The sequence below is a fragment of the Schistocerca piceifrons genome, chromosome 8, assembly GCF_021461385.2.
Source record: "Schistocerca piceifrons isolate TAMUIC-IGC-003096 chromosome 8, iqSchPice1.1, whole genome shotgun sequence".
Taxonomy (NCBI): domain Eukaryota; kingdom Metazoa; phylum Arthropoda; class Insecta; order Orthoptera; family Acrididae; genus Schistocerca; species Schistocerca piceifrons.
In genome coordinates this window covers 274,073,098-274,145,186 of record NC_060145.1, presented here as the reverse complement: position 1 = coordinate 274,145,186, position 72,089 = coordinate 274,073,098, and the positions used below count along the sequence as shown (strand labels likewise).

The 72,089-nt window shown below is 42.8% G+C and overlaps 1 protein-coding gene across 1 annotated transcript; it reads right to left on the bottom strand.

Annotated features, from left to right (window-relative positions):
* Positions 1-27,385: 27,385 nt before the first annotated feature.
* On the bottom strand, positions 27,386-56,082 carry LOC124712269 (alpha-tocopherol transfer protein-like). The gene is made up of 6 exons (XM_047242563.1): positions 55,944-56,082; positions 52,088-52,247; positions 40,415-40,673; positions 38,583-38,693; positions 30,048-30,150; positions 27,386-27,537 (listed from the first exon to the last, which is right to left on the bottom strand). The coding sequence occupies exons 1-6, from the start codon at positions 56,080-56,082 to the stop codon at positions 27,386-27,388; spliced, it is 924 nt and encodes a 307-aa protein (XP_047098519.1).
* Between the last annotated feature and the right edge of the window lie 16,007 nt (positions 56,083-72,089).

The following is a 72,089-nucleotide window of genomic DNA, read 5'->3' as shown; positions in this document are numbered from 1 at the left end:
GCTGCGGAAAAATTCATTTTGCTCATTAACATTCTTCTCAGATTCCTTTCTTCTGTCAGTATAAAATTCCAGATCTTCAAGCACATCAAGATACCGTCACTTATTGACTCCATGACCCTTTCTGTCTTGTTGTTGTCGATACGAGTGATTCTATGGTTGTGGGTTGATAAACGTTCACGATGACGTTCTCCAGTAAATATACAATGCCTGGAGTGCTCCCTCGTTAAACTAACATGGACAGGTTTCACAGATGGACTGTGGCTGGCGCAGGTTGTGGTCTGCGACACGCATAAACATATTAATGCCTCGCTCGAAAGCCAAGTATGGTGCACCCTAGAGGCCACACTCTTTCACCACACTTTTACCTTGCAGCTTCTTTGCGAATTTTTAGCATTACTGTTTGCAAAAATTTATAAATGCTTTAATGACCCGATTCATTTTGTCATTTTTATCGTAGACTACATTAAGATTCCTGAGTATTTTGGTTTTCTTAAATAAACCCAAGTGCAAGTTGTGTTTTAAAAGATGGAGGATTCAACTAATGCGAATTACATGTTTATTAATTTCGCATATTCTGTTTTACGAAAGAGGAAACTTAAATTGTCCAGTTTACTGTTAAATTCTTTTCCCGGATTTGTATTTCTACTTTTATCTTGTTTCACATTATATAAGCTGAAATTTATTTTCGTTCTATATGTTTGATTTTAATAATTCTCTTTATTTTTCAGACAATTCACATTATTTTAAGCTGAAAGTATCTTTTTTACTCTCTATCAATGTACTGGTGACTGACTTGTGCGTCGCATCCTGTGCGCGTTGTTACTTAGATTTATGTCACGTTCTTACCGCTACTGACAAACGATCCCTTCCAGCTCTTGATTCGTGATGTTTTAATGTTATTTATAGTACCATTATCGGTATTTTCTACTTTATACTTTTGAAAAAATTAGCTGCGAATTGCTTATTTCTTGTTGATTATATAAGTTCATGACAAGCTTGTTGCGTCGTATATTCCATTATCAAATGTCCGTGTTGACATTACGGTTATACATCATTTTATTCTACGCCTATTATAACAGTACTGTGAGATTTTATTTTTTAATATTATACTTATATCTAGATGTAGTGGGGTCAATAAATTATCTTGCAGCGCAAGTTTTTTCATGTGCAGTCTTCTTAATTGGACACGTATTTACTTTCTGCAAAAGAATTATGGAATAACGGTGAAATTTCGTGGTAGTTTTGGTCAGTCGTAAAATGACAGATCATTTTCATGACTTTTATGTTTACAAGTTAATATTATCTCAGGCAGTCAAAGACAGTTTTTGTCAGAGATATTGTGCATTATGTGGATGTGTGATATTAATGTTGTGTATTGTGTTTTGTTTATCGTGTTGTGTTTATCCCTTTTCTTTTTCTGTAGTGTCAATAAAGTTTTCCAGATAATCTTTTTGTTCGAATTCCGTCTGTCCGTTTAGGACGTCATTCAGATATATCTTTGTCTGTACATAGCTTTCCAGTTCTTTCAAAATGTTCATTGTTTTACCGTTTGGTATCTTATGTAGAATTTTCCAGAGCGTTTTCTGTTATATCTAGTCAATGATTTTCATTTTTTTAAGTGTAGGCATAAACTTTACTGGTTGTTTTCGTAATCTCAAGTGTATTTTTTTAAATTTGATACTGAAACTGTTCGTCCGATCTAAAACCTATAGCAGTCATCGTAGGTAATATCGTATACACCCGAATTAGAAAAGATAAAGCCATCGCTTTTTCCTGGTACTAACTTCGTAAGGTACTGGTAGTGTGAAATGCTAGTTGTATTTTCGTATTCGCTAAGAAGCTGTTTATTTTGTGTGATATATTCCCCACGTATGGTGCTGGTACATATGTCAATTTGGATTTAGTTGTTTCATCTCATTTCAGTGTTTCGTCATCATGTATGTTATCTGATTTATGTTGAGTTTGGTCTTTGTAGCTTTTAAGTACTACGTTTAGATGGAATTTTTGTCCTTGATGTGTGTTGTAGTAATGTAATTTCATTTGGTATTGCTTATTCTTCCAACGGTAAGTGTATGGTTTGCACATATATGCAACCTGGTATGACATGAATTTTTACTGAAGTTAATGTCTGTAGTTGCAGCTTTTCTGTAAATTCAGATATATATTGATTATTATCATTGCCTATTTTTAGGTGTAAGGAACTGATGGATTTGTTGTTTTCTGTTTCGACTGTTTAAGAGCTGGTGAATTGTTTATGTACCAGTGTTGTCTCCATTTATTAGCAGTACTTATCGTCTACATACCAAAAGTACGAATATGTTATTTACATATTTACTGGAATAAATACCTAAACGTTAGGGTCAAACGTACTATGCAAGTCGCAAATCACCTTGAGCTCTCTCTGATTCTGTAGCGTCTTTTGGATGATCTGTGTTATTTGTAGTGTTACACATATGTAATGTTTGTATTGTCACACCACATTTTTTTCTTTTCCCAGTTTAGATCTGTAGATGATATGCTAATCAGATGAAAACCACTCATTATTAATAAAAGATAACTAGTGATTCAAACGGTGTTTTCCAATCATCATACCGATAGATATCATCGTTTTCCTTGAGAGGTTGTCAGTATTATGAAAGCTAGAATTGACATTGCGGGGCTGCTACCTTTTTCACACTAGTTTTGAAACAGTTCATTTCGTTCTTCTCCTGAAATTCGTAACATCCCATGTACTACACTAATGTGGAAGCAGAGCGGCAGCTATTATCTTTTACGTTTCCCTGGCACTTGGAGACCACCACGTTAAAATTAGGCGAACTACGAGAACCTTTACCGACATGCTGAGACTGCTGGTACTAGACGTCCATTTGTAGCAGAGATCACTAGGTACATGAGACTGAAGATCATTTCATGAACAAAAATCTCATGAAGCATTACTAGACGTAATCATCTTGTCCTCTATACCATATCAGGCAAATTGTACAAGTCGCAACTCACCTTAAACACTCCCTGTTTCTGTAGCGTGTCCTGAGTGATGCGTCCTCCGTTTGCTGCAGAGGCTGTCTCCAGAAACACACCTGACGACAGTCTTCCGAAGAGCTAGAGTGGAGCCTGCGTTATCGCTCAGAGAAGTGAAGATGACTACAAGAGATCGATAGGCGACCGCGCCTTATCTCCGGCACGTAATGGGTGCTGCTGCTGGCCGTGTGACCGATACCGGCTTTCAACCTGGCCAAGAGGGCCGAACGGAAATGACTTGAGGCAATTGTGCGTTGACTAGCACTGCAGTAATCCAGGGTGCCATGTAGTGCTGGCAGTTGCAGTGTTGCCGACCCCCGTGCAGTTTCCAATTCTCCATGCAGACACTGCACATCTCACAAAGGGACGGCACCTATTTTTATTTATTTCTTTATTCTTCACAATTACAGCCTATTATCTGAAAATCTAAAATAGAGCACACAAATCACATATATATTACTACAAATCTAAGTTAAATCCTTAGCCAATTACCCAGCTACTAATCTACCACATGCACTACAGAATTTGTTCTCCGTTTGTTCTTTTATTCTTGGGCATTTAACTTGTAGATGGTTGTCTCTGCTACTGTAACCGCCCTCATCGTATTCCGGTCAACAGCCATAGTCTGCTGGATTCCTTTGGCGTCGGGCAGTACATCAGCAGCGTTTCCGCTAAAGCAAGTAATTCCACCCATCACTGTTACTTCTTAAAGTTTACACTTCCATGATCACTTGCAACAACGCAGTGTAGATTCTCGGGACAGTATTTCATTCGGTGGTCGCCGATCTCAAATATCTTCTCTCCATCTGCAGAGTATATTGTCTAGCCTGGATGGCAATCTGATGACTTTGGTTGAATGTCTCGTGAGGTCTTCCTTGGCCTTCCTGGGGACCGCTCCTGTTTATCATCAAAGATTTCGTACGAATTTATGATAAATGCAGGGCTTGAACGGATATGGAAGTGGCAGAAGTGGGAACGCCACATGACCAATAACTTTTCCTAAATAAGATTTTCGGCGCGGATCTTACCATTTATTTTGGTGTAGGTTCCAGACAGCGGCTGGCGCAGTGGAAAGATTACAGAACGATGGCCATGGAGTCGTCTCCCTACGCGAAAATACTATTTTTTAAAAATTTTCAGGTCTAATATTATATATATGCTCCATACAAAAAATAATGCTCAGTATATTCTATTTATTTATATTTTCAAAAAAGGCATGAAAAGGAAAATTTGCTATTGCAAATCAGTATCCATGAAAGAATTGTACTTACAGCATTCACAAAAACATGGGAAATAACTTTCCAAGTAAGGAGTATAATTCGAGCGTACAGGAGTTTGTTAATGGCGGTTTGCTGTCAAACTGTTCGATGAGAAAGAACCTTTTATGAATGTTAACCAAGTTAGCTTTCCAATAGGAACATTAAAACAACAATGTAGCTATGAAACGGGCCCTTTAAAACATTGCAAGATGCCGAGAAAATTACTGCTTCCCATGTTTTCACAATTAATATCATCCCAGAAAGTGTAAATCATAAGCTGCAGAAGAGTAAAAGCATCTAATTTCATTTAAAAAGTTCTCACCTATGAGTTACAATCCCTTCCTGGAAATTTATTTGCCATCCATAACTTACCATTGCCTTTCATTTTCATTTAATTTAGGAAAGTATTAATAAATACAGTACATTTCGGTTTATTTGCACAATAAATGACGTAAAACTTGAAAATAAAAAAGTATTCCTATAGACACTCGACCCTACGATCTGCGAATACTCTTTCCGCTGCGCCAACCGCTGCCTGGAAATCACGTCAACATAGACGGGGGTGACAAAAGTCATGGTATACCTCCTAAAATAGTAACGGACCTCCTTTTACCCAGTGTAGTGCAGCAACTCGACGTGGAATGGACTCAACAAGTTGGAAGTCCCCTGCAGAAATAATGAGCCAAGATGTCTCTACAGGCATCCGTAAATGCGAATGTGTTGACGGTGCAGTATTTTGTGCACGAATTCACCTCTCGATTATGTCCCGTAAATGTTCGATGGCATCCGTGTGGTATAATCACTCACTCGAGTTGTTCAGAATGTTCTTCAAACCAATCACTAACAATTATCGACCAGTGACATGGTGCATTATCACTCATAAAAATTCCATGATTGTTTGGGAACAGGAAGTCCATGAACGGCTGAACATTGTCTGCAAGTAGCCGATCATAACCATTTCCAGTCAATGACAGTTCAGTTGGACCGGAGGGTCCAGTCCATTACGTATAAACACAGCCCACATCATTATGGAGCCGCCACCAGCTTGCACAGTGGCTTCTTGACAATTTGCGTCCACGGCTTCGCGAGGTTTGCGCCACACTCGAGCCCTACCATCAGCTCCTACCAAATGAAATCTCGATTCATCTGATCAGGCCACGGTTTTCCAGCCAAATTTCGCCGCGCTATGCTAACGGATACGTTTTTTGTACGTCCCTCATTGATTACTGCGGTTATTTCCGGTAGTGTACCTTGACTCTTAACATTGACAAATCTACGCAAACGCTGTTGCTTCCCTTCATTAAAAGAAAGGCCGTTGGCCACTGTATCATCCGTGGTGGAAGGTAATGCCTGAAATTTGGTATTCTCGGCACACTCTTGACATTGTGGATCTAGGAATACTGAATTTCCTATCCTAACGATTTCAGAAATGGAATGTGTGTCCGTCCCCCCCCCCTCCCCCCCCCCCCCCATGAACCATGGAACTTGCCGTCGGTGGGGAGGCTTGCGTGCCTCAGCGATACAGATAGCCGTACCATAGGTGCCACCACAACGGATGGGTATCTGTTGAGAGGCCAGACAAACGTGTGGTTCCTGAAGAGGGGCAGCAGCCTTTTCAGTAGTTGCAGGGGAATCAGTCTGGATGATTGACTGATCTGGCCTTGTAACACTAACCAAAACGGCCTTGCTGTGCTGGTACTGCGAACCGCAGAAAGCAAGTGGAAACAACAGCCGTAATTTTTCCCGATGGCATGCAGCTTTACTGTGTGGTTAAATGATGATGGCGTCCTATTGGGTAAAATATTCCGGAGGTAAAATAGTCCCTCATTCGGATCTCCGGGCGGGGACTACTCAAGAGGACGTCCTTAAGAAGAGAAAGAAAACTGGCGTTCTACGGATCGGAGCGTGGAATGTCAGATCCCTTAATCGGGCAGGTAGGTTAGAAAATTTGAAAAGGAAAACGGATAGGTTAAACTTAGATATAGTGGGAATTAGTGAAGTTCGGTGGCCGGAAGAGCAAGACTTTTGGTCTGGTGAATACAGGATTACAAATACAAAATCAAATAGCGGTAATGCAGGAGTAGATTTAATAATGAATAAAAAAATAGGAATGCGGGTAAGCTACTACAAACAGCATAGTGAACGCATTATTGTGGTCAAGATAGACACGAAGCCCACGCCTACTGCAGTAGTACAAGTTTATATGCCAACTAGCTCTGCAGATGACGAAGAAATCGATAAAATGTATGATGAGATAAAAGAAAGGGTGAAAATTTAATAGTCAAGGGTGACTGGAATTCGATAGTAGGAAAAGGGAGAGAAGGAAACGTAGTAGATGAATATGGATTGGGGGGAAGAAATGAAAGAGGAAGCCGCCTGGTAGAATTCTGCACAGAGACTGACTTAATCATAGCTAACACTTGGTTCAAAAATCATGAAAGAAGGTTGTATACATGGAAATTATTTGGAGATACTAGAAGGTATCAGATAGATTATACACTCCTGGAAATTGAAATAAGAACACCGTGAATTCATTGTCCCAGGAAGGGGAAACTTTATTGACACATTCCTAGGGTCAGATACATCACATGATCACACTGACAGAACCACAGGCACATAGACAGGCAACAGAGCATGCACAATGTCGGCACTAGTACAGTGTATATCCACCTTTCGCAGCAATGCAGGCTGCTATTCTCCCATGGAGACGATCGTAGAGATGCTGAATGTAGTCCTGTGGAACGGCTTGCCATGCCATTTCCACCTGGCGCCTCAGTTGGACCAGCGTTCGTGCTGGACGTGCAGACCGCGTGAGACGACGCTTCATCCAGTCCCAAACATGCTCAATGGGGGACAGATCCGGAGATCTTGCTGGCCAGGGTAGTTGACTTACACCTTCTAGAGCACGTTGGGTGGCACGGGATACATGCGGACGTGCATTGTCCTGTTGGAACAGAAAGTTCCCTTGCCGGTCTAGGAATGGTAGAACGATGGGTTCGATGACGGTTTGGATGTACCGGGCACTATTCAGTGTCCCCTCGACGATCACCAGTGGTGTACGGCCAGTGTAGGAGATCGCTCCCCAGACCATGATGCCGGGTGTTGGCCCTGTGTGCCTCGGTCGTATGCAGTCCTGATTGTGGCGCTCACCTGCACGGAGCCAAACACGCATACGACCATCATTGGCACCAAGGCAGAAGCGACTCTCATCGCTGAAGACGACACGTCTCCATTCGTCCCTCCATTCACGCCTGTCGCGACACCACTGGAGGCGGGCTGCACGATGTTGGGGCGTGAGCGGAAGACGGCCAAACGGTGTGCGGGACCGTAGCCCAGCTTCATGGAGACGGTTGCGAATGGTCCTCGCCGATACCCCAGGAGCAACAGTGTCCCTAATTTGCTGGGAAGTGGCGGTGCGTTCCCCTACGGCACTGCGTAGGATCCTACGGTCTTGGCGTGCATCCGTGCGTCGCTGCGGTCCGGTCCCAGGTCGACGGGCACGTGCACCTTCCGCCGACCACTGGCGACAACATCGATGTACTGTGGAGACCTCACGCCCCACATGTTGAGCAATTCGGCGGTACGTCCACCCGGCCTCCCGCATGCCCACTATACGCCCTCGCTCAAAGTCCGTCAACTGCACATACGGTTCACGTCCACGCTGTCGCGGCATGCTACCAGTCTTAAAGACTGCGATGGAGCTCCGTATGCCACGGCAAACTGGCTGACACTGACGGCGGCGGTGCACAAATGGTGCGCAGCTAGCGCCATTCGACGGCCAACACCGCGGTTCCTGGTGTGTCCGCTGTGTCGTGCGTGTGATCATTGCTTGTACAGCCCTCTCGCTGTGTCCGGAGCAAGTATGGTGGGTCTGACACACCGGTGTCAATGTGTTCTTTTTTCCATTTCCAGGAGTGTATAATGGTAAGACAGAGATGTGCACTCTGACCACAATCTATTGGTTATGAACTGTAGATTAAAATTGAAGAAACTGCAAATACGTGGGAATGTAAGGAGATGGGACTTGGATAAACTGACTAAACCAGAGGTTTACAGAGTTTCAGGGAGAGCATAAGGGAACAATTGACAGAAATGGTGTAAGAAATACAGTAGAAGAAGAATGGGTAGATTTGAGGGGTGAAGTAGTGAAGGCAGCAGAGGATCAAGTAGGTAAAAAGACGAGGGCTAGTAGAAATCCTTGGGTAACAGAAGAAGTATGGAATTTAATTGATGAAAGGAGAAAATATAAAAATGCAGTAAATGAGGAATACAAACATCTCAAAAATGAGATGAACGGGAGGTGCAAAATGGCTAAGCAGGGATGGCTAGAGGACAAATGTAAGAACGTAGAGGCTAATCTCACTACGGGTGAGATAGATGCTGCCTACAGGAAAATGAAGAGACCTTTGTAGGAAAGAGAACCTCTTGTATGAATATCAAAAGCTCAGATGGAAACCCAATTCTAAGCAAAGAAGGGAAAGCAGAAAGTGGGAAGGAGTATATAGAGGGTCTATTCAAGGGCGATGCACTTGAGGACAATATTATGGAAATGGAAGAGGATGTAGATGAATATGAAATGGGAGATATGATACTGGGTGACGAATTTGAGAGAGCACTGAAAGACCTGAGTCGAAACAAGGCCCCGGCAGTAGACAACATTCCATTAGAACTACTAACAGCCTTGGGAGAGCCAGTCCTGGCAAAACTCTACCATCTGGTGAGCGAGGTGTATGAGACTGGCGAAATTCCTTCAGACTTCAAGAAGAATATAATAATCCCAATCCCAAAGAAAGAAGGGGTTGACAGATGTGAAAATTACCGAACTCTCAGTTTAATAAGCCACAGCTGCAAAATAATAACGCGAATTCTTTACAGACGAATGGAAAAAGTGGTAGAAGCAGACCTCGGGGAAGATCAGTTTGTATTCAGTATAAATATGGGAACACGTGAGGCAATACTGACCCCACGACTTATTTTAGAAGATAGATTAAGTAAAGGTAAACCTTCGTTTCTAGCATTTGTAGACTTAGAGAAAGCTTTTGACAATGTTGACTGGAATACTCTCTTTCAAATTCTGAAGGTGGCGGGGCTAAAATACAGTGAGCGAAAGGCTATTTACAATTTGTACAGAAACCAGATGGCAGTTATAAGAGTCGAGGGACATGAAAGGGAAGCAGTGGTTCGGAAGGGAGTGAGACAGGGCTGTAGCCTCTTCCCGATGTTATTCAATCTGTATATTGAGCAAGCAGTAAAGGAAACAAAAGACAAATTCGGAGTAGGTATTAAAATCTATGGAGAAGAAATAAAAGCTTTGAGGTTCGCCGATGACATTGTAATTATGTCAGAGACAGCAAAGGACTTGGAAGAGCAGTTGAACGGAATGGACAGTGTCTTGAAAGGAGCGTATAAGATGAACATCAACAAAAGCAAAACGAGGATAATGGAATGTAGTCTAATTAAATCAGGTGATGCTGAAGGAATTAGATTAGGAAATGAGACACTTAAAGTAGTAAATGAGTTTTGCTATTTGGGGAGCAAAATAACTGATGATGGTCGAAGTAGAGAGGATATAAAATGTAGACTGGCAATGGCAAGGAAAGCGTTACTGAAGAAGAGAAATTTGTTAACATCCAGTATAGATTTAAGTGTCAGGAAGTCGTTTCTGAAAGTATCTGTATGGAGTGTAGCCTTGTATGGAAGAGAAACATGGACGATCAATAGTTTGGACAAGAAGAGAATAGAAACTTTCGAACTGTGGTACTGCAGAAGAATGCTGAAGATTAGATGGGTAGATCATATAATTAATGAGGAGGTATTGAATAGAATTAGGGAGAAGAGGAGTTTGTGGCACAAGTTGACTAGAAGCAGGGATCAGTTGGTAGGACATGTTCTGAGGCATCAAGGGATCACGAATTTAGTATTGGAGGGCAGCGTGCAGGTTAAAAATCGTAGAGGGAGACCAAGAGATGAATACAGTAAGCAGATTCAGAAGGATGTGGGTCGCAGTAGGTACTGGGAGATGAAGAAGCATGCACAGGATAGAGTAGCATCGAGAACTGCATCAAACCAGTCTCAGGACTGAAGACCACAACAACAACAACGTGTCATGCGTCTAGCTCCAGCTGCCATTTCTTGTTCGAAGTCTGTTAATTACCGTCGTGCGGACATAATCATGTCCGACATCTTTTCGCATGAATCGCCTGAGTAAAAATGACAGCTCCGCCAATGTACCGCCCTCTTGTACGTTGTTTACGGGAGAATACCTCCATCTGTATACAATATGTGCATATCGCTATACCAAAACTTTCTGTGACATCAGGGTATATGGCTCATGCCTCGCCCAATACGGGCCAAAAGTGATGTATTTTTTCTAAGTCCACGTTCATTTCTGGCTACGCCCTGCATATACCGTATATTTGGACGAAATCGAGGATGACGTGTAGGCGCGGTCCCCTTGTCAGACCGTGTATTGCTGCGGTACCCCGGTTCTAGCCAGACAGACAAGGGAAGCATATTCCGTCTGTCCCAATACGTTCGAGATTTTATTTACAAAAAACAGAGAATAGTTAATACGGTTGGTTTAATCCTCTAGGTGTTCGGAGTCTCCCCCTACCTTAGTGCAAGGCATATAACGTTCATACAGCCAAATGAAACTGTCAAGAAAGTCCTTATTTGTAATGTTTTTCTACTCTCTTGTCACACTGCTTTGAATGTCGTTTATAATGTCCAAGCGTTGACACTTCGTGTGAGTTGCTGCACTTTGTCTTCTGTGCTAGGTTCATATCGATAACACAAAGTCTCGTCGGCAGTAATAACTGTCCGCATTTTGCATTTCAAATAAAACGCACCTGGCTTGACCGCATAGTTATTTTTGCTGTGAAGTCAATGAGTGAGGACCAAACTTTGGGCCGGCCGCTGTGGCCGAGCGGTTCTAGGCGCTTCAGTCTGGAACCGCGCGACCGCTACTGTCGCAGGTTCGAATCCTGCTTCGGGCATGGATGTGTGTGATGTCCATAGGTTAGTTAGGTTTAAGTAGTTCTAAGTTCTAGGGGACTGATGACCTCCCATAGTGCTCAGAGCCATTTGAACCATTTGAGCCAAACTTTGCACATACTTTTCGTTCTTCAAAATTTTCTGGAGAACGCCTTGAACTCTTGATTTAGGGATGTGGCACTCTTGCGATATATGACACAGCGATGTTGACTCAGTACAGTCACACGTCCACTACTTATCACTGCCTCTTTCACAGTTGACTCATCGGACGCAAATCTGTTGTATACCCACTATTGACTGGTTGAACGCACATCTATTGTTTACTGTTGTCAGTTCAAACTGCAACCTTAGTTACGTGCTGCTGTCGCTTGTACACCAAGAGCAAACTCAGTCCCGGAAGTTTTCGGTCGGACAATGAACGTTAATCTGGGCAACAACTTTGCTCGTATTTCGCACGATTTTAAAACATACTTGTAACATACACTGATCTAGTAAGAGTCGCTTTTTAAGCATTTTCATGAAGAGAAGATTCAGAGTTTTACGTGGCTGTTGAACACCATATGAGATGATGATGATGATGATATTTAGCTTGTGGGGCTTTCAACTGCGCGGTTATCAGCGCCCGTACAAATTCCTAATCTTTACACAGTCCAGTCACGTCACTTTCAGGAGTAATGATGAAATGATGCGTACAACGCAAACACCCAGTCCCCGAGCGGAGAAAATACCCCAATCGGCCGGAAATCGAACCCAGGACCCCGTGATCCAGAGGCAGCAACGCTAGCCAATGGACCACGATTTGCGGACACCATACGAGAGCGGCAGTCTTCGGTCAGCTACGTTAGCGCAACCGAGTGTAATAGCAGAGTTCAAGTAATTATCGTCCTGCGTTTGAGCCTTGTCATTTTGTTTTCGTTATCACCCAAAAAACGTCGCAATAACGAATGGTATTTCTTCGGAAAAGGCCATTATTTTTAAATGTAGTGATGTGACAATATTAGTACGCTGACGGAAAAATAAATCGCAACACAAAAAAATTATTAATGTAGAGTAGCGAAAGTTCGAAAATGCATTTTTCTAGGTAACATATTAAAGTGATTAATATTGCAAGATCACAGGTTAATGTAATCGCGAGATTGGCCATTGTAACTGTGAAATGCTGGTATATGAGTAACCGATTTAACCGTTAGAATGTTGAATGCAAACATGTTAACGGGCATACATTGTGCTGAGCGGGTGCCGGATGTCAGTTTTTGGGGTGGAGTTCCATCCCTGCTATACTTGGTCGGCCAATACAGGAACAGTTAATGCTGGCTGTGGATGACGCTGGAGTTGTTGTCCGATGACATCCCAAATGTGCTCGACTGGAGACAGATCTGGTGATCGAGGAGGCCAAGGAAAGTTGCCGACACTAGACCTCCACCCTATACTCCAGTGAGCTCTCGCTTGACACCAATGAAGTAGCAAATGGGTGGTTTGGGGTCAGTGGAGTGCACGCTACAGAACGTCTGGCTCAGAGCTGTCCTTGAGGCAGCCGATTTGTAACAGTTCGTTGTGTCACCGTGGTGACAAATGATGCTCGAATTGCTGCTGAAGATGCAGCCGAGTGCGCCAGAGCCACATGCCTTACACGATGATCTTCCCTCTCGGTAGTGCATGTGACCGTCCGGAGCCCGATCTTCTTGTGACCACCCTAACCACCACTGCCAGCAATCACGTGTAGTGACTACATCTCTGTTAAGCCTTTCTGCAGTATTGCAGAAGGCGTATCTAGCTTCTTGTAGCCCTATTACACGACCTCGTTCAAAGTCAGTTAGATGTTGATAATGACGTCTTTGTCGCCTTAAAGGAATTCTTGAATAATATCAATTTCTTGTATCCAATATCGGAGGTAACTAACGATCAGGACCGTTACAGTGTGTATTTAAATCAAACCTGATTCGCATCCTCATGTGACGTCTCCTGGCAAGACATCTACAAAATCGTTATAATACATAAAAAATAAACATTTATGTGTATTATTATTTCATTACTGTATGAATGGTTGTAGATTATGTATGAAAGGAAATAACAATTTTTCATTCTTATGTTTGTGCAATATTTATGTATCCATATTTCACAAATAACGTCTGTGGTCGGCGAATGTATCTGCCGAAGCAGACAATGATACTTAAAAATAATTACAAAGATGCATCGTCAATTGCCTATAAATAGTGGAGGTTAAAACATTACTCTCTCTGTCTTCTTGTAGCCGTTAAAGTTGTGAGAGCCTGTGACGCTCGCTTGAATGCTTAGGTAGCCTTCGTTTGTCCTTTGATCGAGAAAGACGCCATTGGAGGCTGATATTTGTTAAATGTGCGTACTTCCAATTGATATTGATTTTTTGAATATAGAAATTGTTAAAATTATTACGTGTAATAATTTATTGCTAGCTTGCCCAAGATTTCGTTCCACATTCCTAGCCGTTTTCAGCATATTAGGAATTTTTCATGACGCAGAGCCGTGCAGCGATCGTGGGAACCGCTGCCGCGGCAAATTCAAATTAAATTGAATGAAAGCAGTTTTCCCGCAATATAGCGGGCATGTAACGGTACAGTAAAATTATCTCTTTGTTTCCTGGAGACTTCAAAGGGAAATTGTGGATTTTATTATGTCATTTTCAGATTGACATGGGCAGCTGCTATTATGTTATCAGTTACGTAAATAATCCATCCCCAGTGATAAAGTTTTACTTGTGTGTGATCAAAGACTTCTGTGCAAAACCTGTTCTGGCTAATAACATAAAAATCAAATTTCATTTTTTTAGCTTCGTGCTCTCATTTTAGTCGTGGCAGTTAATAGTGTTCATACATAAAATAAAATACACTGCAGCTTTTACGTTTAGCGAACATAACATACTGTAACTTCCGTACAGGTAATAAGAGTAATTTTCAGTGCATTCAAGAGATGAAAGTAGCGAAGGCCGTTTTTTTATTCCATAATTAGTTACAATAATGATACCATGTTCCATGTCTAACAAGACAGATCAGTGTTGTATAAAAATAGATTGCAAATTAAAGACCGTACGTCCACAGCAGTAAATATTTCAGTGTTGTGCGTATCCCCACATAATAGGTCAAAGTGCATAAAGTTTAAATATTTTCAACTGCAGAAACTAATAGTGAGAATCGTATTTTATCTGTCGTGCTTGCAACAATAAGCAATATAAAGTTAATTAAAATATAATGCCATATAAAATGGATATAAAGTAAAAAGGGTGTGCGGTGGGGATTCCGCGACATTCATAGTGACGCTAACAGGCCCCACTTATGCAGTGTGGGTGAAATTTGAATAGACATCACCTCTCAGATATAGAGACACGCATACCAAATTTCGTTTATGTCGCACAACTCCTTGTTGCTGTTGCGATATTTTTTTCCGTCAGTCTGTTAGAAATAAAATGTGGCATTCGCAAATGCGTTTGGTGCAACTCTGCAGTAGCATTCTAAATGCTGTCGACCTACCAGTAGAACCAACAATTATAAGTGTAATTACTTCAGTACGATAATTTTTCAATGCGCGCATGAATATTTCCTTTCCGAAGAAACACGATTTGTTTCTGTGATACGGATGTCTGTTGGAATAATACAAAATTAAATGACGAGGGTTGTAAACAATACAGACAGAGCTCTAGAATGCCGACGAAACCGGCTGCAGTAACGTCGCTCTCGTGTGGTATTCAACGTGTTTCAGAAAATACTTTAAAAGTGCATCGTGCTGGAGCAGCATTCGTTATACCTGAGTATATACTACTGTGATGCGTCCCAAGTTCTCTTTGCTAACACTGTTCAGTAAAAAAAACAGGACATGCAACTGTGTGAAATATAAAATACGCCAACGAAAAAGAACATCGACTGATAAGGAAAATGCGTACGGTTTCGACAGTCATATTTGGGAAAGTAAAATCATAACCGTAAGTTCTCATGAAGAACTAACTGTCAGGCGCGTTCTTGTTAAGTCGCTACACAAAACAGTAGCTTTTCACTAACCAGTCGGCCTCTGCACAGTTGCTCTGCAATCTAGCTGCATAAGCAAATACAAGAATAGATGGTTGTGATTGGAATGCGGGTGAATTACCATACAAGTGACTATTTTCGGAATACTCCATTTATTCGGCACTACATTCTATACCTGTGTGCGTGCAGTATTCAAAGTATACACGATTATATTGCATTAAATGGGAAAAAAGTAATGGCCTAACATCATTCGACAACATTTACAATGCTCTGAGACCTGAAAAATAGCTATAATTCAATTACGAGACTAACCACTTTGCATTATTCATTATGCCTATTTAGACTGACCGATGAGGGAATGTGAACAATGCGATGGTGAGCTACGTATCCCAGTAGACTCCAAACTCAATGTGCTTTTATTGAAAGTTTGTGTTTTTACAGCTTTGGACACGTTCGTGAGGGACAGGTTGATAACGCAAAACCCGGATATTTGATATCAATAAATAAAAGTGGCACTTAATAAAGAGATTCCCCTCACTTATGCACCAGTTCCTGTGACTGTAATATAAATTACAAAATGTAAGAGCCAAGTGCACCAAATATACTAAAGTGGAAATAGGATGGATGGAGAGGTGATTATAAACCTAGATTGTTATTGCTGTCTGAACCAAATCCACTGGTTAAGATTCGTCTTGTCGCTTAGCCTGGTTTTTCAGGTCCGCTATGCCATATGTCTTTCTTAGTTTTTGTAACTTTTTAGGTTGAGGATGACGATGAGGTCCCATACTCCGAGGAGCGTAGGGGACGATGCGGGGGACCCGCACTGCCGTACTAGGCAAGGTCCTAGCGGAGGTGGTTTGCCATTGTCTTCCTCCGACCGTAATGGGGATGAATGGTGATAATGAAAACATATCCAGTCACCAGTCAACTCGAGGCAGGAAAAATCCCTATACACGCCGGGAATCGAACCCGGGGCCCCGTGCGCGGGAAGCGAGAACTCTACCGCAAGACCACGAGCTGCGGACCTTTTTAGGTTATAAGTACTTTAAATTTAACTAGGGTTTGATAATAGCAACCAAAACATGTTAATATGGAACATGGTTATGAAGATTTTGAATATGTTTTTATCAGCTGAATAACCTACCTTTACATTTTAATACCTAGTAACATCACGCATGTGTTAACATTTAACCATTTTAAGCTGACTGGACTATGCTGATATCCCCTAGCTTTTTTAGCCACCGAAGGAACATTTTACGTTGGACGACCTCAGGCCATGATACTACTCGTAGATTGTAACCAGACCATAGTTTGATAGTATACAGGGTATTCGGCAATTCCTTACAAACTGTTAGGGCGTAGAGAAGGGACTTCAGGTAATATTGCGAATTGGAACGTATGTTCGGAAATGTACCGTTTCCGTGCTACAACCATTCTGAAAACATGTTGGCAACACGACGACTTTTGCAAGTAATTCATTAGGCATGACGCAAGCACATTATTTGCCTTACAGCTCCACTCATTAATAACCGTAGAAACAAAAAGGAAACGTGGTGCAGCACGGCTCTTTCCAGTTCGGGTGTGTAACTATTCCTTGGAGCACTGCAGGCACGCTTGCTTACGGTGAAGGGAGCCCTTTCTCGAAGCCGTTGCGTAACTGTGGCGAAAAGGGTATGCGATGGAGTCGGACATTGTGGATAACCACATCACTACCCTGTTGCATACCTACCTAGCAAACATGTTTTCAAACGCCCGTAGTATGGAAACGGTATGTTTCCGGACATGGATGCCTATTTAAAATATTCTGTACTAACTCCTCTCTACAAAACCTATGAGTTTGTAAAGAGGAATTTCCGGACACTCTGTATTGATCGTTATACACCCAATAAAATAAGTTCTGAGAGTACCGGAACCTGTACAGAAAATGGGAATAGAGATCAACATAAACATCATTTCTGCCCTCTTTATTGCTCATGAAATTCACACATTGCATGTTGTACCACCATACAGCGAGATCTTCGGAGGCGGTGGTACACATTGCTGTACATACTGTTACCTTTAATACCCAGTAGCACGTCCTCTTGCATTGGTGCATGTCTGTGTTCGTCGTGGCATACTATCCACATATTCATCAAGGCGCTGTTGGCCCACATTGTTCCACTCCTCAACGGCGATTCGGCGTAGATCCCTTAGAGTGGTTGGTGGGTAATGTCGCCCATAAACAGCCCTTTTCAATCTATCCTAGGCATTTTGTAAGTAGGCTGTTTAGGTTTTTATGTTAGTAACGCCACGTAGCGCTCTGTATGAAAATCACTATCTGTGCTGTGTGCAGTCTGTGGCTGGTTTGCTTTGTTGGAATATTCTCTATTGTAGTGTTGGGCAGCTGGATGTGAACAGCGCATAGCGTTGCGCAGTTGGAGGTGAGCCGCCAGCGGTGGTGGATGTGGGGAGAGAGGCGGCAGTTTTGAGAGCGGACGATCTGGACGTGAGTCCATCAGAAAAAGGAAATTTGTAAGACTGGATGTTATGAACTGATATATATATTATGACTTTTGAACACTATTAAGGTAAATGCATTGTTTGTTCTCCATCAAAATCTTTCATTTGCTAACTATGCCTATCAGTGGTTAGTGCCTTCAGTAGTTAGAATCTTTTATTTAGCTGGCAGTATTGGCGCACGCTGTATTGCAGTAGTTTGAGTAACGAAGATTTTTGTGAAGTAAGTGATTCATGAAAGGTGTAGGTTATTGTTAGTCAGGGCCATTCTTTTGTAGGGATTATTGAAAGTCAGATTGCGTTGCGCTAAAAAAAATATTGTGTGTCAGTTTAGTGTTGATCAGAATAAGTACAGAGAGAAATGTCTGAGTACGTTGAGTTCTGCTCAGCTGTTTGAAAAGCAAATAACGTAGAGGTTTTCCAGCACTGTCATTTATAAATTTTTCTAAGGGGATGTTTCAATTTTCGATAGGTTTCATGTCTGGAGAACAAGTTGGCCACTCCAGTCGTTATTCTGAAGGAAGTCATTCACAAGATGTGCACAATGAGGACGCGAATTGTCGACCATGAAGACGAATGCCTCGCCAATATGCTGCCGATATGGTTGCATTATCGGTAGGAGGATGGCATTCACATATAGTACAACCGTTACGGCGCCTTCCATGACCATCACCGACGTACGTCGGCCCCACATAATGACACGCCGAAAAGCAGGGAACCTCCACATTGCTGCACTCGCTGGACAGTGTGTCTAAGGCATTCAGCCTGACCGCGTTGCCTCCTAACACATCTCCGACGATTGTCTGGTTGAAGGCATATGCGACACTCATCGGTGAAGAGAACGTGATGCCAATCCTGAGCGGTCCATTCTGCGTGTTGTTGGGCCAATCTGTACCGCACTGCATGGTGTCGTGGTTGTAAAGTTAGACCTCATATGGACGTCGTGAGTGAAGTTGCGCATCATGCAGCCTATTGCACACAGTTTGAGTCATAACACGACGTCCTGTGGATGCACAAATCATTATTCGACATGGTGGCGTTGCTGTCAGGGTTCCTCTGAGCCATAATCCGTAGGTAGCGGTCATCCACTGCAGTAGTAGCCCTTGAGCGGCCTGAGCGAGGCATGTCATCGACAGTTCCTGTCTCTCTGCGTCTCCTGCATGTCCGAACAACATCGCTTTGGTTCACTCTGAGACGCCTGGACACTTCCCTTGTTGAGAGCCCTTCCTGGCACAAAGTAACAACGCAGACGCGATCGAACGGCCGTGTGGGCATGGTTGAACTGCAGACAACACGAGCCATATACCTCCTTCCTGGTGGAATGACTGGAACTGATCGGCTGTCGGACCCTCTCCGTCTAATAGGCGCTGCTCATGGATGGTTGTTTACATCTTTGGGCGGGTTTAGTGACATCTTTGAACATTCAAAGGAACTGTGTCTGTGATACAATATCCACAGTCAGCGTCTATCTTCGGGAGTTCTGGGAACTGGAGTGCTGCATAACTTCTTTTGATGTGTATATAAATGTCGCACCCTGTCACTTCATTGCTGCACCAAACTGCTACTGTTCACAACTTCTATAAATTTAGATATTTTATGAGGTACTCTGTCATACATACTATTACTCGATTCATCATGTGACGTCGTTTTAACAGCTGGTAGCATATTTTTACGTTAGACCACCTGTCATCTATGATACAAGGTTATAAACTGTCCATCGTTTCATTACATATCGTGTAATTGTATAAATTTTTTACACCATGTCATTTCGCTGCTGTTGCAAACAACTTTTACAACTTTTTACCTTTCCTTCTTACTGCTATCATTTTTATTTAGTTAATAGGTACATATCGTCTTGTTTTGTTATTTTATCCGCTTGAAACAACTCTCGAAGTTATATATTTTAATTATTTTGCATCCGAATACAATATAGAAATTTCCTTCTCCCTGTCCTTAATACTACGACACATTGCAGGCGCATTAATAGCTTCAGCACCCTGTTCACACTGCAGTCTTTTGTTAACATTTAGAACCTCTAACATGCCAGTTTATATAGATATGTCACGTATACATCTGCAACACATGTATCAATATATGGTTCAAATTGCCCTGAGCACTATGAGACTTAACGTCTGAGGTCATCAGTCCCCTAGAACTTAGTACTACTTAAACCTAACTAACCTAACGACACCACACACATCCATACCCGAGGCAGGATTGGAACCTGCGACCGTAGCGGTCGCGCGGTTCCAGACTGTAGCGCCTAGAACCGATGGGCCACTCCGGCCGGCATCGATATATGAACACACTTATGTAAATACTGCTAAATATTTGCTTTTGATAATATGAGATTTTAAGAAACGATCTAGAAGATGGAAGAGGAGAGCTCGCCACTAACAGATTCGCTTTCATGAAGACTTCCTCCAGGTCTCGTCGAGCGAATTGCTGCGGTAGTGAAAACAAGAATAGGTCAATTGTATTTCGTCGATATATAAACCTCCTTGTCGAAGAATAAGCACATCTTTGTGGAATAATCTCTTCAGACAGTTGTCACTTCCATTCTTGCTACGTGGAAATAACGCACATCAGCATTTGTGGGTGTATGAAATGTATGACGCACGTGGAACCGAACTATTGGGAAATATAGACGGCAACAATTGAATAATACTGAATAGTCTATCGGTAACAATAATTGATTTACCACTATGAAAATGGTCGGTTGTTGCTAATGCATTACAGACGCCTTGTTTTTCATTTTAAATGTGTGTGAATTCCTAAGGGATCGCACAACTGAGGTCATCGGTCCTTAGACTTACACACTACTTAAACTAACTTATGCTAAGAACAACACACACACCCATGCCCGAGGGAGGACTCGAATTACCGGCGGGAGGGGCGCGCAATCCGTGACATGGCGCCTCAAACCACGCGGCCACTCCGCGCGGCGTCTCTCATTTGACAACTACTGTAACGTGAAAATTCGTGCCCTGGGCTCGGGTCACTTTTCGACTGAACTGAAACTGAGTATTTTCAGTAAAATTTTAGTAGTTTAGTAGTGCAACAACGCAGAAACAAATCGAATCTGAAAAAGCAAGTTGACAGTAATATACTTATATTAAAAAAAAAAAAATTACACTGGGTGGACGTAAGACAAAATTTCAGAAAAAAATATTATTCGTTCCTGGATATTATAAATAGTGCTGAAATATATTTTATTCCACAGAATACAGGAAACATAAGAACTAACCACCTCCCAACGGTTCAGTGGAATGAGGACGTTGAAGACCAATAGGTCGAAGGCGTCTAGCATTAGCGGAGTGCGGGAAACATCACACGTTGCATAATTACTTGAAGCACAAACGCATTAAGGCTGAAATTAATCAGTATTTTTTTTTAAAAGGAAGCCTTCACGATAGCTTACTGTTCTTGGCTTGGTAACAGATCTCGTATAACGGACGTATGGAAGAAAGTAAAAGCTTTTCGCTGTAAACAACTACGTTCAGCTATAATAACAGATAATATTTCGTGTTGGTAACCTTTGTAGGTAAAACAGCGCCACGAAGTGTGCCAGGTGAACCAGAAATGCACGTAGATTCCAAAAAACGTCCTTGTGTTGACTGCGTACACTATTCAGTGGAAGCCCCAACTGTCTTATTGCAAATATTGAATCAGCTACGTTGCCAGGATGAGCTGATTACAGACGGAAAAACACATGTTATTCCTATACTGAAGCCCAATGAAGATCCTTCAATTGCCGAATCTTTTAGACCAATAGCACTATCATTTTGTGAACGGAAAACTCTGGAAAGATTAGTAAAAACGTTCCAGTTGGTCAAGAACGCTCTACCAGTCTGAGTTTGGTTGCAGGAAAGGCAAAGCGACAGTAGATAACTTAACCCTGTTGTCTACTGGCGTACTTAAAGCTTTTGAAGAAGTATTATTTGCTGCATTCTTGGATACTTATCAAGCACATGACTGAGTGCAGATAAATAAATTATCCCCAAAACGGTAGCCGTCAGCTGTGGCCGAGCGGTTCTAGGCGCTTCAGTCCGGAAACCGCGCTGCTGCTACCGTCGCAGGTTCAAATCCTGCCTCGGCCATGGATGTGTGTGATGTCCTCAGGTTAGTTAGGCTTAAGTAATCTATGGGACTGATGACCTCAGGTGTTAAGTCACATAGTGCTTACAGCCATTTTGAACCCAAAACGGGATAGGGAAATGCCAGCAAAGTTCATAAAAGGATGATGATGATGATGATGATGTTTGGTTTGTGGGGCGCTCAACTGCGTGGTGATCAGCGCCCGTACAATTATCCAATCTTTGCTCAGTCCAATTTCGCCACTTTCCTGGATGATGATGAAATGATGAGGACAACACAAACACCCAGTCATCTCGAGGCAGGTGAAAATCCCTGACCCCGCCGGGAATCGAACCCGGGACCCCGTGGTCGGGAAGCACATAAAAGGAATTTGCAGTCAGATTCAAAGCCAAAAATAATTGCCCTGACATTATTTAATATTGCTCTATCACAGGGTTCAGTTCCTAATTGCTATAATTTATACACTACGTCTCGAAACTTATTCTTCCGCCCACGAAAATACTATAATATGCGGACGGCATCTGTATATATTCCTGAAGGGAGAACTTGCGTCACTTGGTAGTGGAAGTACACTCCTGGAAATTGAAATAAGAACACCGTGAATTCATTGTCCCAGGAAGGGGAAACTTTATTGACACATTCCTGGGGTCAGATACATCACATGATCACACTGACAGAACCACAGGCACATAGACACAGGCAACAGAGCATGCACAATGTCGGCACTAGTACAGTGTATATCCACCTTTCGCAGCAATGCAGGCTGCTATTCTCCCATGGAGACGATCGTAGAGATGCTGGATGTAGTCCTGTGGAACGGCTTGCCATGCCATTTTCACCTGGCGCCTCAGTTGGACCAGCGTTCGTGCTGGACGTGCAGACCGCGTGAGACGACGCTTCATCCAGTCCCAAATATGCTCAAATGGGGGACAGATCCGGAGATCTTGCTGGCCAGGGTAGTTGACTTACACCTTCTAGAGCACTTTGGGTGGCACGGGATACATGCGGACGTGCATTGTCCTGTTGGAACAGCAAGTTCCCTTGCCGGTCTAGGAATGGTAGAACGATGGGTTCGATGACGGTTTGGATGTACCGTGCACTATTCAGTGTCCCCTCGACGATCACCAGTGGTGTACGGCCAGTGTAGGAGATCGCTCCCCACACCATGATGCCGGGTGTTGGCCCTGCGTGCCTCGGTCGTATGCAGTCCTGATTGTGGCGCTCACCTGCACGGCGCCAAACACGCATACGACCATCATTGGCACCAAGGCAGAAGCGACTCTCATCGCTGAAGACGACACGTCTCCATTCGTCCCTCCATTCACGCCTGTCGCGACACCACTGGAGGCGGGCCGCACGATGTTGGGGCGTGAGCGGAAGACGGCCTAACGGTGTGCGGGACCGTAGCCCAGCTTCATGGAGACGATTGCGAATGGTCCTCGCCGATACCCCAGGAGCAACAGTGTCCCTAATTTGCTGGGAAGTGGCGGTGCGGTCCCCTACGGCACTGCGTAGGATCCTACGGGCTTGGCGTGCATCCGTGCGTTGCTGCGGTCCAGTCGCAGGTCGACGGGCACGTGCACATTCCGCCGACCACTGGCGACAACATAGATGTACTGTGGAGACCTCACGCCCCACGTGTTGAGCAATTCGGCGGTACGTCCACCCGGCCTCCCGCATGCCCACTATACGCCCTCGCTCAAAGTCCGTCAACTGCACATACGGTTCACGTCCACGCTGTCGCGGCATACTACCAGTGTTAAAGACTGCGATGGAGCTCCGTATGCCACGGCTAACTGGCTGACACTGACGGCGGCGGTGCACAAATGGTGCGCAGCTAGCGCCATTCGACGGCCAACACCGCGGTTCCTGGTGTGTCCGCTGTGCCGTGCGTGTGATCATTGCTTGTACAGCCCTTTCGCAGTGTCCGGAGCAAGTATGGTGGGTCTGACACACCGGTGTCAATGTGTTCTTTTTTCCATTTCCAGGAGTGTAGATAAGGCAATTACGTGCACAAGTGACTGGCTCTCTCCCGATGGATTAGAAACGACTGAAAAACCCGTAGCAATAATCTTCACGAGGTAGCATATCAATTATGTTTCAGTCAACATGATCTCAGATTCACAACCTATCCCAATAAAATCGCATACTAAATTCCATGGATTGAGTGGGTATACTTTGCTCCATTGGTTTCCCGTACGGTCAGAGTTGATAGTTGGCTTTCAACTACGAAAATGAGCACTTAAATGTCAATAGTTTCTATGATGGCTACTACTGTATTCAGTGCACATTCTGCTCGCCTTCACAACTACTGGATGCATTTATGTTGACACGAGTAGTTACGAACTTTACATTGTCCTTTTAACAGATGTTTATTGTACGTCAGTAAGCCACCATAAACTTTCTGCATCTTTGTTCTTTTTGCAGACAACACTTTAGAATGTCATTGGACACGTATTCTGGAGGACGATGGTTCAGATCCGCGATCAACTATCAATATTTAGCTTTAAGGTGGTTCCCCTAAATCACTACATGCAAATGCCGGGATGGTTCCTTTAAAAGGGTGCGACCTATTTCCTTTGACTTATAGCGAGCGTGCGATCGAACTGTAATTACATGGTTGTCGACAGGGCATTAAACTCTTATGTTCCTTCCTTCCTGCCTTCCTCGAGAATGGCCTGTGAGGCGTAACTGAATAAAGTAAGTATCTGTAACCGACAGGTGAAGTACAGCCTTCACCATGTGTTTCTACACAAGAATACTGAGAGTTAGATCGCTAAATCGAGTAACTAATGATGACGTACTAAATAAATTGGAAAATAAAAAAAATTGTGGCAATGCTTGTTTAAAAGAAGTGAGTGGTGTTGATAGGATACATTCTGAGGCATCATATAGTTAGCAAAAAAAAAAAAAAAAAAAAAAAAAAATCGTTCAAATGGCTCTGAGCACTATGGGACTTAACTTCTAAGGTTATCAGTCCCCTAGAACTTAAAACTACTTAAACCTAACTAACCTAAGGACATCACAAACAACCACTCCCAAGGCAGGATTCGAACCTGCGACCGTAGCGGTCTAGCGGGCCCAGACTGTTGCGCCTAGAATCGCTCGGGCATCACGGCCGGCATATAGTTAGCTGTTTGGTAATGGAAAATAGTATGGGGGTAAAATTGTGGACGGAGGTCATACTCGAATACACTAAGAAGTTCAAGTGGATATAGATTGCAGCTGTTATGCACATATCAAGAGTCTTGCGCAGGGTAGGCTATCGTGTACAGCTGCATCAAACCGGTCTTCGGAGAGAAGACCATCACAGCCGCAAGCGCGGCAGCGGCAACAACATCAACAAGCGTCGATATGTGTCTTCAATTGTTCTTTGCTTACGTGTGCATGTCTGTAAACAGTATTTACAGTACCTTAGTGCCACTTGGGAACGTGGGCATTCCTAGCTGATGACCCCTCATAGTTTCCTACGGATAATCAAACAATGAATTCCTTATACATTGAAGAAAGCGTGTCTATCCTGATATATGGACGACCAACAAGGCCAACTTCTTGTTGAACTTGCGTAACGTCACTCTGAAGGTGACGCACCTGCGAGCCTGTAACGACGGGAAGCGGCCATTACGTGAGCAAGCAGATCCCGGACAGAACGTTTTTTAACCCGGAGCTAATTGCAGCCCGCAGCGCTGGGCTCGGTGAAGGTGAACCGTTCGCCGTCGGGAAAACCGCATCGCGTCAAGCGGAGCATTGGCACTGCCCGCTGGTCAAAAACCCTTACTCCACACCGTGTGCGTTCAGTTTTGTTTGTGGTTCTCTGGCGATACACACGTTCTTTTCCTAAAGTAGTCTACGCTATGCCTGTGGATATTTGTGAACACAGTCCACTGAAGGATTCTGTCACACTCCGCTGGAGCACAGATGCACCGCCCGTGATTGAAACAGGGAACACGGGTCACACATGTTTAATAAAAAGAAAAAGTTTTATAACTGATCCACAGAGCTATCGCCGTATGAGATTCACATCTATTTCTAGCAGACTTGTGGAACATATTCTGAGATGAAAAATTACATCATACTTGGAATAATAACACTTTTTGGAAATCAATAGGAATTCCGAAAACATTGATCACGCAAAACTTAATTCGCCCTCTTCGCACGTGATATCCTCTGTGTCACAGATGGAAAAACAAGTCTTAATCGGTATTAAGACTAGAGGTTTAATGCATTACCGCGTCAACAGCTTTAAAAAAATATGTTCTGTGGAATGTTACCTAGCTTTTGAGGCTGGATAGAAAATCTCCTGACACGTACAGGACGCAGCAAATAATGTAGCATGGAAACGACCGATCTGGCGCAGTCGTGATATAACAGACTCGCATTCAACACAGCGGTGGACCTGATCACTGTCTAGCTGTCTTGATGTAGATTTTCCATGGCTTCCCTAAATCGCTTCATTAGAATTCTACGATGGTTGCTTTGGGAAGCTCACGGCCTATTCCTTACTTCGTTCTCCCTAAGTCTGAACTTCGGCTCCCATCTATAATGGATGACCTCCGCATTATAGTGTCAGCTTGTGGATACATTGATTATTCAGGTTTACATGCCAGTTTAAGACGCAAACTAAAAGGAAGGGGACAAAATATATCAACAGATTGGTTGGGGGGGGGGGGGGGTGTACGAGGTTGAGAAAGTCTGCGTTCCTCACGATGCGGCTTCTCAACTCACTGATGGGAGAATGGAGTAGTAAACAGGGAAAGGAAGAAGAAACACCCCGCGTATACAGAGTGAACCCGAAGTCCGGCGCCGTCAAACACATCGCAGTAGTCTTGAACCTGTAGATATGCGCATCACTCTACGTTTTGCTATTGTACAGTGTGGTGATCAAATGTTATAGCATTTCGAATGAATTTTTGTGAAGGTATTTTCACGAAACAAAAGTGACTGGTGTAACAAACCTAATAAATCACATCGCCCACATCTCGTGGTCGTGCGGTAGCGTTCTCGCTTCCCACGCCCGGGTTCCCGGGTTCGATTCCCGGCGGGGTCAGGGATTTTCTCTGCCTCGTGATGGCTGGGTGTTGTGTGCTGTCCTTAGGTTAGTTAGGTTTAAGTAGTTCTAAGTTCTAGGGGACTTATGACCACAGCAGTTGAGTCCCATAGTGCTCAGAGCCATTTGAACCATTTGAATAAATCACAGTTATTACGATGCACAGGAAACCGTTGGTCCCTTATTTTGTCGGGGATTTCCGATTCATACTGCACAGATGCTTAGTCAATAGGGCACTACCAAATACAAGCGATTCCCTAATGAACATACGAAAACACACTTATATGATAACGCACAACAGGTAAAGGAATGAGAATAGCAATGTGTTTAGGAAAGCTTATATTTTCAAGAGGATTTATGTTACAGTTTAATAAGACATACATTGGCAGGAACCCGGAAATATACCACATGGTGTTCCTTATGCAATAGCAGAGCGTAAACGGTTGGACATTGACACGGGAAGCGCCCATCTCGTTCCATCAGTCTACGGCGAGCTGCCGGAAGGATCCCTCGACACCGAACAGGTCGGTCTGCGTTTTGGGCTTTCCGGGCCGCTTCGACTCGTCAACTCCGTACTTGTCGTCCTCCTTGAAGAAGGCTGCGTTCCTCTCGATGCGGCTTCTCCACTCACCTGCAAAGAGGAGCAGCTTTTGGCATCATTGTGTTCATTTAGGACGAGGAATTAATGTTAGCTTACAAAATTTTAAGTTCTTTTATTTATACCGGGTGGTCAAAAAACCAGTATAAATTTGAAAACTGAATAAATCACGGAATAATGTAGATAGAGAGGTACAAATTGACACACATGCTTGGAACGACATGGGGTTTTATTAGAACAAAAAAAAAACAAAGTTCAAAAAATGTCCGACAGATGACGCTTCATCTGACCAGAATAGCAATAATTAGCATAACAAAGTAAGACAAAGCAAAGATGATGTTCTTTACAAGAAATGCTCAATATGTCCACCATCATTCCTCAACAATAGCTGTAGTCGAGGAATAATGTTGTGAACAGAACTGTAAAGCATGTTCGGAGTTATGGTGAGGCATTGGCGTCGATGTTGTCTTTCAGCATCCCTAGAGATATCGATCGATCACGATACACTTGCGACTTCAGGTAACCCCAAAGCCAATACTCGCACGGACTGAGGTCTTGTGACCTCGGAGGCCAAGCATGACGAAAGTGGCAGCTGAGCACACGATCATCACTAAGAGATCTTTCAAGCTGCACCTGAGAATTCACGACATCCAGGAAAATATGCTTCCAGTACGTCAAAATCAATTATTTTTTTGAGAGTTGCATATAGGGACTGAAGATGGCTTAGTGAACTGCCGAAACTGGTACCGAAAATAAAATAAAGTAACTTCTCAATTTGTACGACTGTTTGGCGAGTTTCTTCGATAAAAAAATTAATCTAAAGGTTGAGAGTCTAAACTCACCCAACCTCTGACATAAATACTCCAACAAACAGTGAACATGGCCTCACAGAGACCGTAATTTGGATATGCAATAAACATTATTTGCGACTGATTGCTGCACCATGTACTCCTTAAAATTAATACAGTCGCTGCGCACAGCTGTGACCCAATGTAATCAAACCTGATAAAACGTGTGAATATTCGCGTTGACCATCTTTCTGTCGGTTCAGTATTGGATACTGGTCACACACACTTGAGCAATATTCAAGAATGGGTCTCAGGATTGTTTAGTAAGCAATCTCTTTTGTAGACTCCACCTGCTTTACCTACTTCACAGTTTCATTTAATATCTCTACGAATTTTTTCTCCCAAGTACTGGTGTCAATGAGTTGTACCAATAGTGACTAGTTGATACTGAAATCTTAGGATACTGTAACTCTTCCATTTTTATAGGTGTAAAATATTACATTTCTGAATGTTTCAAGTAAGTTGCTGCTCTCTGCATCGCTTTGAAACATCATCGAGAACTGTCCGAATATTTGTGAAGGCTTCTCCTGGCAGTAATTCATTGAAGATAATTGCATCATTTGCAAAGTTTGCTATCGCTATTAATATTATGTCTGCAAGTTCATTAATGTACAACATGAACAACAAGTTTCTCAACATACTTTTCTGGAGCACGCCTGAAATTACTTCTGTTTTATGACTGTCTACCCAGGATAACATTTTGCGCCCTCCTTACGAAAAAGTGCTCAATTAAGTAACAAATTTTGTCTGATTCCCAGTATGACCGAACTTTAGTTAATATTATCTATTTGTGAGTCAAACATTTTTCGGAAGTCAAGAAATACTGCATGTACCTGACTGCCTTGATCAATAATGTTAGACATGTCATCCGGGAAAAGCGTAAGTTGAATTTCAAGTGACTTGTGTTACCGTAATCCACACTGGTTAACACGGAGGAGGTCCTTTCGATCAAAAAACATTATGTTTGAGCTCATAATACGTCTAAGATTCTACAACAGATTGATGTAAAATATATTGGAAAATAATTTTAGAATTATGACAGTTATTTCTACTACGTTTCTTGTAGAAACGTCCCCCCTTCCAACTACTGGGCAACCATTTTCGATCGAGGGATCTACGGTAGACTATAGTTAAAAGTGAGGCTAATTCAGAAGCGTATTCTGCATAGAATCTGATAGGGATTCCATCGGTACCTGAAGCATTGCTCAGTTTTAACGATTTCGGATGTTTCTCAATGCCACTGACACTAATATCTGAATATGGATTTTCCTTTGTAAAGGTACATTTGAAAACCAAGTGACAACAGTGGATGTCTCGACGTTAACTTTCATGCTACTGAACACCTTTCCAGTGGGCACAATTTGTGTGTGTATGTGTACTGCCTCGAATGAAACTATCGTTTCGTTCTGTAAGTGAGTGAAGCTTGAAAGATATGTAGTCCTGTAAACTTTCCAACAGAGTCGCAGCCATTAACTGGTTCCAGAATGATATGAATAATCTTAAGTAAATTACACTCTTCCCGTCTTCCTATCATGATTTCGGAGTGTCAAAGAAAAGAACAATAAATAAAATGTCAGAGTTGGTATGCAGGGAGTGTTGCACGGAAGTTTGTTTGGGTAATAAAAATAAAGCAGAGTCTTCTTCAAATGACTGCAGCAGAGGAAATGTTTATCATATGGAAAGCCACCTACTTACTTTGTATCTTGTCGATCGGTCCGGCGTCTCCTCCATATTCCTCCGGCAGTATTTCCTTCGGCACATGTTTGTGAAGAGACTCCAGATTAGCGTGGACAAAGATCTACAAAAGCCAACCAAGAAAAAGTGAATTAAGATATCTGTCTGATTCATTGTGTTGCGTAAACTGCAGTTAATCACAACTGCAAATGTAGTACATCTGCCAGATAGTAAATTAGATTTCCACGCGCGGCAAAACAAAGCCAAAGACAAGACTGAGAAGTTACTCAGTCACCGTACCACTGCAAAGAGAATCTACAAACAAGAGAAAGGAAATTTGTGAAGACAGACGCTATGTAGTAAAAACAGCCTACAAAAATAACTCAGTGCCGTTTGACTTCTGATACTTCATCATCGTCTATTACAAAAAATACATACAAAAATTAAATAACATAATTGATATTCTGACGTGCATTTATGTTGATTTCATGCACTTTACAAGGTTGTTATTGTTCACTTTTACAAAATTTTTAATGGAAGGCTAATTAAAGTAGATTGCTCACTCTAACTGAAACTTGCCAGTCAGGTTTATTACTTTCACTACTAAATTATTTCGCTTGTTGTTAACTCCCATTATACTGCGAATATACTTTCTGTACTGAGCTATCAATTTCCGCAAGCATAACTTTCTTTGACATGTTCAGTAAGTTTGTCGGAAAGCACTGTCTCATTTTTCGGTTCCACAAACGAATCAGAAATGAGCGCGTCTCGTTGCGAGCGCAGGTAAATGTGTTTGAAAGGTAAAAAGTGAGTTGGGGGTCTAGTCAGGTGTGGTGGCATTTGGCTATAGCGTATGGTAAGATGCGGTATGGTTGTGAAGAATTTGAGCACATTCGCAGAGTCTGTTATTCACTCTCAAATCACGTTCAGATACGTGCCTATTTTCCTAGTTCGTATTGCTAGGTTTGAAGTGCAGATTTTCACGCCAAGACGTTCGAGTCAAAGACTTTGAAACGCCCTGTATATACACCGAAATAGATTGATAAATGATTCAAATGGCTCTGAGCACTATGGGACTTAACATCTGAGGTCATCAGTCCCCTAGACTTAGAATACTTAAACCTAACTAACCTGTCACACCGACCGGCGAAAAGGATTGAGTGAAGATCATAGGGAAGGGATGTGGTGAGTTTAAATGCCCTACTATTCGCATGAATTCATAAAAAACTGATTCTGCACTGTAGATCGAAGACCACCCTTTTCACAAAGACACAAAAAAGAGCTACTCTTTTTAAATTGTTTCGGCGAACGTCATCACATTATTAAGCTACTATGGAGAACAGAATTCACCGTATTCCTTTGCATGCTTTTCCGAACAGAGCGTAAGTTAGGAATTGACGTAGTTGCAGTTCATCATGCTATGAAACTATGTCTACGTGGCTTTGGGGGAGCCAGCCACACGAAACTCTTCCATCTGGTTAGCAAGATGAATGACACATGCGATATACCCTCAGACTTCAAGAAGTATGTAATAATTTCAATTCCAAAAAACACAGGTGCTGACAGGTGTGAATATTATCGAACCATAAGTTTAATAAGTCGTGGTTGCAAACTACTAACACGAATTCATTACAGAAGAAAGGAAAAACTGGTAGAAGCCGACCTTGATGAAAACCAGTTTGATGATTCCGGGGAAATATAGGAACACGTGAGTATGCTGACTCCACGACTTATTTTAAAAGATAGGTAAAGGAAAGGCAAACTTACGTTTGCAGCATTTGTAGACGTAGAGAAAGCTTTTGACATTGCTGGCTGGAATACTCTCTTTCAAATTATGAAGGTAGCGGAGGTAACATACAGGGAGCGAAAGACTATTTACGACTTGTACAGAAACCAGAAAGCAGTTATAAAAGTAGAGGGGCACAAAACGGAAGCTGTGGTTGAGAAGGGAGTGTGACAGGGTTATAGCATATGTTCGATGTTATTCAATCTGTACATGCAGCAAGCAGTACAGCGAATTAAAGAAAGATTTGGGCTAGGAATTAAAGTTTAGGGAGAAAAAGTAAAAACTTTGAGGTTTTTCGACGACATTGTAATTCTGTCGGAGACTCAAAGTACTTAGAGGAACAGTTGAACGGAATGGACAGTGTCTTCAAAGGAGGATGTAAGATGAACATGAACGAAAGCAAAACAAGGATAACGGAATTAAGTCGAATTGAATCAAATTATACTGAGAAAATTAGGTTAAGAAACGGAGACTCTGCGAGTGGTAGATGAGTTTTGCTATCTGGGCGGCAAAATAACTGATGATGGATGAAGTAGAGACTAGCAATGGCAAGGAAAGCGTTTCTGAAGAAGGGACATTTGTTACCATCGATATAGTTTTAAGTATTAGGAAGTCTTTTCTGAAGATATTTGTCTGGATTGCAGCCATGTATGGAAGTCAAACATGGGCGATAAACAGTTTAGACAAGACGGGTATACAAGCTCTCGAAATGTGGTGCTACAGGAGAATGTTGAAGGTTAGATGGGTAGATCACGTAACTAATGAGGGGGTACTGAATAAGAATGGGGAGAAAAGAAATTTATGGCCTGACCAGAAGAAGGGATCGATTGGTGGGACATATTCTGAGACAGTAAGAGTCACCAGTTTAGTATCGGAGGGAAGTGTGGGGGGTAAAAATCGTAGAGGGAGAAGCGATGAATACAGAAAACAGATTCAGAAGGATATAAGTTGCAGTAATTATTTGGAGATGAAGAGGCTTCTAGGGGACAGTAGCATGGAGAGCCGCATCAAACCATTTTTCGGACTGAGAACCACAGCAGCAGCAAGAACAACAACATCAACGTCTATATGTTTGAGGTATGTTAACACACTAGGCAAAACACGACCATTGTATACAGAGAAACTATAAGCATCGTTGCTTACATGTTTCTCATATAAATTCAGATACTCGTTACGGATAGGCAGATTCTTGCAAATCAATTAACTGCTTGCTATGCTCATTATACTGGGCTACAATTACTGAATTATATGAAAGAAACGTAAATTATTTATAAACTACGGCGTGCACACACTTTATTGATCATGTAAACGTCACTACAGATCTTAGGATTTGGGTTATAACCTGTTCGATGTGCCTGCCATCATTGGAGATGATGTGACACAGACGAATAGAGAAAGTCTGCATGACGCTCTGAAGTGTTGGAACATCGGTGCTGTCGATTATTTCCTGAACGGCTCTGTACAGTTCAGCAATTGTTTTGGGGTTGTTGCTTTACACAATGTCTGTAATATACTCACACAGAAAGGGATCGCATGTGTTCAGATCAGGAGAATATGTCGGCCAATCGGGGCCCATAACAGTGACCCCTGAGTACCACAGAACAATAATGCGATCCCCAAAGTGCTCCTCCAGGACATGAAACGCTCACCTGCTTCGGTGGGGTCGAGCTCCAGCTTGCATGAAACGTATCTTGTCCAAATCAGGGTTACGATGAATAATGGGAATGAACTCATCTTCCAAAACCTTCTTGTACCGTTCGGTAGTCACCGTGCCATCAAAGAATATCACACCGACTATTCCGTGACTTTTCTATTGAAAAAGGTGGATTCTCAGTCCCCCAAATGCGCCAATTTTGCTGATTGACGATCCCATCCAAATGAAAGTGGACTTCGTTGCGAAGTCAAACCATGCATGCGCATACTAATTACCATCGTGCCTCACGTTCAACCGTGAAATTTGAACGTCCTAACGTGAACCATTCAGAATTTATGACGATTTTATTTCATACAGTTCAATAATTGTCACCCTTAAGTACGTTGCGTGAAGTAAATCTCTGTTCTAGGTCATGCTTTCTTAATATTGCAGTCAGGTCACGTTATTACATAAATTCGCAGCCTATTTCTGACTTAAATTTGCATGTAATACGATTTCAAAATTAGTCAGGGAGCTTTGGCAATGAGTAGCACTAATGATTTCTATTCAAGAAGCTCTAAACATAACTGTGCGAAGCACCAAATTCCTGAAAAACCTTGGACTGTGGACAGCCAAAGGAACGATCCTTATTTCAGAAATGATCTCTGAGCCTGTGGTAGGGAGTCAGGTACAATTTTATTTCGTGCCACACTTTACTACAGATATATGTGATAAGCATAAAGTAAGTGGAGCGACTTCATATATTTATTTTCCTTCTTTGTCTAGCACATGTTAATACGCCATTATCATTGTGTAAATGATATGTGGGGGACCAAACTAATTAGCTAAGTAACTAAAAAAGGCTCTTTTTGTCACACTCTCTTAGTAGACACTGTGAGGGTAACCATTTTCCTTAAATTTTATTGCGCAAATTCTTTTTCATTTATTTCAACACAACTTGAATAATATTGTAAATAATTCATTTCTTATTTGGTATATGTAGAGCTATGTCACTAAGAGTTGTCACCTTGTTTAATCTAAACCTATCACTAAGGAAGCTATCGCAGTGATACTCTGGATTCGCACAGCTCAAATCTTCCTCCAGCCATTTAGCTTTTTCGTGGTTTACCTAAATCGCTTAAGAAAAATAGCTGGATCGGTCCCTTAAAATGGCCATGACAATTTTCCCTCCCCATCCTTTCCTAAGGTAAGCCAATGCTCAGTATCTAAGGATCTGAAACCTTATGGCACGTCAAATCTATAGTTCGGACCACCATTCGAACCCAGAACCTATCCTATCAACCAGGAGTGCTAGTCCCCCTAGGCATGCGTGTGAGCTGTGACGTTTGGAAAGCAGGAGAGGGATACTGGAAGACGTAAAGGTGTGAGGGCGGGTTGTGAGCTCTGCCTTGATATCTCATTCACGTTCCAGTCACTGACCAGCGCACAGCTGTAACTTGACTAGAAGTTTCAGAACAGCTCACACTTAAGTGGATACTGAAAGATCCATTTTGGATCGCATAACTTCATTGGCGGAGGAACATTAAAGCTTAAATTGCTTAGTTCCAATGTCTGCCATTATTCTCGCGAAATCAAAATACAGTACAGGGCTACCACGTCTCCCTTCGAGAAGATTATTCCACTGTTTTTCGCTTTCAGCCATAGAACTTCCTGTAGAGTCTTGAATTTTTTACAGTCCTTTATCTCATCCGTATACTGAAATACACTGATTGAAAAATGTCGCAATACCAAGAAGGAGTTTTACGACATAAACAAACGTCGGTAGGCGTGTTTCTTTAACTGAAATATAGTATCTATTCAAATTTCCCGCCAGTCACCTAATAGTGGCGATAATAGCACCGCTGTGAGAATGAAAATCATGTTTGCTTTAAATACACACTATAACGGTCGTGAGCCTTGGTTACCTTTGACACTGGACATGGTGAAGTTATGTTCGCCAAGAATGCCTTCAAGATGACAAAGAGCCGGCCGGGGTTACCGAGAGGTTCTAGGCGCTACAGTCTGGAACCGCGCAACCGCTACGGTCGCAGGTTCTAATCCTGCCTCGGGCATGGATGTGTGTGATGTCCTTAGGTTAGTTAGGTTTAAGTAGTTCTAAGTTCTAGGGGACTGATGACCTCAGAAGTTAAGTCCCATAGTGCTCCGAGCCATTTGAACCATTTTGATGACAAAGACGCCATTATCAACACCTCACCGAGTTTTATCGAAGTTGTGTAATATGGCTACTAGAAGCTGGATGTTCCTTCTACGACGTTACAGAAAGACTTGGCATGAATGTTGCCACTGTACATGATTGCTGGCGGCCGTGGTCACGGGAATGCGCTGTCACAAGAAGACCGGGATCCGGACGGCCACGTGGCACTACCGAGAGGATAGACGATAATCTTCGGCGTATGAATCTGGTGCATTGTACTGCGTCTGTGCAGCATTTGGCACCTCGATGATACAAGGAACTGTTACAAATCGATTACTTCAAGAACACCTCCAAGCCAGACGCCCTGTAGCGCACGTTCAACTGCTCCAAAATCACAATCATTTGCAACCTCAGTCGCGTCAAGCGAGAGCTCATTGGAGGACAAGGTGGAGGTCCGATTTGTTTCCTGGCGAAGCTAGTTCTACCTCGGTGGCCCCCAATAGCCGTGCGTTGGTTAGGAGGACAGATGAGGGCCTGTAAAAGACCTGTCTACGTGCTAGACACACCGGACCTGCACCAGAAGATGTGGTCTAGGATGCGATTTCGTATAACAGCGCCGGTCGGGGTGGCCGAGCGGTTGTAGGCGCTACAATCTGGAACCGTGCTACAGCTACGGTCGCAGGTTCGAATCCTGCCTCCGGCATGGATGTGTGTGATGTCCTTAGGTTAGTTAGGTTTAAGTAGTTGTAAGTTCTAGGGGACTGACGACCACAGAAGTAAAGTCCCATAGTGCTAAGAGCCATTTGAACCATTTCTCGTATGACAGCAAAAGCACTATTGTGGTTATCCCACGTACGCTGACTGCAAATGTGTAGGTCAGCCTGGTGATTCGACAAATAGTGCTGCCGTTCAAGAACAGCATTCCAAGGTGGTTTTCCAAGAGGTTAACGCTCCCCCACATACGGCTGTTGTAACCCAACATGCTCTACAGAGTGTCGACATGTTGCCTTGGCCTCCTCGATCACCAGATCTGTCACCAGTCGATCACATGTGGGACATCATCAGACGATAGCTCCAGCGGCATTCACAAATAGTGTTAACAGTCCCTGTATTCACCGACCAAGTGTAACAGCCATGGAGCTCCATCCCACAAAGCAACACCCGGCATCTGTACAACACAATACATTAACGTCTGCCTGCTTGCACTGAACATTCTGTCGATTTCACCGGTTATTAACGCACCAGCATGCCACACTTGTAGTGGCTTATCTAACGCTTGCATTAATGCGTGATTTTGCAATGTTAATCACTTAAAACCAATGTATTCTTGAAATTTTACTGCTTTACATTAATAATTTTTTGGCGTTGCTATATTTTCCGACAGCGAACTTCCTCTGATACACTATCTAAGTCGTTTCTTTGGCCTTAATTTTTTTAATTGACTTCAATTTTTCCTCCAGTCGCGTATCACAATCAGCCTTGCTTAACCGACCGGTCGCTCACTGCCTCTTATAATAACGAATGCAGGTAAATAATTTTTAATTTGATGTTTCTAAATCATAAAATTTTCCTCATTTGATTTTGATGATGTTCACTGTGTCCGCAATTACGATGTCGACTTTGGAGGCTTTGCACACGAAAATGATCCCTAAGCCAAAACTGATATAGTGGACATCATAATCAAAATTATAATCAATGAGCGAAAATATCATTTAGAAATTTTTAATTTGTTGATGCTTAATCCTCAGAACGCCATCTAGGTTTCTTGATTATTTTGATTTTAACTATATTTCATCATTAGCAGCTGATCTACAATGTCTGTAATTGCATTAAAGTTTGTTTCACATTCAGCATCTGAATCCAAACCATTAGGCTACCGAGGCGAAATAGTCCATAGATTTTCGGACTTTCCAGCGTTCACTGCTTGTGTGATTTTAGGACTCTGGTGAAACGTTTCCAAGTTAACCCTCTTTTCCCATACTCCGACAAAATATCTTCTTTTCATTTTTCACTATTGTATTCAGCCTCAATCACTATGAGATTTTCATTTCGTCCTGACCAATCAACTAAAATGTTTGTTCTGCTAAATGTTTTGAAGCGTCCTCTCTGTTGCAGCAGGGCGTAAATTTGTGAACCGTACGTTCTTGTCCAACGGATAAGATCTGAGTAACAGCCTAAATTTGGTATCCAGAGCGTACGCAACACTGACCAACAGAGTGCACGCTTTTATTAAGCTTCTCAAAAAATTTAAGCTGTGCAAGACCTGGGCTCGAGATTCAATTGAGGATACAGCTGATGTATGTAATGAAGACGAAGCTTTTACAACCGCACAAACTTTACTGCAGAATAAAAGATTCATCGTGGATATTAAGTAGAATTCTATACACCTTCCTTTGACTAGCTGTGAAAAATCTTTGTGTTTATGAATATTCCAGTAACTGTAACTCCAATATCTGATATTTTAGTCTGAATTAAAATCTTTCACCTACTTTTGATTACAGTAGGTTTACTATCTACAACTGCTCCCGATTTTAGTTTTTCTTTTTCCCTAAAGATTTTACGACAATAAATATTTATCATATACTGTAGTCTATATTTTCAGAGTTCACTTGAGAACTAATTTTCCTCCATAGTACTTTACAGCTAACATAGTCATGAAATGACATAAAAAATAAAACGAAATGCAGTTCCTCTGTAACTAACCACTAGAGAACGAAGGTCTCTTATACTGAACTATTCAAAAAATTGTCCCCGAAAAATATCCTTTCGGTGGCGTTCGGGCGTGCCCTGCATGTTACTAATGTACGGAGGAAGGTCGATATATTAAAATACAACTACATGTCTGTTTTTATCAGGCTGTACATAGAGTTCTGGCCTGTTACTTCTGAAATGGAAGCTGAGGAGCAAAACATGTGTGTTTGTGTTTTTCATGTACTATTGTTGTCATTGAGGAGTAAATGGAATGACTTCCTATATACATACCCTTTTACGTATCTTCTCCTTGAAAAATTGTTCAAATAATGAGAAGAGTTTCTCGAAGCCCGATGGAACATTGATCATGTGGAGTCCTTTGGCTCTCAGCGGGTAACCATCCTGTAAAGAAAAGAACAAAAAAGAAAAGAATATAAAGAGTCTGAAGTACCACTCCAGTCTAATTTGTTGTACTGTGGAGTGGGCAAGGTAAAACTGGCCCATAAAATATTTCATGCACCTTAAGAAAGGCAACCTAATTTACATCATCTGCCCCAGGTGTGGATGATGTAAGTTGGGTTGCCTGTCTTTAGGTCTATGAAAATGTTTTGGGCTCGGTTTATTTTGTCCACCCTTCGTTACGTGAAGACTGAAACTGAGCTTCAAATTGGCATACTTCGTGCTTTAAATTGATTAATCTCTTACACTGTAGAAACCAAGAGATAAGCTTAAAGATAAGTGCAGCTTGCGGAAAGACATTACCCATGCAATTCGGGAGATTGCAAGAGGCGACAAGTGCGAGAATTATCGCACAATCAGCTTAACAACTCATGCATCACCCAAGTTGATGACAAAATCAATGTATAGAAAAATTGAAAAGAAAGTTGAGAATCAGTTAGATGGCCATCAGTCTATCTTTAGGCAAGGTACAGGCGCCAAAGAGGCTGTTCTGACGTTGTGGTTGATAGTGGAAGCAAGACTGAAGAAAAATCAAGAAACGATAAGGCAGGAATATCAGGAACGAAGTGCTGGATTAAAAATGAGGTAAGACAGGGATGTAGTTTTCGCTCCTACTATTCTGTCTATTCGTCGAAGAGGCAATTACGCAAATAAAAGAAAGGTTAAGAGTGGGATTAAAATTCAGGGTGAAGGGATATCGGCGATAAGATTCGCTGATGACATTGCTATCCTCAGTCAAAGTAAATAAGAATTACAGGCTCTGTTCAATGGAGTGATAAGTCTAATGAGAACAGAGTAGTAATGGAGAGTAAATCGAAGAAAGACGAAAGCAATGAGATTTACATAAATCAGAATAGCGTAAATGAGAATACCGAGAAACTTAACATCAGAATTGGTGATGACGAACTATATGAAGTTAAGGAGTTCTGCTACTAGGCAGCAAAATAACACGTGACGTAATGAGCAAGAGGACATAAAAAGCAGGCTATCACCGGCAAAAGGGTATTCTAAGCCAATAGAAATGCACTGAACGTAGGCCTTAATTTGACGAAGAAATTCCTGAGAAAATTGGAGTACAACATTGGCCGGTAGTGAAACATGGACTGGGAGAAAACAGGAACAGAAGAGAATCGAAACATTTGAAATGTGCTGCTACAGAAGAAGGTTGAAAGTTAGGTGGACTGATGAGGTAAGGAATGATGAAGTGGTTCTGCGCAGAATCGGAAAGGAACATATGGAGAACACTGGCAAAAAGAGGGGCAGGGTGACAAGACATCTGTTGAGACATCAGGAAATAACTTCCATGGTACTGGAGGGAGCATTAGGGGGTAAAAACTGTAGAGATAGACAGAGAATGGAATGCGTTCGGCAAATGAAAAACGTAGTCAGAAGACTGAAAAAAAAACACCACAGGGCCTCGTGCTGTTCCATATAGTAGTGCTACGTGCTGTATTATGTGTTCTTCCTACTATAAAGGATACACACAAGATGCAAAATTTCGCCTTTTACTATTATTGCTAGTGTTACAGTGTGACAGACCAGCAGCGTAAATCCCGAAGAAACCAGGCACCTAATAACAGACTATATGAGAGGCAACAAGCTTACAATCAACTTGTTTGGTATTTTCGTATTATGTCCTAGATTGGCAAAAGTGTGAAAAGTACCTGGAAGCAGGTGGTGATACGCTTCATCTGCCAAGGTGTCCAGGAGGCGAAATGGGCCATGGTCGTTCCTTGAAAATCCTGAATGGTGACCTCCCCGCATATGACGGTCGCGTCGTCCTCGTGCAGCGTCGCATCGGCGTTCATGAAGTTCACCCTGCTGACGTCCTCCGCTGACAGTGATCCAGGGGCCAGGAGGCGGGGCCGCCAGATGATGACGCGGCGGCCCTCTGGCGATCTCCGAGGCAGCTCCACTACTACCCTGCCAATGGGAACGCACCACACTAGAGCGAGACTCAAGAGTGATAAGAACTTGCACAGAAATAGGATGTCCTATAGTAATCAAAGCTAATCTAAACAACCAATGGGATCTACGTTGCGACTACCTGTACCACTATCTAAACACACTGGACAAAATGTTAATTTCCGCGTTAGAAGAGTATACTGGTCACTTTGGAGCGCTGTCAATGGTGCTGGACTGGTACCATACGCTCACGTGACACACCATCGCTGACGTAAGCCTTGACAGTGAAGCGGTGTAAGTGGTTTGTATATCTGGATACGACGCAGTAAAGTGGGCTGACGTAGAGACGTGACAGAATGGTAGAAAGGAGCTCTCGTATTTGGACGTGCCCACGACTACACCGTGAATGAAGTGACCGTCTTGACGATCTGTTAACATGGGCCAATATCGTTGACATCCATACGTTGTATTGTCTTAGAACGTATTCTGAGCTCAAGCACAATGGGGTATCAGGAAAGGAACGCCCTCCTCCATGCGAAGTAGCATGGATTTCGGAAATAATGAACGTGTGAAAACCTACTCGCACTATTCTCACATGACATCCTGAAAGCCAATGTTCAAGCCAGTCAGGTAAACGCAGTATCTCTGTCTGGATATCCAAAAAAAAAAAAAAAAAATAAAATAAAATAAAAAAGTAAACCATTTGACTCAGTGCAACACCTGCGCTTGTTATCAAAAGTAAGGTCATCTACATCTACATCTACATGGATACTTCGAAAATCACATTTAAGTGCCTGGCAGAAGGTTCATCGAACCACCTTCACATTTCTCCATTATTACAATCTCGTATAGAGCGCGGAAAAAACGAACACCTATATCTTTCAGTGCGAGCTCTGAATCCCTTATTTTGTTATTATGATGGTTTCTCCATATTTAACTCAACGTCAACAAAATATTTTCGCATTCGGAGGAGAAAGTTGGTGATCGAAACTTCGTGAGAAAATTGCGCCGCAACCAAAAACACCTTTGTTTTAATGTTGTCCACTCCAAATCCTACATCATTTCAGTGACAGTCTCTCCCATATTTCGCGATAATACAAAACATGCTGCCCTTCTTTGAACTTTTTCGATGTACTCAGTCAATATTATCTAGTAAGGATCCCACACAACGCAGCAGTATTCGAAAAGAGGACGGACAAGCTCGGGCAGTCTCCTTAGTAGGTCTGTTACATTTAAGTGTCCTGCCAATAAAACGCAGTCTTTGGATAGCCTTCCCCACAACATTTTCTATGTGTTAATTCCAATTTAAGTTGTTCGTAATTCTAATTCCTAGGTATTTAGCCGAATTTCCGCCCTTTAGATTTGACTGATTTATCGTGTAACCGAAGTTTAGCGGTTTTCTTTTAGCACTCACCTGGATGACCTCACACTTTTGGTTATTTAGGGTCAATTGCCAATTTTCGTATCATACAAATATTTTTTTCTAAATCGTTTTGCAATTTGCTTTGATCTTCTGATGACTCTACTAGGCGATAAACAACAGCGTCATCTGCAAACAACCTAAGACGGCTACTCAGATTGTCTTCCAAATCGTTTACATAGATAAGGAACAGCAAAGGGCCTATAACACTATCTTGGGGAATGCCAGAAATTACTTCTGTTTTACTCGATGACTTTCCGTCAATTACGAATAATACGAATTGTGACCACTCTGACAGGAAATCCCGAATCCAGTCACATAACTGAGACGAGATTCCACAAGCACGCAGTTTCCCTACAAGCTGCTTGTGTGGTACAGTGTCAAAAGCCTTCGGGAAATCCAGAAATACGAAATCAATTTTAAATCCCTTATCAATAACAGTCAACATTTCATGCGAGTGAAGAGCTAGTTGTTTTTCACAAGAACGAGGTTTTCTAAATCGGTGTTGACTGTGTGTCAATAGACCTTTTGCTTAGATGTTCGAACACAATATATCTTCCAAAATCCTGCTGCATATCGACGATATTGGCCTGTAATTTAGTGGATTAGTCCTACTACCTTTCTTGAATATTCGTCTGACCTGTGTAACATCCCTGCCTTTGGGTACGGATCTTCCGTCGTGCGAACTGTTGTACATTCTGTCAGCATACTCTGAAAGGAGTCTCACTGGCATACAATCTGGACCGGAAGACTTGCTTTTGTTAAGTGATTTGAGTTGTTTCACTACTCCAAGGATATGTGCTTCTACGTTACTCATGTTGGCAGCTGTTATTGATTCGAATTCTGGAAAATTTACTTCGTCTTCTTTGATGAAGGAATTTCGGAAGCCTGTGTATAGTAACTCAGCTTTATGCCCGCCCAGTTAGCCGTGCGGTTTAACGCACGGCTTTCCGGAGTGGGAAGGAGCGCCTGGTCCCCGGCACGAATCTGCCTGGCGGACTTGTGTCGATGTCTGGTGAGTCGGCCAGTCTGTGGAAGGTTTTTAGGCGGTTTTCCATATGCCTTGGCGAATACGGGCTGGTTCCCCTGATTCCGGCTCAGCTACACTATGTTGACGATTGTTGTGAAAAGAAGTTCTCCACGTACGCGTACACCACCATTACTCTACCACGCAGACATAGGGGTTGCACTCGTCTCGTGTGAGACGTTCCCTAGTTGGGGGGGAGTCCACCGGGGTCCAGACCGCACAATAACCCTGAAAGAGTGGTTCGGTGTGGGGCGGCGGAGGGGAAAAGTGGACTGCGGTAGCAGTCGTGGGGTTGTGGACCACTGCAGCTAAGGCGGGGACGGAGCCTCTCCATTGGTTCTAGGTCCCCGGTTAACATACAATACAATACAACTCTGCTTTGACAGCACTGTCTTCCATAGTATTTCCATTGCCATCGCACAGAGAAGGCATTGGGCATTGATTCTGTCTTGCTGCTAGCATACTTCACATACGAAAAGCATGTCTTCGGATTTTCAGCCAGGTTTCGAGGCAAAGATTCGTTTTGGAAACACTTGTAAGCACCTCGTACTGAAGTCCGCTCTAAATTTTGAGTTTCTGCAAAAGATTGCCAATGTTGAAGATTTTGCGTCCGTTTAAATTTGGCGTGTTTTCTTCGTCGTTTCTGCGACAGTGTTCTGGCCCGTTTTGTGTACGAAAGAGGATCAGCTCCGTCGTTTGTTAATTCATTTGGTATAAATCAATTGCTGCCGATACTATTTCTTTGAATTCAAGCCACATCTGGTCTACACTTACGTGGTTAATCTGGAAGGAGAGGTTGCCTCTCAGGAAGGCGTCAAGTGAACTTTTATCTGCTTTTTTGAATAGGTATATTTTTCGTTTATTTTTTGAGGATTTGGGAATTAAAATATTCAGTTCGCTACGACAACTCTGTGTTCACTAATCCCTGTATCCGTTTTCATGCTCGTTTTTAGCTCAGGATTATTTTTTGCTAAGAGGTAAAGCGTGTTTTCACAACCGTTTACTATTCGCGTGGTCTCACAAACTAACTGCTAGAAATAATTTTCAGAGAATGTGTTTAGCACAATTTCGGATGATGTTTTATGGGTACCTCTGGAATTAAACATGTATTTTCGCCAACATATCGAGGCTAAATTAAAGTCACCACCAACTATAATCGTATGAGTCGGGTACGTGTTTGAAATCAAACTCAAGTTTTCTTTGAAGCTTTCAGCAATTGTATCATGTGAATTGGGAGATCGGTAGAAGGATCTAATTATTATTCTATTCCAGTTGCCAGTCAAGCGGGATACCAGACGAAACATGTAACTGGCCTGAAAATTTATTGGTAGGTAAGAGCAGTATGTTATCTTGGATGGAGAGTCGTCGATAAATGTAGAAGTAACTTCTGGTGTATCCCAAGGAAGTGTTTTGGGTTTCTTTCTGTTGCTGTTGTATGTTAATGATCTTGCGAGCAACGTTAATAGCAATGTCAGACTTTTTCTAGTTGAACAGTTATCTACAACGACGTATTGTCTGAATGACGCTGTACAAACATTCAAGAAGACATTGATAAGATTTCAAAGTGGTGGAATGATTGGTATCTTGCTTTAAATGTTCAAAAATGTAAAATTGTGCACTTCAAAAGATGGAAAAACTTAATATACTATGAATACAATGTCAGTGAGTCACAGTTATAATCTGTAAACTCATACAAATAATGGTTCAAATGGCTCTGAGCACTATGGGACTCAACTGCTGAGGTCATTAGTCCCCTAGAACTTAGAACTAGTTAAACCTAACTAACCTAAGGACATCACAAACATCCATGCCCGAGGCAGGATTCGAACCTGCGACCGTAGCGGTCTTGCGGTTCCAGACTGCAGCGCCTTTAACCGCACGGCCACTTCGGCCGGCACTCATACAAATACCTGGGTGTAACACTTAGTAGGGACGTGAAATTTAACGATCACATAGGCTCAGTCGTGTGTAGAGCAGGTAGCAGTGTTCCGTTTATTGGCCGAAATGTAGGGAAATGCAACAGTCTACAAAGGAGACTGCCTAATGTCACTCATGCGATTCGTCCTAGAATACTGTTCAGTTGTGTGGGTCCCGTACTACACAGGCCTCGCGGGGGATATCGAACGTATACAGAGAAGGGCAGCAGGAATGGTGACAGATTTGTTTGAACCACTGGAAAGTGTCACTGAAATGTTAAGAGAACTGAACTGACAGACTCCTGGAGATAAATGGAAACTATTCCGAGAAATTCTAATACCAAAGTTTCAAGAATTTGTTTTATATGATGACTCTAGGAATATACTACAACCTCCTGCATACCGCTCCCATAGATATCGAGAGGATACGATTAAAATAATTACTGCATGCGTACAGGAATTTAAACAATCGTTTTTTCCGCATTTCATACGTGAATGCAACGGGAGAAAGCCCTAATAACGGGAACAGTGGGACGTACGCTTTGCCATGCACATCGCAGTGGTTTGCAGAGTGCAGATTTAGGTGTAGATGTTTGACGTAGACTAAAACAAATTTATCCTTCGCAGCCAAGTGATTCAGTGTAACAACAACGGTCATAAAAATATCATAAGCGATACGGATCGAAGACAAGTATCATGCTTTCTCAGTAACTGTCAGCGAACGCAGATACATCTCAACCAGTCTTCGAGCGAACACTGCGAAGGGAACTGAATGCAACGGATATCTGACGTCAGGCACTTCCCAAGACGCCATTCGTCACAGCGGCATGTAGAGCTACATATCTTCAATGGGCCTAACAGCATACAAAATTGGACTGTAGCTGACTGAAAGAGTGTTGTGTGGTCCAACGAATCGAGATTTTGCATCTTGTCAGGTGATACAAGGCGTCGAGGTCACCGACGGTCCAATGAGATGTTCAAAACATAGTGTGTTTAGGGTGTAGTTCAGGGTGGAGTTGATTGTGTCAAGCGTTTGGAGTGATTGTAGTACCATGACTTGGATCCACTCATCCAAATTACCGTGTAGTAAACGTGAACAAAGATGTGTATTCGTAACATTCTCGGTGACCAAGTTTTGAACTATCTTCCACATCTTCCTGATGAGTACGCTAGGGTCATTCTCGTCTTCCAAGATGCCAATAACTGCCTATCAAGGCTTTAGTAGCCGTTTTACGGGAAGAACGTGAGGTCTCGTTGATGGTTACTAATTTTTTCGTCCGAAGTTCCTGTGTGGTCAACAAGCATCCAGTCACAGTGCTGCCATCTGCATTGGCTTTTCTTCGGCTCTCAGGATAAGAATACTTTTACCAGTGCTTCGAATGCCTTTTGTGTTACTTTTAATGAAGAGTGATGTGCGGACTATGCTACAACACTAAGTAACTACACAGGGTGAACATGAATAAAATCGACAAATTGCAGGGACGGATTCTTGACTTGAAATTGAGGAAAAAAGGTCTTATGAACATGTGCCCGGAAATGGATCGTTGCCACTGTAGATGGCACTGACGAATAATAATTGGTATGGCCACATAGCGTGTGTTCCTCGTGTATTGAAGTCTGTGTGATTGACGCAGTGTACTGTACGGAGTAGAATGGTCCGGTGTTCATGTTGGGGACAAGCTGAGATTGTGTTTGTGCACGGCCAAGCAGATGGAAACGGCCGAGGGGCAACACGGCTGCACCAAAACAACTACCGTCATAGACACCAACCACATCTCACAATAATGTCTTATCATGGGTTCTTTCAGACAGACGAACGTGCAGGGAGGCGGCAGCTTGTGTATACTTCAGATTTGGATGACCGGATTTGCAGGGCATTGAGACGAAAATTAGTACAATGAAATGATAATTAAATGAAGACCTTAAGCTGTCGACAGGCGTTTATACACTCCTGGAAATTGAAATAAGAACACCGTGAATTCATTGTCCCAGGAAGGGGAAACTTTATTGACACATTCCTGGGGTCAGATACATCACATGATCACACTGACAGAACCACAGGCACATAGACACAGGCAACAGAGCATGCACAATGTCGGCACTAGTACAGTGTATATCCATATTTTGCAGCAATGCAGGCTGCTATTCTCCCATGGACGCGATCGTAGAGATGCTAGATGTAATCCTATGGAACGGCTTGCCATGCCATTTCCACCTGGCGCCTCAGTTGGACCAGCGTTCGTGCTGGACGTGCAGACCGCGTGAGACGACGCTTCATCCAGTCCCAAACATGCTCAATGGGGGACAGATCCGGAGATCGTGCTGGCCAGGGTAGTTGACTTACACCTTCTAGAGCACGTTGGGTGGCACGGGATACATGCGGAAGCGCATTGTCCTGTTGGAACAGCAAGTTCCCTTGCCGGTCTAGGAATGGTAGAACGATGGGTTCGATGACGGTTTGGATGTACCGTGCACTATTCAGTGTCCCCTCGACGATCACCAGTGGTGTACGGCCAGTGTAGGAGATCGCTCCCCACACCATGATGCCGAGTGTTGGCCCTGTGTGCCTCGGTCGTATGCAGTCCTGATTGTGGCGCTCACCTGCACGGCGCCAAACACGCATACGACCATCATTGGCACCAAGGCAGAAGCCACTCTCATCGCTGAAGACGACACGTCTCCATTCGTCCCTCCATTCACGCCTGTCGCGACACCACTGGAGGCGGGCTGCACGATGTTGGGGCGTGAGCGGAAGACGGCCTAACGGTGTGCGGGACCGTAGCCCAGCTTCATGGAGACGGTTGCGAATGGCCCTCGCCGATACCCCAGGAGTAACAGTGTCCCTAATTTGCTGGGAAGTGGCGGTGCGGTCCCCTACGGCACTGCGTAGGATCCTACGGTCTTGGAGTGCATCCGTGCGTCGCTGCGGTCCGGTCCCAGGTCGACGGGCACGTGCACCTTCCGCCGACCACTGGCGACAACATCGATGTACTGTGGAGACCTCACGCCCCACGTGTTGAGCAATTCGGCGGTACGTCCACCCGGCCTCCCGCATGCCCACTATACGCCCTCGCTCAAAGTCCGTCAACTGCACATACGGTTCACGTCCACGCTGTCGCGGCATGCTACCAGTGTTAAAGACTGCGATGGAGCTCCGTATGCCACGGCAAACTGGCTGACACTGACGGCGGCGGTGCACAAATGCTGCGCAGCCAGCGCCATTCGACGGCCAACACCGCGGTTCCTGGTGTGTCCGCTGTGCCGTGCGTGTGATCATTGCTTGTACAGCCCTCTCGCAGTGTCCGGAGCAAGTATGGTGGGTCTGACACACCGGTGTCAATGTGTTCTTTTTTCCATTTCCAGGAGTGTATATATCAACGGGGACAGTTGAAAATGTCGAATCCGGAGTCTCCTGCTTACATGGCGGACGCTCTATCCGTCTGAGCCACCGAGGGCACAGAGAATAGTGCGACTGTAGGGATTTATTCCTTGCGCGCTCCCCGTGAGACCCACATTCCCAACTTAAAGTCCGCACACTACATTCGTAGTGCCCCTGCCCATTACACTCATTACTCGCGGCAGACAATCTTACCGAGTCCCGTAAGAGTTCGGGCAATGCATGCGCATCTGTACACAAGAAGGTCAATGGCCGGTTAGCCTTAACTATATCAAGATGGTATCTGTTCTTTCGGACATGTGCTGATGCACACGCATTCTCCGAACTCTTACGGGACTCGGTAAGATTGTCTGCCGCGAGTAATGAGTGTAATGGGCAGGGGCACTACGAATGTAGTGTGTGGACATTAAGTTGGGAATGTGGGTCTCACAGGGAGCGTGCAAGGGATAAATCTCTGCAGTCACACTATCCTCTGTGCCCTCGGTGGTTCAGATGTATAGAGCGTCTGTCATGTAAGCAGGATATCCTGGGTTCGAGTCCCGGTTGGGGCACACATTTCCCCCTTCGGACATGTCCGAAAGAACAGATACCATCTTCATATAACGTTAGTACAAACTCCAAGCAAGTGGGCCACAAACATGGTGTAACACAAAGTATATTTACGTGTATACTGCATGACAACCGCTACCATCTGCATCACCTGCAATCCCATGAAAGCCGCTCTGAACATCTTTTGTGACGTGGATGCGATGCAGCACTGTACTGTGTTTCGGGACGATTTGTTGTCGTCCATTTCCCGACGCCCTTTCAGAGGACTTTTTTTCCTCCATTTTCAGTTAGGAACCCGTCCCTGCAGTTTCTAGGTTGTATCTGAAGGATACTTTACAGTGACCGCTACATGAAACAACTTATATTTTGATCTATATTTTAACTGTATTTCTCGTTCTGAGTATTTGACCATCTTTAGTCATTACTTATTGTGGATAACAGAACACCTAGTTACACTACCAGTCAAAAGTTTTCGATCATCTATCACGACTATGGATTTGTGGTTAAAATAGGGATATAGTTTTGCATGTTCTATCCCGACTCCATTCTGGTAATAAAACAAGTATAAAAACGTAAAGACTAAGTGCCTCTGTTAGATATTTGACTGGTTGTTCGTATAGAGGGGCGCCGATGATTATCCTCAACAACGCTGATGTGCCTTTACCTAAGCTGATTCCATTCGAATCAGCTTCATTCCTTCTGCTGTCTGTGTACTAACCAGTTTGCATGAGCTTGAAGTACCTGGTAGTTATAATTAAAGTTTCCCTATTTAACGCGAGCAACAAACGTGTCAGCATTAATGTCCAGAAAATGGGGTGCATGACTTCCATACGCCACCGTACTGTTCTAACTATGACCACCAGGTGCCGTGATCAGTCATCGTGGTTCATAGTCTCAGACACCTGACTAGTCGCAGTGCACTTGTTGACGTGTCAACATGAGCTTGGTCGAAAGGAGCAGGGTGTTATCGGTGAAACTTTATTATCAAAACAAAAGTAATGCTGCAGCTCAGCTTCGGGAATATCGGCGACTAAAAGGATTTTGGAAGGGTCCTCTTTCTCCATCTGCTGTGCGGAGCATCATGGAGGAGTTCGAATCAACTAGAGAACTGGGCGTCGCTCCCGTAAGAAGCCAACGAACGGTTGCACCACAGGTGGTTGATGAAATCGTTGTTGCAATGGCAGCCAACGCCGCGCACAATTCCCGATCGTCAGGCAGTGAGCGTGATGTGTCGCAATAGTTGAACGTTCAGTGGTTCTCAGTACCGAAGGTGCTTCGAACCATTCTCAAATGGTATACGTACAAGATCTATGTCATACAGCTGCTTGCACCACAGGACTCACAACAACGTGTTGACTTCGCTCTCCACTTCCTCGCAAAGACTGAAGTTGACGAGGGCTGGCCCTGGACCATCCTATGGACAGACGAAGCTCATTTTTCTCCGAAGGGTGAGGTGAACACACAGAATGGCCGACTGTGGGGATCTTCACCTACAGTCACAGTGCATGAAATTCCTCTATATGATGAACTTGTCACCGTATGGTGTGGCCTAGCGGCAACTTCCATTATTGGCCATTCTCTTTTGAACAGTTTGGCGCTCGAGGACCAAAGACGCACAGTAGAACTGGCCAGCGGTTCTGTGATATGCCAGCATGTCATGCCCGCCCTACAGTTCCCAGACCCATTGAACTGAAGAGTTTTCATCTAAGATGGGGCCCCACCGCACATCGCTCGTGAAGTTCACCTGCTTCTCCGAAGTACATTTGGAAACTATCCAATTATCAGCCTATCGTTTCCAAATGCTTGGCTGGCACGATCACATGATCTCACTCACTGTGATTTCTGGTTGTGGGGCTACTTGAAGAACAGAGTTTAACAGGGGAGCAGTCACACATGTGCTGATCCGAAGCGTAGCTTATCAAGAGAGGTAGCCAACATACCTACGGACATGCTTCGTTCTGCTGTGCAGAATAGAGTCCTGCGCTTTGAGACTCTTCTGCACGCTGATGGGCGCCATATTGAGCTCCTTTTGTAGCAGTAATGGTACCGATAAGTATGCCGTAGGATCTCGTTAAAAGTGTTTCATGTTCCAGTTGAATTGCTTATGCATTATATATCTCTCCCCACGTCCTTGACATTAATGATACCACGTTTGGTCTTCGTACGGTAAATGGTTTCTTTGTTATAACGTGTTAAATACTGAAAGTTTGATTATAAACACCCGGTATATTCAGGCTTGCCAAAAGTACTTCACCACTTATATGGCAGCTTCATCTGCCGTTTACGTACATTGACCGTAGGCTATTTTCGGTTTTCTTCTGACTGACTACTGCTGTGGTTACAGCTCACCCATTCAGAACCAAATGAGATGAGTTTTTTTAGGCTTCTTGACTAACCATATTCTTATTTTGGCTATGTTTTCGTCCAGGTCGTCAGCAGTTTTCCATTGTCATTCGTTTAGCAACTTAACTGCCGCGATAATTCACTGCACTTATATCGTTAGCACGGTATTAAGTCGTTTTTGGTGTAGCTTCATAATCAGTATCGTACTTGCTTTACTTCCAGCCAGGATAGATTTCTTAGACACTTCACAGTCAACATAAAGAAAGAAAGGAAAAAAAGGGAGGAAAATGAGAGTTTAACGTCCCGTTGGCGATGGGGTCATTAGACACGTAATCTAAGCTACGATTGCAGAAGGCTCAGAACTAAATAGGCCGTATCATTTTTAAAGAAGCACCTAAATATAGCGTTCTCGGTGGGTGCCTGAACCAGTGTTGTCAAAGTCAAGTGTGTTAATCAATGCGCCATCTCACTCGGCTGCGAAAATATTTCACAGTTTAAGCTCTCGTTTCACGTCAGAGATTCGCCCGCAGAAGCTAGCGAAGACAATTTGTTTGTCTAGCAGTTTCATACGATTCTTGTCACATTACGCAGATTAACTACTTATTTTATGGATCGATGTTTTCACTAAACGGATTATTTATTTTTGCAATGTTGGGTATGGGCATACGGGGTAGAATGAACCTTTTTTCTATTAGAATTTACTAAATGTAGTGCATTTACTACAGCGATAAAATAGAATACGTGACAACAGGGCACAAAAAAGTAGTCAATGATACTTACCCTGAAGAGAGATATTTCTGGGCTTTTGGTGAAAATGGATCCCGGTTGATGAATATATCTGGAAGGGCGGACCGCAGCGTGTAGAACATATCCAGCTTCTGCTTCGTCTTCTCCAAAGAGAACTTGCAGCCACGCAGGAACGTCAAAATCCACTGGTCATCTGGAAAAGAAAAGCCCTGTTACGAACGCCAATACTTTGTACACTAACAAAACAGTAGGAAACACGAGAGTTGCGAGAATGTTATGAGACAAAAGTTCTGATCTGTGTATTTTACTTATAATGAGCTGAGATTGATAGACACTCCAGGATATCTCGATATATAAGAGGCTACGTTCTGCCTGACTGACTCAACATCGCCCAGCCGAATCCGCTAAGGACAGAAACTTGAAATTTGGAGATGGTGTGGATCTTATGAGTCATTTAAGAAGGGATTTTTTCAAAATTCCAGCCGTAAGGCGATGAAATAGGGGATGAAGAGTCTTTTTGATAAAGTTTCGATGAGAACGGTTTTGAAGCTAGCCCTTCGAAAACTGGTATTTGGTTTCTCGGTCAGAAATAAAGAAATGCATGTTTCAGCGTTTCTGGAAGTTTGACCCTATGAGGGTTAAATAGTGGGTGAAAGCTTTTAATGAACATTCGCATTTGACTTCCTGGTAGCAAATAAAAGAAAAATAGGTGTTTCAGTGTTTTCGGAAATTTTACCCCTACGAGACTGAAATATGAGATAAGTTTTTTGTATGAATATGTTTCATTATGTAAGCATTTTTAAAGATGAATCTATGAAAAGTTAAATTTGGTTTCAAATTAGAAATAAAAAATACATGTTTCATTGTTTCTGTAATTCATCTCCTATGGGCTTGAAACATGGGATGAAAGTTTTTCTAGAAATATTTCATTGTGCAAGTATTTTTGCAGATAAATCTATGAAAACTTGTATTCAGCTTCTCTGTTAGAAATAAAAGATACGTAAGTCAGAGGGTTTTGGAAATTCAACCCGTAAGAGGAAGAAATAGGGTGAGGATGGTTCACTGACTCATCGTTGTTCAGATCAAGCCACGAAGAATAAAAACCTGAAGTTTGGAGAGGGTATGAATCTTATACTGTAGGCATGGTTCCAGAAGGGACTGTCCGAAATTCCGCTCCTAAGGGGCTGAAATAGGGGATGAAAGAATGTTTGAAATTATGCCGCTATTAAAGGAAGTTTGAAGCTAGAACTACGAAAATTGCTGTTTGGTTTCTGAGTCAGAAAAAAACAAGTGTTCCTGCATTTTGGAAATTCAGCCACTAAAGGGGTAAAATAGTGGGTGAAAGTTTTTTTGAAAGTAAGTAATTGCTAAAGAACTAAAGGATTTTTAAGGCAACATCTATGACAATTGGTATGTAACTTCTCGGATAGAAACAATAAAAAAATGCGTGTTTCAATGTTTCTGGAAATCCAAGCTCTATGGGCGTGCAATACTGGATGAAAATTTGTAAGAAAATATTTCGCTAAATTAAAAAAAAAGTTAAAGCTAAATTTATGAAAATTGGTATTTCGCTTCTGGGTTAGGTATAAAGAAATATTTCTTAGGAGATGAAAGTTGCTGTGGAAATATCTCCACAAGAACGCAAAAAGCTTGATTAACAAAAACTTTGGACTACTGTTACGAGAATTGCTTTTCAGTCAGTACACTCAAACGACACCATGCTTATATGGTCTAAATTAACTTGAAAAGCTTAGAATGTGCTGCAGTTTGTGAACAACACAGAAATTCGATTAAGTAAAAACAAAAAAATCTCTGCAGTTCGTACAGTCTATGCAAGCGACGCAGCGTCAGCTAAGTTAGTCAGTAATATTAGTCGGTAGAAAAATTCTGCATCGAACTATCTACTTAAGTGATGCAAGGATTTATATTAGGACTTTAAAAGCTCATATATGCAATACAGTCAACGTGGATTAATGGTACAAACACTAAAGCAATGCCGCATGCCGCTAGTGGGGCAGCACTCTATGAACCTGCCTGTAAATACCCATGTTTGCTGTCCTCTACTCTCCGGAAAACATTTTTCAATCCTTGTATACGCCTTGGAGAGAAAATGACATGGGATGGAGAACTGTACGTAAGACGTGTCTCACGCCGAGAGAGTAGGTTTCAAACGTGCACGATTGCCTAATGTCTGCAGATCTAGTAGGCCATCATGCACTCTGTTTTTTTTCTTTCTACCTGTGGGTAGACTAGGTGCACTTTGACATCTGCCCAAAACATTAAGTTGTAGAGAGTTTTTTTTTTTTTAAAGAATAAGTTTTCTGAAGTTAGTGACAGTGAAGAAAACTGGTTGAAAATGTATTTCACCAAACCAACTCACGCACTGAGAGTTTCGTACAAAATAATTGTGTACACAGACAGTTCATCCATTCCGTGAATCGAGGATCTCCTCGGTTTTCACCTGTTATCGACATTGATACTGGCAAGACAACGGTCCCAGGGGTTCTAAGACTTCTGAGAATGTTTTAACTTCAAGTCTGAAGTCAGCCAACAGATGACAAAATAAATGTTCTTTTCGTATGATATAATTACAGCTTAACAATTATTAATTTTTTCCGTTTGCTTGCACTGAGAAACGTTTCTTCCTGCCAAATTTCAAGATTCTAGATAAAGGCGAAGTACCCTATAGGTTTTGATGAGTGAGTTTGAGAGTATCACAATATGTGACATAAATAACCTATGTTTTGGTTGTATGGACTTAGAAGCTTCCATTCATTACAGCGCCAAGTGACAGTAGATCTAAGTATGCGACATAAATTTCAACTTTATACGCCAACCGTTCCTGAGAAAAAAGGACTTAACAGACGGACGGACTGACGGACTGTCGGATAACAAATGGCAATTTTTTTTTCCTTGTGATATAATTACAAATTCAAAATTTGTGAATTTTTTCCTTTACTTGTACAGTGAAACCTTGCTTCTCGTCAAATTTCGTTATTGTAGACCAACGGGAAGTACCTAATAGGTTTGGACGAGAGAGGTTGCGAGTATCAAAATATGTGATTCAAATTTCAGTTTGATACGTCTTCCAGTTCCAGAGAGGATTTCAGTTGCTAAGAGCTGATGGTGGGGTTAAAGTGTGGTGCAGACACTACGAACCCATGGACCCAAATTGTCAACAAGCACTGTACAAGCTGGTGGTGCCTCCATAATGGTGTGGGCTGTGTTTATATGGAATGGACTTGGTCCTCTGGTACAACTAAACCGACCCGTGACTACAAATGGCTGTGTTCGGCTGCTTGACCATTTGCAGCCATTCACGGACTTTATGTTCCAAAACAAATGCGTCATGTCCCAGGCCACAGTTGATTTCGACTGGTTTGAAAAACATTCTGGGCAGTTCGTACGAATGGTTCGGCCACCCAGATCGCTCACCATGAATCCCATTGAACATTTATGGGACTGAATGGAGAGGTCAGTTCGTGCACAGAGTTGTGCAGTGGCAACATTTCTACAATTAAGAACGCCAATAGACGCAGCATGGCTCAGTAACCTGAAGGGAACTTCCAACGAACTGTTGAGTCCATGCCACCTCGTGTTGCTGGACTACTCAGGCAAAAGTAGATTCGACACGATATTGGGAGGTATCCGATGAATTTTGTTATCTCAGTGTAGAACAACGAACATGCTCTACAACCAACAAACAGGGCAGAATGCTTTAAATTTGATCTACAACCAACAAATTGGGTAGAATGGTCCAAATGGGGAACATTGGCCAGTGTCGTATGATTACCTGTAGGCTGTTCAACGTGCCTGTAATGGAGACACCTACAGACGTGCTTTGTCCTCCGTGCCGCAGCCAGTCTGGCCGCTGTGTGATGTCACTCACCGTCACGTGCCCTGAGGTGCGGCTGCTTGCTCAGCCAGTCCTTGATGTGCTGGATGTCCTGGTCTCTCCTCTTGGGGTCCTCATTCAGCTCCTTCACTGCTATCGCCTCAAGTTCTGGACTCACTTCTCGATAACCCATCCTGGAACATATAACTCTAAAACTTGGCGACAAATACTGGGACTCTTTGGTATCATATCATCTGCTTTCATCTCAAAAATAAACGTGCTTTACATATACTTGCGTTAATAAAGAACTGAAGGTAACAAAATGAACTCAGGGAGACATAATGTCAAAAATTCTGACATAACAAAAAGGCAGGGAAAACGACAAGATCGATAAAAAGGAGAGACGCCACACACAGTTTGAAAATTTATACTGGTAACTGTAGGGCCAATCCCGCCAATTTATGTCCCTTGTTTGCGAAGCCAGACTGTACCTGTATTCTGCCATCATATGACAGAAGTAGAAGCGATATATCACCAGAACGATCTGGAGAAGAGTAAAATATATTAAAAAATGAAGAATTTCTTTCAAAGAATCAGTATGATTTTAGAAAGTCCAGCCTTTGAATCGAAAACCTGTTCATAATAAAACAACTGAAATAGAAAAGAACGAAGTGTGATGATGAAACCCACATAGCATTTATTGATTGATGACCAAGTAATTATATGTGTCGATGAGCATAAACTGGAAACCACTATCCGCATGCTGAAATTACTGTGCCAATATTATAATATATAGTTCTGTACTGAGAAAACAAAAGTAACGGCATTTGGAAGAGGCGAACACACAAGATTAAAAATTGTCAATTTTGGAAAGTAGAAAGATAATGAAGAAGTGAAACGTTTTAAATATGTTGGACATTAAATTAATTATCTATAAGAGAAAGATGCACATAAAAATCGTAAAATTCTTGTATCAGTATGATACTGTAAACAGAACTTTAAAAAATAAATGAGGAAAGAAATTAAAATTGAGTTTTGTGGAACTATGAAAATTTATGTACTTACCCTCGACACTGAGAACTAGACCCTCATCAAATGACAGACAAACAAGATTCAAACATCTGAAATGAGAGCCCTAAGAACTGTGAAGGGATCTATAAAATTAGCTAAAACGAAAATGTAAATATTTAAACAGAGAATTTGAATCAATAAACGATGATTACCGATCTATTTGCATTCTTCCTGCACTATCCACAGTCTTACAATATGTAGTCCACTAGGAGCTAACAAAGTACTTAACTAAAAACAACCTACTAGACGAATACCAATCAGGCTGCCTTAATAAAGGCAACAGTTTAGCACAGGTTTGAAGTGAATGCACAAGATTCTTCTTAGACTTTAGCAAAGTTTTTGACACTTTCGACTATGGCATTTTACTTGCCAAACTCAGCAGCCTAAATTTCACAGTGGAATGGTTTTGCTCATACCAGATGCCTCGCCAGCAATGCATTGTGCCTGGCACCATAAAGTTACAATGGAGGTAGGCAGTATCATGCTTCCCACAGGACTCGGTATTAGCTCCTATGCTCTTTTCACTGTAAGTCAATGTTGTATCATCAGTTTTGTCACGTTGCAAATTCACATGTACACTGAGGACCTCCTGTTGTATCTTAGTGGAAGACCAGTTAACATGAAGACACCTACCAAGAATGGCAGTATTGAACTGTATGCGGTATCAAAATGAGCATAGAATAAAGCGTTAAAGCTGAACCCATTCAAAACACAAGCGGCACTATTTGGTCATTCTAGGCTTATTATCCCGAAATATTGGGAATTCCTAGCTTCTTTAATATTAAATGGGACCAATATCAACTTCTCTCCCACAGCAAAACGTTCAGGACTAACAGTAGATGCAAATCTAAATTAGACTGAGCACATAATTGCAGTCGGCACAAAGGCATCAGAATCTCTCCATGCCCAACGAAAAAATAAAAAAGATCTTCCTTCTTGATCTGAAAAAGAAACTTGTGCAAAAACTTATGCTTCCAATTGTCGATTACAGCGATGTTATCCTGCAACGACTTTCTCTGGAAACCTTGCAGCACCTGAAACTGGATATGAATGCCTGTGTTCGATATAACAGTCACATTCAGCTCTTTAATAACATTTCACTATCATATGGCTACGAACAGACAAGCAGAGAGATTTCCACACACTCTGTCTCCTCTATTGCCTTATCAGCGTACTCTATCCTCAAATCCCTCCTCGACCTTAACGCTTTTGCCTGAATAACACGGCAAAACACCCGTTCCCTGCTGAGGAAAGTCCTCTGCCCCCTATTTCATCGATCAACCACTTTCTCCAAGACCTTTTCAGTAGCCAGTTAATACTGGCAGTGTTTCTGGTATTGTTGCTTCCAATATTGATAACACTACTACTACTACTAATAATAATAATAACAAAATTAAAACAAAGACAGATATGAAAAGGATGTGTTGGTGTACAAAATGGTGACAGAGACAAATATAAAAGGAATTTATAGGTGCACAAAATAAACTGAAAGAAAATGTCGCAACATCACAAAGTAGGTAATGTAAAGTAATGGAAGCTCGGGAATACATTTGTCAGGTAACATATTTAAGTGATTAACACTGCAAGAGGTAAGCCACTGCAAATGTGAAATGCTGGAACATTAATAACGATGTAACCACCAAAATGTTGAATGCAAGCATGCAAACGTGCATGCATTGTGTTGTATAGATGCCGGATGTCAATTTGCGATATGGAGTTCCATGACTGTTGCACTTGGTCAGTCAAAACAGGGACGGTTAATGCTGTTTGTGAATGATGCTGGACTTGTCATCCGATGATGCCCTACATGTGCTCAATTCGAGGCAGATCTGCTGATAAAGCAGGTCAAACCACCATGTCGACAGTCTGTAGGGCATGTTGGGTTACAACAGCGGTACATGGGGCGAACGTTATTCCGTTGGAAAACACCCCTTGGAATGCTGTTGATGAATGGCAGCACAACAGGTAGAATCAGCAAGTAGACTTACAAATTTGCAGTCAGAGTGTGTGGGATAACCATGAGAGTGCTCCTGCTGTTATATGAAATCGCACCCCAGACGATAACTCCAATATGGGTGCAACGTATCTAGCACGGAGAGGGCTTGGTTTCACGCACTCTACTGGTTTCCTTCTAAGCAACGAACGGCCATCAGAGGCATTGAACAGATCTAGCTATCATCAGAAAACGCAACATAGCTCCACCCTACCCTTCAATGAGCTCTCGCTTGACAGCACTCACGTTGAAAATGGGCGTGGTTCGGAGTCAGTGGAATACACGGTACAGGTCATCTGGCTCGGAGCTCTCCTCGAAGTAACCGATTTGTAACAGTTCGTTGTGTCACTATGGTGGCAACTGCTGCTCAAAGCGCTGCTGCAATCGCAGTACGATACGCCATTGACATACGCCGAACAAGATGGTGTTCACTCTCGTCAGTGCCACGTGACAGTTCGGATCACTGTTTTCTTGCGACCGTTCATTCTCGTGAGCATCGCTGCCAGGAGTTATGTACAGTGGCTACATTCCTGCCTAGTATTTCTGCAGTATCGCAGAAGGAACAACCAGTTTCTCGTAGCCTTATTAGACGACCTCGTTCAGACTGAGTGAGATGTTGATAATGGAGTCTTTGTCGCCTAAAAGGACTTCTTGACTAACATCAACTCAGCATGTCCGGTCTCATAGGTACTAACGTTCACGACCGTTACAGCGTGTATTTACAGCAAACCTGTTCTGCATCCTCACAGTGGCCCTACTAGAGCCATTTTTATGCGACTGGTGCGAAATTTGATCAGACATCACCGTTCAGGTGTAGAAACATCCCTACCAACTTTCGTTTATTAGCTGTTGGTCAGTACTATTTATTCAAATTGCCTCTACAGACACTCAGATCGTTTTATTGCTCTTAAAATTATTGTTACGTCTTGGGTAACTGTGATATAAGAAAGGCGCTGTATGCATGAAACCCTGGTCTGGTGTAAGAGAGGGACTGAAAGACCAAATATGATTAGATTACGTAAACAAATAAAGAAATAAATAGAGATAAACGGAAGGACTATGTGAAAGACTGCCAGACCGGCGATTACCGCGACAAGTCATAATATATGTTCCCTATGGAAATAAATGTCTTCAAAGACGCAAGAAGACTGGACAGGCGTAATGCCTATGGCCTGAAAGTGAAAATGTTGACAATTGTGGGCTACTCATCAATGTCTAGTGTCATCTATGAATAAAACGTACAAATGACTTAATGAGATGCAGAGGATTAACATCACTGACATTGTTAATAAACGTGTGCATCATCTGTTTGTCTCCAGCAATGGTTGCCAATCTCCTTGTCCTCTGCCCTTCAAGGTTTCCTGTGCCAGTGCTTACACATTAAACATGAGCATGTTGTAGATGCTCCCGTCCGCTAAGACGAGAAGGGCCGTGTTACAGGGTTGAATACGTTCCTGACTTCACGAACACCTCGGTTGGTCCGATAAGTCACTCCTCTTAATCCCAAATAACACGTCTGTGGCTGTTTGAAACAGCGGGCGAAACGCAGCAATCGGTTTACTTATAATTATTAGTTGCCATCAAATGTATACGGACGACCAGAAGCACGTTATCGCCTCCCTTCCCCACCAAATTGACGTTATTTTCAGTGTTAGAGGCTTTGTTACACGTAATTAAAGTGATATCTCCTAGGGATAACTGATTTTTAGCCCGGTGTTCTTTGCGAGAAACAGCCTCTATGCCATGTTGCAGGCATACATCGATTCTCTTTTTCATATGCTACACACACACACACCCACACACACACACACACACACACACACACACACACACACACACACACACACCGAAGTGACAAAAGTCATGGGCTACCTCCCAATATCGTGTCGGACCAGCCGCGCGGAGTGGCCGCGTGGGTTGAAGCGCCATGTCACGGACTGCACGCCACCTCCCGCCGGAGGTTCGAGTCCTCCGTCGGGCATGGGTGTTTGTGTCGGATCGATGACCTCGGCATTTTGGTCCCGTAGGAATTCACACACACTTGAACATTTATGTCGGACCTCCGTTTGCCTGCCGTAGTGCAGCAACTCGATGGAGCATGGACTCAACAAGTCATTGGAAGTACCCTGCAGAAATATTCAGACATGCTGCTCCATAGGCATCCATGATTGCGAATGTGCTGCCGGTGCAGGATTTTGTGTACGAAGTGACCTCTCAATTGTCTTGCATAAATGTTCTATAGGATCCATGACGGGCGACGTGGGTGGTCAAATTGTTCGTTCGAACTGTTCAGAGTGATCCTCAAACCAGTCGCGAACAACTGTGGCCCCGTGACATGTTGCATTGTCTTCCACAACAATTTCCTCCTTGTTTGGGGACATAAAGTCTATGAATGGCTTCATATGACCTCGAAGAAGCGGTTCGTAACCATTCCCAGGCGATGATCGGTTCAGCTGGACCAGGGGACCCAGACCATTCCATGTAAACACAGCCCAAACCATCACGGAGCCACCACCAGCCTGTTCAGTATCTTGTTGACGACTTGGATCCATGGCTTCGTGGGGTCTACACTACACTCAGACCCTTCTATCAGATCTTACTAACTGAAATCGGTACTCCTCTCACGAGGCCACGGTTTTTCTGGTCGTCTAAAGTCACCTGGTACTGTCACGGGCCCAGGAGAGGTGCTGCAGACGATGTCGTGCCGTTAGCGAAGGCACTCGCGTCGGTCGTCTGCTGCCATAGTTCAATAACGCCGTATTACGCCTCATTATACTAACAGATACGTTCGTCGTACGTCCTGCATTGCTTTCTCCGGTTATTTAAGTCAGTGTTGATTGTCTGTAAGCACTGACACCACCGTGCAAAACGCCGCCGCTTTCGGTTTCTAAGTGAAGGCTGTCGGTCACAGCGTTTCTTTGGTGAGAGGTTATGCCTAAAATGCGATTTTCTCAGCACACTCTGGGCACAGATGATCGCAGGATACTGAATTCTGTATCCATATGTGAAACGGAATGTCCCATGCGCCTAGCTCCAACCGTCACTCCGCGGTCAGAGTCTGTTAATTTCATCAGTGCGGCCGTAATCAGGTTGGAAGCCTTTTCAATGGAGCCATCTGAGTGCAGCTGATAGCCACGCCAATGAACAGCCCTTTTATACCTTGTGTGCGCGGTACTGCTACCAGCTGTATATGTGCTAGTCACTATCCCGTGTCGTTTGTCACCTCAGCATATATATACTATGGAATTCCGAAAAATTTCGAGACTGGATTAATAAAAAATAAAGATAACTTAAGCTTGTCGTTTGGATGCTTCAGGTGTTCTGAATAGTCTCCCCCTACTAGAGTAAAAGACACAGAACCTTCATACAACCGTTTGGAACTGCCAGGGAAGTCCTTGTGTCTGATGTTGTTCACACTGTGCGCCACACTGGGTTCATTGTTGGTTACATTGTCAAAGCGTTGACAGTTCATGTCAATTTCTGCACTTTGTCTACTGTGGTTGGTTCTTATTGATAACATAAAGCCTCGCCAACCGCGTTGGTTTTATTCACGTATTTCGTTTTAGTCAAATCGTGGCAGGCGCTCACGTATCGGTGTTTTCATTCTGCAGTCAGGGTGTAATAGGGCAAATTTTGCACACATATTTCTGTTCTTCAGAACATTCTGAACAATGTCTTGAACAACTGCTCTAGAGATACTATTCCATTGTGACTCGTGGCACTACAACGTTGCCACACTATGGCCGCCCGTCCACTACCTAATACTGCCTCCTCACAACGGAGTGGTCGACTTCCCATGTGCTGTTTGCAGTTGCTAGTTCAAACTAACACCGTAGTTACTGCGCTAGCATCGCTTTTATCTGATATGTACTATCCTTTTATCCACGTCTTCGCTCATGTACCTGTACGACTCACCCCTCTCTCACTCTCCCGATCCTATTCCCCTTTCTCTGTATATCTCCTGCTCTGCCTGTCTGTTCATTTTTTCCTGCCCCTAGCTCTGTCCATCTCTTCTCCCCCCCTCTCTATGACTGTCTCCTCTCCCCCGCTTTTTCTCTCCATTTCCTCCTGCAGAATCCCTCTCTCCATCTCCTCCCCCGCTTCCTGACCGATACTCTCTATATTCTACCTATCTCCCATACCTCGCTCTCCTCCGTCTGTCGAACTCTTCCTACACATCTCTCCCTGTACATCCCCTGCTCCCCAACTGACTGGCCATCTCTTCCTCCCCATCTCACTTTCATGCCCTCCTACTCTGCGGATCATGCTGCGCTGGGCAGTAGCTCAGCATCATGAAGACATGTAAAAATATGCACCCATGCATTGATTTTATGCGTGACAAGTGGCACATAAGGACAGAGGATGTCTTTGACATACTGTTGCGCTATGAGAGTTTCGTCAGTGACTACTAGTCATGATCCGAATTCATATTCAATGGCTTCCCACAGCATGACGTCAGGAGTACCACTGCTGTTCCTCTTCAAACCATAGGAAGAATAGATCCTCTCCACGCGTCGCTACTACGCTGATTCACGACAGTAATCGGGGGAAGTATAGCACCACGATTCATCGTTAAACACAATGCAACGCTATTCACCAAAAATCCGTGACTGCTAGGCACGGTACTACCCTAAACCCAGCTGTTTCTGTTGTGGTGATAACGGCAGCCTATGCAGACAATGGTAATTCACTAGTCTGTCTGCTGCTAGTCTCCGATCAATGGTGTGGGACGACACAGAACGTTACAGGGAATCTATTACTTGTTCTCGAATTACTTGTTCTCTGATTACAATGCGCTATGTGGTTGGTGCACAGTACAGCTGTTCTCCCTTGTTGTAGTCAGATGTGGTCGACTGAAACCTTAGCGTCTGTCCTCACGATCCATGCAGTCTAGTATCGGGCCACCGTGACATCCGAATGCTCCACAAAACTAGATATTGCACAATTCGACCAGGCACCCAATGTAGACCCATAATTAGGCTCATTAGAAACTCTGAGAGTATATGATAACGGTGCCTCACACGAGCAAGAGGCATCTCCGTATCCTTCATGGTGATCACTCGCCACCTGATGCTGTTTACGCCTATTATATACACTACCAGGCCAGGAAACGACATTGAGCACGAAGTTTCATGCGCATTGGCGGTCAATTTACATCCCAAGCAGAGTAGAATCTCTTATCACTTACATGCCTGATGACGGTACATGTACAAAGCTACAGCCAGCGAGACCTGACGGTACCCTCAGGTTGCATTACGTGTCATGTAAGACAAAACAAAACGACTGGCCGAATGGGACAAAAATCGGCACATGTGTTGTACATGTACTGACAAATAAATTATTACAGATTCAGAAAAAATGGATGATTTATTCAATGGAAATAACTTCATAAATTGAGCAGATCAATAACGCATTGTTCCACCTCTCGCACATATGCAAGCAGCTGTTCACATTGACATTACTTGATAAAGTTGTTCGATATCCTCGTGAGGGATACCGTGCCAAATTATCTCCAATTTGAACTTTAGATCGTCAAAATCCCAATCTGGTTGAAGAAGGGCCCTGCGCATATTCTGCAAACGTTTTCAGTTGTGTGTGTGTGTTTGGGGGGGGGGGGGGGGGATATGGCAACCTTGCTAGCCAAGGTAGAGTTTGGCATGCATGAGGACAAGCACTGGAAATTCACACCGTGTGCAGAAGGGCATTATCTTGCTGAAATATATGCCCAGAATGGCTTGCCATGAAGAGGAGCAAACGGAGAGTAGAATTCGTCGATGTGTCGCGGTGCTGTAAGGTTGCTGCGGATGACAACCAAAGGGGTCCTGCTATGAAAATAAATGGGACCTCGGAACATCACTCCCGTTTGTCGGGCCATATGGCGCTCAGTAGTCAGGTTAGCACCCCGCAGGTGTTCGTGGCGTCTCCAGACACGCCTTCACTAGATATGATTAGACATCATTTATGTACAAAGAGATACTCTTTGTCTTGTAAGTATTATTCCATATATGATGGCAAAATAATTGTATGGCTACATATTGGACAATGAAAGTATTTTTCTGTACAATTGACTGATTTGTTTCTATTTATGAATTCCTGTGTAATACAGAACTCGTTATCACTAGATGGCATAGTCATTCACTCACATAGTAAGCCTATATAGGCAAAGAGTAGGCACCGATGATATCGCAGCTGACTGGCTGGACACGCTTTGTACCATGTTTATATTGCTCCTGACTTCGGATTTTGTTCTGTTTTTCATGCTCTGAGTACTGATTCTATAATATTGTATTTGTCGGTGGAAACACAGTAACTCCTGTTACAATAACTTGTTTCTTCTGATGTTTCATTTACAGTAGTTTAATGGTGTTGAATGGTTTGCTTGGGGTCGCCATATGTCCAAATTAATTGGGAATTCATCGTTTTGAATTTCAAGTCCCGGTGCCTGGCTATATTTTCTGAGACGTTCAAATGTCCCGGTTTATCGCCTTTTTCATTGTTAACAATGTCTGCACTGTCGAACAGATAGCAACCTCTCTACTAGACTCGCAGCGGGCCATGTTTCTCACAGTGATGCTCTCGCAACACTTATTCTGCAATCGTACGCGCCGAGGTTCGGGTTATTGCTGTCTTTTCCAGCCATGTCCCAAATTTAAAAGGAAAGTGCAAAAATTTCGACAGATATAGCGAGGAATATTCCATTATTAACAAAAAGCACAGCAGAATATGAAGCCTTCTGCAAACTTGTAAAACATGTTTAAGATCAGTCATGGAGGAACCACTGATACAAAAGATCACGTTGGAAAGAAGAACATAAATCCAACGTACCATCCTCATGTACAAATGAAGCTCTCACAAATTGTTTTGTAAAACACTGCAGCTTAGCAGAAGAGAAAAATTATTGCTGCAGATTTGTGTTTTGCGTACCACGTGGCCAGTAAACATCAGTCTTTTACTTCTACAGACCGCCTTAATATGTTAATACCAAAAATATTTAATGAAACAAAAATTGCCACTCAGTTTGCCTCAGTTGGAACAAAAACATGTTCGATTAAGCAAGTTCTTGCACCTCATTCAGTTGATCTCATTCCTAGTGAACTTCAAAGCTGCTCGTTTTATATCATTAGAACCGACGCAAATAACCATAAAAACCAAAAATTCACATTTGATTCAATATTTTACCAACATAGACACAAACGTACATTAACTGGGAAGTTTAAGATGAGACACCCTAAATATGATGGTCAATTTTTGTGGACAGATATTAAATTATTTAAAAACTAATGTGAAGAAATGCATTGGACTTGGGGAGGCAGTGCTAACATCAATTTTTGAGGACAAGAGAGACATGGTACTAATAACGTATATAATAAACTAAAACTAGAAGCTGGAGCAGATGTTGAAAGAACTGGATGCCCTGCTCATATACTACGCAACCCATTACAAACAGCAGGTAACTTATTATCACTTGTAAATAATAGATTTCAGCTATCAGTCGTCCATTTGATTTTTTCATTGGCAGATCTAATTTTCAGCTAGAAACTACCCATTCTCAATGAAGTGTGGATGAAACCCGACCAACAGGCATTACATGCATTGATCAAAAATGATAGTGCATTGAGAATGGCTAGTTTCTAGCTGAAAATTAGATCTGCCAATAAAATTTCAAAATGATGACTGATAGCTGAAATCTATTATTTACAAGTCAATATAACAGTCGCCGTGTGCAACAACCTTCTGAATGGAAAGTAACGTGATGAAAACTAATTATCATGTGACAATGATAAAATAATTCAAAAATTGTTTAATTGTTTTGACATATTCACTGTCAGGATGAAAGGCTAAACAGTTTGTGTGAATTTGTTAATATAGAACATAAAACTCCCCTTTCACATTCTAAAACGAGATGGATGTTAATGTTACCAGCAATCGAGCCTATTATAAAGTAGTTCGACGCTTTAAAATCTTTTCCTTTTTTTTTTTAATCAGAAGAAAAAGCACCCAACATTCTGCCAGACTTCTTCAGAAATTCTCTCAGTGAGGTCTGTCTTGGGTTTCTTCATAGCAATATAGCACCTTTCATTTCCAAGTATTAAAAACAGGAGGAAAAAGGAAGTCATATAGAAATGTTATTACATCAACAGAGAAATCGCAATGGAAAAATTGAAATTTCACTTTTTACCTTCTAAAGGTAAAACAGTGTTAACTAAATGCAAAGAAAATGGAGTAATCTCCAAAAAAACAAATTCATATCTTTCATGAGGTAGTAGCAAAAATTTATAAAAAAAACACGACTGATTATTTGAAATTGTGGACAATACCATTAAAAATAGTTGGCGTTTTTGTGTATGAATATGGAAAAAATGCATAAATGGAAAGATGTAAAAGTTGCTGGGATATTTGAAAATAAAAGAATGATGCACTTTTGTTAACCAAATCACTATAGTCCAACCATTCCAACTTTTTATTACAGTCTCCATACTGGAAAAACATGTGCAAGTACCTTTTTTCTATACCAGTAGACAATAGTAACGTGCAAAGAACATTTTCTTTGATGGAAGTACAGTAGACGGACGAGAGAAATAAAATTTCAGTTGATACTGTTGAAAGTATTCTTCTCTGCCTTGAAAATTATGATCTTCATTATTCCGAAATGCACGATTAAATAGTAAGCATGTCTTATAATTGCCAAGTCAAAAGCAAAACACAAAGAAATGGAATAAAAGTTCAGGTTTGTTTCTGCGGTATTATACTTAAGTTTTAAAATAGACGACATTGTTTTTTGCATATTATTTTTGTTCCTAAGAATATATGTACCCTATATATATATATAAGGGAGTTTTGGTAACTGGGGAAAACAAAAGAATGAAACTTTTTTGAATTCTACCAGGAAGGAGGTACACGGCTCGTCTATAGTTTAACCATGTCTAGACGGTCAATAACGCGGTTCGATTGCGTCCGCATTGTTACTTTGTATCAGGAATGACTCTCAACAAGGGAGGTGTCCAGGCGTCTCGGAGTGAACCAAACCGATGTTGTTCGGACATGGAGGAGATACTGAGAGACAGTAACTGTCGATGACATGTCTCACTCAGGCCCCCCAAGAGCTACTACTTCAATGGATGACCGCTACCTACGGATATGGCTTGGAGGAACCCTGGCAGCAACGCCACCATGTTTAATGCTTTTCGTGCAGTCACAGGACGTCGTGTTACAACGCAAAATGTGCCCAATAGGCTGCATGATAGGCAACTTCACTCCCGACGTCCATGGCGAGGTACATCTTTGCAACCACGACACCATGCAGCGCGGGACAGATGGACCCTAAAACGTGCCGAATCGACCGCTCAGGATTGGCATCATGATCTCTTCACCTATGAGTGCCGCATATGCCTCCAACCAGACAATCGTCGAAGACGTGTTTGGAGGCAACCCGATCAGGTTAAATGCCTTACACTGTCCAGCGAGTGCAGCGAGGTGGAGGGTCCCTGCTGTTTTGGAGTGGCATTATGTGGGGCAGACGTACGCCGCTGATGGTCATGGAGGGTGCCATAACGGCTGTACGATACGTGAATGCCATCTTCCGACCGATAGTGCAACCATATCGGCAGCATATTGGTGAGGCATTCTTCTTCATGGACGACAATTCGCGCCCCCATCGTGCACATCTTGTGAATGACGTCCTTCAGGATAATGACATCGCTCGACTAGAGTGGCCAGCCTGTTCTTCAGACATGAATCCTATTGAACACGCCTGGGATAGATTGAAAAGGACTTTCATGGATGACGTAACCCACCAACCACTCTGAGGGATCTACATCGAATCGCCATTGAGGAGTGGAACAATCTGGGCCAACAGCGCCCTTGATGAACATGTGGATAGTATGCCACGACGGATACAGGCATGCATCAATGCAAGAGGACGTGCTACTGGGTATCAGAGGTACCGGTGTGTACAGCAATCTGGCCCACCACCTCTGTAGGTCTCGCTGTTTGGTGGTACGACATGCAATGTGTGGTTTTCGCGAGGAATAAAAAGGGCAGAAATGATGTTTATGTTGATCTCTGTTCCAATTTTCTGTACAGGATCCGGAGCCCTCGGAACCGAGGTGATGCAAAACTTTTGTATATATATATATATATATATATATATATATATACTTCTGTAGCTACAAAGGACATTCTCAAGCAATATTAGGTTTTGTCTCTCGGTCGATTGGATAAAGAGAAATGAAGATGCACTGATAACGCTAGATTTTCAACAACTAGTGAACTACGGCATTAAAACAATGAAGCCAGGAATCTTCAAGCTGTCTTGTGCAAATCCTTTTTGTTTGTAAAAAAAAATTGGCCTTTTAATGACGTTAGTAACGTCTAACCAGTAATATTCCTTAGTATGATGCAGTAACCTCAAGTACACGGCACTAAATCTACCGCACTATTCCACATTGCTACTCCTCTAGAGTCCGTGAAACTTGGTATCAGGGTCGTAAACACACTTTAAGCTGTGCTGGTTTCAAGGAGCTTTTGCGCATACGCGACTGGTATGGCGCAGTTACTATTATTTATATTATTATTATTGACAGTGGCTGTAATTGTATAAATATGTTGATAAGCGTAACAGTTATACAGCAGATGCTATTTATTTCACACTCTTTCATGTACCTGAATATAACAATTTCTGAACACCCAGAATATGAAATCACGAGCCGCCATTGGCAATCTACTGATATTCAAGACCGAGTGATTGTTGCATTAAATGGGTTGGAAACGTTTGTCTAATTAACCCTGTTGCGGGAATCGAGGCAAGGTGTGAGAAACAGAAGCGTAGACATGGTGACATGTGGGGATACGGATTGGTCCTTGAGGCGTGCATGGGAGCCAAGATGGTTATGGTGACCTTTCGCCAAAAGCGTCTACCGAGCCCACAACGAGAATGAAGGCGACATATTGTTCAACCAATCTTTTTCGTGATTCAATACAATAGTTAGGCAAATTAATGGATAGTTAAAAGTTTGCAAGTAAGATGACAAACAAAACTCGAATGAACAACATTCTTAACATCAGCACTCACCTTCAGTACACTTGCAGTCTTAATCAAGGCGTTTTCTGCAGGTCGTGTTCATTCTCTTTGAACGTGCACGACTGCAGAAATCGCTTTTATACAACTGCACCTAAGATCCGGGTCAGGTTATCCGTGTAAAACGAATAAGTCGTACGATAGGCTGGTAACTACTGATAAAAAGCATCTTGGTGTTATCGGGCTAAAACAGCCGGATACTGAAAGACGTGCGCCTGATAGCGCTGAGCCAAATGAAAAAGACGCAGTTTAGTGAAATTTAACCAGTTCGTTGGTGACAAAGCTCAACTAAAGAAAAATGAAATGTTTGTTTGCACTGCGATATTTTTTGAACGAATAATATCATCTTTGAATACGAGCGCACTCTGTTATAAACAGTACTCCCGGTCTGTAAATATCGTGAGAAGGAAATTTTGTTGCCATTCCATGTAAAGCCAAACAGTAAGATTACACAGAGGCGACAAAAGTCATGGGATAGCGATATGCACGTATACAGATGGCGGTAGTATCGCGTACACCAGGTGTAAAAGGGCAGTGCATTGGCTCAGCTGTCATTTGCACTCAGATGATTCGCGTGAAAAGATTTCCGATTGATTATGGAAGCACAACGGGAATTAATAGATTCTGAACGCGGAATGATAGTTGGACCTAGATACATGGGAATTCAACATTCCGAAATCCACAGAGTGTGCCGAAAATACCAAATTCCTGACATTACCTCTCACCACGAACAACGCAGTAGGTGACGGGCTTCATTTAACGACCGAGAACAGCGACGTTAGCGTAGAGTTGTCAGTGCTAACAGACAAGCAACACCTCATCGTATTTCCGCAGAAATTGTATGCGTTAGGACAGTGCGGCGAAATCTGACGTTCGTGGGCTACGGCAGCAAACTGATGCGAGTGCGTTTGCTAACAGCAAGACATCGGTTATAGCGCCTCTCTTGTGCTCTTGACCATATCGGTTCGACTCTAGACGTCTGGGAAAAGGCGGCCTGGTCAGACGGGTCCCAATTTCAGTTGGTAGGAGCTGATAGTAGCGTTCGATTGTGGCGCAGACCCCTCGAAGCCAGGGAGCCAAGTTCTCAACAAGGCACTGTTCAAGCTTGTGGTAACTCCATAATGATACGGACTGCGTTTACTGGGGGGGACTGTGTTCTCTGGTCCAATTGAACCCATATATGACTGGAAATGGTGTGGTTACTTGGAGATGATTTGCATCCAACCATGGGCTTCATGTTTCCAAACGATGATGTAATTAGCGTTAATGCTAATGTGACATGTCACCGAGCTGTTTGTGTTTGGTTTGAAGAACATTCTAGACAGTTCGAGCGAATGATTTGGCCACGCAGATCGCCCGGCATGAATACTGTGGTGTCACCGCCAGACACCACACTTGCTAGGTGGTAGCCTTTAAATCGGCCGCGGTCCATTATTATACGCCGGACCCGCGTGTCGCCACTGTCAAGATTGCAGACCGAGCGCCACCACACGGCAGGTCTAGAGAGACGTACGGGCACTCGCCCCAGTTGTACAGCAGACTTTGCTAGCGAAACCACACTGACAAATACGCTCCCATTTGCCGAGACGATAGTTAGAATAGCCTTCAGCTAAGTCATTGGCTACGACCTAGCAAGGCGCCATAGCTTTGATAATTAATATTGTGAAGCATGTATCATCAAGAGCGATGTTCTACAAATGTGGATTAAAGTTAAGTATTACAGCAACTGCGTCCATTTTCTAAGTTCTCATTTCCTTTTAACCGTTCCAGACTTCACGCCAATCTGCGTGAGCTTAACGCGTGCCTTTCGGCTTCCTCTCGTTGTGACTTGGCTGTCTTGCTAAGTCACAACAAATACCATCGAACATGGGACGTAATCGTGAGGTCAGTTCGTGCAACAAATCCTGCATCGGCTACACTCACAATTATGGGTGGCTATAGAGGCAACATGGCTCAATATTTTTTCAGGGGACTTCCAAAGACCTGTTGAGCCCATGACGCGTCCAGTTGCTGCAATATGCCGGCTAAAAGGAAGTCCGACAAGATATTAGGAAGTATC

Bases quoted from the DNA above. Each gene is read 5' to 3' on its own strand.
- LOC124712269 (XM_047242563.1), bottom strand. From the start codon at position 56,082: ATGGGTTATCGAGAAGTGAGTCCAGAACTTGAGGCGATAGCAGTGAAG. The intron at 30,151-38,582 runs GTATGTATATAG...TGGCTTTTGTAG, and splicing joins AGGAGAAGATACGTAAAAGG to ATCTTTGTCCACGCTAATCT. The intron at 27,538-30,047 runs GTAAGTAGGTGG...TCCTCTTTGCAG, and splicing joins ACCGATCGACAAGATACAAA to GTGAGTGGAGAAGCCGCATC.